Here is a 71,896-nt window from a genome sequence, read left to right as displayed (position 1 = left end):
GTTTTCTAATGAGTTTATTTGGGGGGTGCACCAGAAACATCTGGATAAAGTTGGAGAAATTCAAATGAGGAAATCAAGAGGAAAAAAAGCCGATTTGTTTAAAACCCGGGAGGCTGCAGAGGTTTGTTAAGTGTTGCCAATCAAAGGTGAGATCGGATACAGCTGCTATAATTAGCTGTCAGCTGGGACCACGGGGAGGAAATGATGTCAGACGGTAATAAACACGAACACGGGGGAGCTGCCAAACTCGGCCGAAGGTTTGATCCTCTGGATTCACTGTCAGGAGTTTGCAGGCCTCATTTTAACCTTCAGTTAAATAAGAACCGCTTTGGAGAGGAACGCTGGCAGAAACCGTCGACACTGTTTGGAAATCTTTAATTGGGATATTAGAGCCGTCAGTAAAGCCTCAGTTTAACCTTCGTGTTCAAGTCAAAAATATCCTTAAAGCACCTTTTAAATGTGCTTTTTATTAAGAATATGCTGGAACCATCACTTCATCAATTAGGCAAGATTTCATAACTTCATAAGGTTTACATAAAAGTCTTCCTCCATGCAGGTTAGCAGCCATATCAGTAACGCCTGTGGGTCTGAAACCTTTACAAACTGAATGTCACTGAGACAAAAGAGAACCAACTGTGCAGCATGTTTAAGCCAACTGTGGTTAAAAAAATGGACTAAAGAGACGGGGTTATAGTCCAAGAACAAGGTTTCTAGAATATAGCTGGAATTTTACAAGAAAAAACTCACAAATTTATGATACAAAAATACCTCATAAATTTACCAGAAAATATGAGGACAAATCACAAAGTTATGGGAAGAAAAGGAAAAGATTTACAGGAAAAAAATTACAAGAAAAAGCAACAAAAAAAAGAAGACAAAAAAATTTAAGAAAGTCTAAAAAAAATTATGGGAAAAAGTTTACAAGAAAAACTTATAAGTCAAATAGAATTTAAAGAAAAAATAAATGATAAAAAAACTAAAGGATGAATGAAAAAAACAAAACAAGGAAAAAAATTTTAATATAAGAAAACAACCAAAATTAAAAATTAATAAAAACTCCAAAATTTATGAGAAAAATACTTAAATATTTACAAGAAAAAACACAGATTTATAAGGAAAAATGATTAATATAATAATTATATAATAATGATTTTACTAAAAGTAAATATGTTTCTACCAAAATTTGTAATTCAGTAGTAGTTGTGCCTTTAAAGTTCACAAACTAAAACCAACGGGGGTGTAATATTAAATAGAGTTAGACCTAAATATACGAGGATAATCACATAAAAACTTTATGATGAAAGAGTATTGTGATTTTTAGTTAAGGAGCCACATTTTGAGGCCATGCCCCTAATAATGTAAACTTTATTTAAACAGGTGAGTAATTAAAAACACCCCCTCTCCCCCCCCATACAGCTGTTAGGAAGGGGAGAATCAGCCACAGTTTCTGTAGCAGCTGTAAATGTGTTTATTTCTGCTCGTCTATGGGGACTGACTCACTGTGGCGCCTCTGCTGGACATCAGAGGAACTGCAAATAAAAACAGACTCATCATCTGCTTTTAAAAACAAACATCAAAAGCTTAAAAGTCCTCGAGCGACCACCCACCTGGATGACGACCAGCTGCTGAGGAGGAGGAGCTGCTCTGTTATCTCAGGAGCATCCACGATGTGACAGAGAACAGGGCGACACACCCATCACCCAGTGTGTGTGTGTGTGCTCACAGGGGTCAGACATGCAGGCCTGTTGTGATTGGGGGTTTATCTCGTCCATTTGGCAGGTTGTTTGTGAGGTCGCTGTTGGGTCGTGAAAACACGAGTTTGCAGGAGGAAGCCTGTAGCTGCTGACGAAGCTTCAGGAGAGCCGAGGATCGTGTTAACACAAGCCTCTGAAGTTGTGTGTGTGTGTGTGTGTGTGTGTGTGTGTGTGTGTGTGTGTGTGTGTGTGTGTGTCTGTACCTGCACTGATGATGAATGCTCCCTTTATCCTGATCAGTCATCCTCTCTGGACAGCAGATTGATCCCTCGCTCTATCGATCAGCTCCCCCTCTGCTCGCCCTCGTTACCCACAAATCCCTTCTGCTTGCATCATCCGTCAGTCTGGACTCTTCCTCACAGTTTCTTCCTTGTCTCTTAATCTTTCACCTTCAGTTTCTGCTTCCCCCTCCACTCTTTCTTCATGTCTTCTCTCACTTTCCCTCCATCTCTGAGTGCAGCCCAAAGTCAGAGAGCTGATGATCTTGCAGGGAAACATTCCACAGAGGAAATCGATAAAGTGACTGAATGTAGAGGCATCTTCAGCTCTGCTTCAGCTCCAGGCTCCACGCAGCTTTCCTTCATTAAATCTCAAGTCTTTTATGATCACATGATCACAGGTGGAGGGTCAGGGGAACCACAGACTGGACACAAAAGAAGCCTTTGGTTTGCAAGCCCAGGTTTGCCTGGAAATCATTCTCTTTTCTTTGAATGTGATTTAAAATGCCTGAAGAACATTTTAACAACGTTCTTTACTGAATCGGTTGGTTCCAGACAGAATGTTCTTAAAAAAAGAATTTTAAATTATTTTGTTTTTTGTTCTTTGAGACACCTTTGAGGGTTCTTCCCCAGCATCCATGCATAGAAGGTTCCAGGTAGCACCTTTACTTTCCTGAGTATAGAGCTGAAGGCCGGTTGTGGAGGTATGAAGGAAGCATGCTGGGTGGGCAGTGCCAGCTGGTTGAGGGATTATTCATGTTCACCGGGGTGCTGGATCTGTAACACCTCACAGCCTAAATCACCGCCGCCTCCTGTTGTGGCAGAACATGGTATATTTAGATCCTCTTCCTCATGAGAAAGAGGGAAACTCAGCTGAGAGCTTCCATTCACTGTAAGTGTGACAGCAGCAGATGGTAGTACGACCCCTACAGAGATAGTCTGGGGTCTCCGGTGACCCCCCTCAGTGGTCAGAAATCACTATTGGACCCAGTTAGTTGCCTGGAACAGAAACCTCATAAACACTGTCAGGTGTCTGCTAATCAGCAGACACCTGATTAGCTAAAGGTGATCTAAATATATATCAGGCTACACGTTACGGTTCAGTGAGGGGTGGGAAGGCTGCGGGTGTTATGTCAGCTTCTCCTCATCTCTGAATATGTATGATCCCGGGGCCAGATGGCTCCATCCAACTGCAGGGGCTGCTGAGCTGTGGGGTGTGCATGTTCCTCATGATGGATAATGCTAATAAAATGATGTGGAAAGTTGTGACATCTCCGCTGCATTGCTAATTAGGCTCTGCTAAAATTTTAGCATTTCACAGTGCTGGACTGTGTGAGCATGACAGCAGGTATTTTGTTTAGTCATATTTAATAAGCTTTTCGTTGCTTTGTTGAGGTTTTAAATGAGTCGCAGATATCAAAAATGTTTTACACGGTTCACTCACCACATATATGAGCTCCATAATAAGGCAAAGAACAGCCAAAGTTAGATAATAATTTTGTAGTTTATCAGGACTAATGTAAAACTCAGATCACAAACATTAGCATGCTAGTGACAGGCTGTAGCTTTCTGAATAGCCATCTTGTTTACTTTATTCAGGCAGATTTCACGTTAACCTATATTTTTATTTATTTCAAAGCACTTATCATATCACACATCTCACCTGAAAAAACCTACAACTTTTAGCCAGTGTAGCAGTCTCAATAGCCTCAATTTTAGTGTCAATATGACTTTAGTACCAAGTTAATTTAGTTAATTTAAACTATGGTTGGTTAACTAACTTTTTGCTAATTAGCCTCAGTAGCTTTAGCGTAAAAATATGACCTTGGCGATAATGTTTTTGGCTAATTATGGCTAATGTACACTTTTTTTTTCACTCTGCTAATGTGGTGATTATCCATCTGGGTGTAAAGTGTACATTTTTTAAATTTTCTGGCTAACAAGTCGCTGCCCCAAAAATCACTTCTATGGCCTCACCAATTTTTAAAATAATTATTTTGCCTTAACTTATTCATATATCTCATAAGCGTCTATAGACAGTTTTCAATGCTAAATGATGACTTAATGATCATATTTTTTGTGCTGAACAAATATAGGTTTTTAATTAAGCTTATTTCCTCACCCAAACTTTCATCCGCGGGTGGTGAGTTTGGTCAGGAGAAGTGGGTACTGCATATTAATTGGGGGGACGTGCCTTTTAGCACTATTTATCCAGGTTTTTGATCCAAGCTGTGAGCTTTTTGTTAAAATTAGCCCACATCCTTGACGCTTTTTTAAATTTTCCTGGGAGCTGCCGGTGTTTCTGGGGCTCACGTTAGACTCGTGTTATAATGGCAGCAGACGTGAAGGTGCTGCAGAAACCCACTGTGATGTGCTGGGAAAAGTTCCCTGTAGATACGGACTCTGACCTCAGCCTGACTGCATTATTGCCTTTTCTCTTTTGGCACAGGCTGGGAGAAGAAGCCTGCGGGGGCATCGGGAACAGGTTTTATTATCAGGCAGCGCCTTCAAAGTGTTAATGACAGACAGCTTGTTAACTCCTGATTTACCCTGGGTCGGGGCAGATAGGCCCTGTCTGCTGGAGGCTGTGGGCGGCGTACATTCCCAGGGGCCGAGCAGCTAACCTGGGGCAGGAAAGCGGCCGAAGGGTCAGCGACAGGTCACATACTCAGCCACGCAACATGGATCCTCACATGCTGAGTTAGAGTTTAAAAAGGCTGCATGCAAAACAGGTCTGAACACACAAAGCCAGCAGCTGAAGTGTAGTTTTGTTATGTTGGAGAACTTTGTGAGGACTTCCTGACTGTAAAGGATGGCACTGCAGGGAAATGAAAGACAGGGACAGCTGTCCAATGCCTCGCATGCTGTTGCCACCTATCAGGAGGCTACCTCGGGTCAGAGAGGAAACAGAGAGACGACAGTCACGCAGTCCAGATGGTGAAAGTGTATTTACAGTAGCACTGCCTGGCATTCAGAGCGCCCGGAGACTCTCATCCAGCTAATTAGATAACTTACAGTTTGTGTTTGCCAAGAGTGTTCAACGAAAGGAGCCAAATGTGCATTTTTGATCAAGGGCATGTAGTTAGTGTATATCTGATTAAGTTTTAAAGTGATAAATGGTCATATTTGCTGCAGAGAACGCTGGCATTTTTCTACATTACGCCTGTGCAGAGGCAGGATAATTGCAGGGTTGTCGGTGAGCTCTGTCTGTGCTCGTCGTGTGGGTCGCTTCTGCTGCATTCAATGACATTTAAATGACATTTAAATCCCATATATGTACTGTTTACGTCTCCCTAGCTCTAAAATACCTGGAAGAGCTCAAAATTTTTAGAGCATGGTATCCTGAGATGAACCAGTGGGATTTTCTGAAACATTTTGCATTTCTTTACAAGAAAATCAGCAGTTGAATGACGCCTGTAGTGTTTAGCTGGATGATTCGGGATCATCGATTTGACAGTGCTAAAAACCTCGGCCTCACTCACATTTCATCTGGTGTCGTGAGGCCGCTGGGCACGCCCCAATCAGGCGCTTAAAGAGCCAGAGTCACGCCGCTCATCCCGCTCCATACAGCTGTCAGTCAAAGCAGAAAGAAAAGGCCCGGAGGAGCGACCCGATGTGGCTGTGAGGGCTTCGGGGAACGCTTACTAATCAAATTCCAGCACCAAGAGGATACTAAATGAGTCAGGGGACGTCTGAGGAGGTGAGGGAAAGGAATGATGAGTGCCAAGTGGGAGTTAGACAGAAAAGGGCTGTGATAGGCACAAGAATTGATTAGTCACTGCCTTCAGATCTCAGGGGACTCAAACTCCTTTCTGCAGGAAGTGTGACAGGACTCAGCTTTTACTGACTCACAAGCCTAAAAAAATTATCTGACTTTTAGGTTTAAAGACTTTATCAGATCCTTTTTATAGCAGAGCAGAAACAGATGTTATCCATCTATTTTCTAACACTTATCTGCGCCAGGGGAAGCAGTCTAAGAAAACCTGCCCTCCCTCCACCTACAGCTCTTCTGGGGGGGGCACTGAGATGTTCCCAAGCCAGCTAAGCTTCAGACTTCAGAGCTTCAGACTCGGAAGTGCTGATTCTCATCCCAGCCGCTTCGCTCTTGGCTGCAAACCACCCTGGATGAAGCCAACAGATCATCCACGAAGAGCAAAGAGCCGGCCACAGAACCTGATACCCTCTGCCCTTTTAGTGCAACTAGAACTTCGATGGCAGAGTCCAGCGCCCACCAAGAACGAGTCTGACTGATTGTCATCAGTGCACAAGGGAATACCTCGCAACAGGCCGGATAACCCACACTCACCATACAGAGCATCCTGAGGGATGCATCTGAATGATTTCAAGGCTTTAAAGTACATACAGACACACCCTGGAGTATTCTGAAGAGGGTAAAGAAGGTTCTGCAACGAGGATGAAATTATGCTTTTCTCTACTTGTTGCTCCTGTTCTAAAGGTGGATGTTCATATTAAACACGACCAAAGTTTCCAGTAATGAGGGCAGTGAATGTACGAGCGCAAAGCTTAGGCTTCACACTCAGTCTTTTTCTACTCTTTGATCTTTCTGCTCTTTGCAAGGAGCAGCTAATCATGACAAAGTTGGTTTAAAGGTGGGAGAAGGCAGAAAAATTCCTTGTGTGAAATGAAGAAGGATTATTTTGAACTGGGAATCATGTAAAGCTGCTCAAGTGCAGTCCAAGAATAAAGACAGAGAGCTGGAAATGAGCAGAATAGATCCACGAATCAGAGGTTTTACATTCAGCTGATATCTCCTGAAGGAGAACTTTTCAAACTCTCGAGGAAGAGTTGCGCGTGGACCTCTGGAGGGAAAACGTCAAGTTAAACATTAGGCGCGTTTTCATTGGCCCTGGGAGTGAGTTTCCCTACGCACCTGTCCCTCGAGGCTTTTATACGAGAGCGCACATGCACATCTTTGAAGTCTGGCAAACACCTGAATTAATTTACTGCCCTGAGCATCAGCGTCGTTGGCTAACAGCTCTCCAGAGCACCACTTTTACAGAGCTTCACTTCCACAGGAGCAGGTAAGCCTGCAGGGTTCAGAGGTTTGTCTTCAGAGGCGAGGGGTCGCCCGAGTTTAGTTGCGCCCTGGAGAGGGAGCGAGTGTTTCAGCAGAGTCTGACAGCAGAGGCCTCCTCGTGCAGGCGCAGCGAGCTCCACATTGAATGCGAATCAGGGCGGGGGCCGGTGCAGCCCCATTGTCTGGATAAGTGAATAGATTGTCTTTCATGTCCTGAAGTTTGCAGCCCTCTGGCTCTGCTGCTATCAGCCTGACGATCTCAGACTCAGAAAATGAAAACGCTTTTTTCTACCTGTGACTGATATGATAATTAGAGATCTGTGAGCCGAGGCTTCCTGCTGCAGCTCTGCTCTGCACTCTCACAGGTAAATAAAGCCTGTCGCATCGCTCTGCATGTTTGGGTTTTAAACATTTTTGCACCTTTTCTTTTGATGTTTCCATTTGTCTTGGATTACTTGTCACTGTTTTAAGACTGTATAATTGTTTTGTTGGGCATTTAATGAGAATAATGACTGGGAGCCAATTAGTGGCTGAAATAAAGAGATACAGGTGGGATCAGGTGTTTCACAGGTGTGCAAAAACAGCGGGGGGGGGGCACTATAAAAAACACTGTCATTGCTGCTCGGACCGAGCTGGACACCGTCGTTCGAGAAGGATGGACGTAGATTTCCAGTCTGAAAAGTGACCCAGTTACTCCACCAGCGGAGTTGACTGGGAATCAGTGATGGGACTGCTCGCTGGCTGTGGAGGTTTTCGGAAGCTCCCGTTTGGATGGAATTACTGGACTGTGCCGTTCCCGACTGTTTCCCAGATTTGCTTTTATTGTATTCTAGTACCTGTTTTAGTATTTAACAGTATTTTTGTCACTTCCTGGGAGAGTTTTATTGCATTATTTAAACTATTTAATTCCCTTTATTTTCAAAGTATCCTCCCCTGTGAACCTAAATCAGGGTTGTGCTGATTCAGGTTAGATTTCTTGGTTTCTCTGCAGCGTTGGTGACGTTGATGGTACAGGAGGCTGAACTCTTTCTCTGTGCTCATTTAACTCATCCCTGTTCCTCCGTTTGTCCCGGGCCTCCCGAGTGTGGAACTCATTACCCACTTTCCCTCTCCACCCACGACTCCCAAACACAGCAGGGTCTCAAACCTTTTATCATTGGTGCTTTCTGTTTTTTTGACCTGCTGGGATTCCCGTGTGAGTGGGGGGTTTGCACTGGGGAAGAAAATGTGTGTGTGTTTGTGTGTGTGTGTTTCTGTGTGTGTGGTCAGTGATTTTCAATTGTTTTCCTGTGATTGTCTCCATGCAGGGCACTTGTATTGTATTGTTTTTCCACTGTCTCCACCCATCTGGCACTTTAGACAGGTTAAAACAAACAGACATCATCGACAGAAGTTTGCTCTCAGGTTTTTAATTTGTTCTTTCCTCCTCCAGTCGGATATTTTAGGCTGATGTCTTTGTTGCATTAAGGGTCACGTCGAGTGTTTCGATCATTTTTTTAAGAGTTTTCCTCTAAATGTTGGCATAAATATAAAGAAAAACTTACTTCTATGAGAATATCTCAAAATAACTCCAAATTATTTTATCTATCTTTACAAATACACCAGCACACTAAAGAAAATTACACATTCATGAATGTAAAGCTGAAGCGATTGCTTTAAAACCAGCAAAACAATCAATCAATCACTGACAGACAGGTATGAGCACAATGAGAGCATTCATCATCTGCTATTGGCAGCAGTTAATAGCAAAGTCTGTTTTCAAATCACAATCAATGAGCCTCATCAAAGTTCATCATCTCTAAAATGTAAAAACACGCCTCTAAACACGGCCCGTCTCTTCCCGAGGCGTCCTTTGGCAGCGGTGGTGTGCGATGTGTCGGGTCTTCAGTGAGACAGATCTGTTGCTCCCTGCGAGCAGTTAGAACTTCACCCCAAACACAAACTTTTCCAAAACCGAACCAGCACGAGAAAACTCAAAGATCCCAAATGACCTGAACCAGCTGGTCATCAGCCAGCATCATCTAAAGACTCTGCAGCAGTAAAATTAAAGTGCCAACAGGATGTGAACCTCCGTCTCCTCGCTCTGACAGCCTGAGACTCTGCTCAGAGTTGTTGAAATTACACAAAAAAAAAAAAAAACATTTTTACACTTTGCTCATCACTTTTGCTTTACACAGAGTTATATATTACATCACTTAATTACACTGGAGAAAGTAATTTGTTACCCTACCCGTTACTATGGCATTACTATGGCGTTACATGGTGTCACAAGAATGCTGCACTGAAATCAGCTGATTGTAGCAGGAAGAAAAAGGTGTCCATGCAGCAGGTAACTGATGCAACTCAGACACACCTGTAACTGTGATTACTTTAGCACAACAAGACATCACTGCATTATGGGAAAAAAGTAAGTGATTACAGGCAGCCGCCACCCCTCCAGCCTTCTGATGCAGGCTGTTCAGTCTCTAAAACTGGAACATTTGTTGGATAAACATCTAGAGCAGCATGAATATCTATCCAGCTATCTATCTATCTATCTATCTATCTATCTATCTATCTATCTATCTATCTATCTATCTATCTATCTATCTATCTATCTATCTATCCATCCATCCATCAATCCATCCATCCATCCATCCTTCCTTGTTGATTTTTTTTAGTCTAATTCTGCATAATAATTAGTAACTGAAGGTTTAAAATGAAAGTAATAAGTACTTTAGGCTGCTGTCTGCATGCTGCAGGTATCTGCTAGAAAGAGAGAGGACAGCAGAGTTTATAAGAAATCTGATTAAACTAAAGCAGCAGTTCATCTGATTTTGTTTTGTTTTTTAATCTGGTAAAGTTGTTATCGGTGTAAAACAAACCCTTATTTCAGTAAATCCTTCCTTTAACGTGAACCCGGCTCCTGATAAATACCTACCTGAAGGTTCGTTTCAGCCACTTTGCCTTACAGGTGAACACGTAGCTGTGATTGGTTTAATTGGCCTCAGGGACCCATCAACTTGGCCCATCAGATATGTCACTTCCTGCCACATGCAGCTGGTTTTTCCTTGTGTGTAGTGAAAAAACACTTTTTGGTTTAAACCAGCTCAGAACATTTTTATAAAATCAAAGAAGTGGAGGTGAAATTGTTCCTTTGGCAGGATTCTGGTTGGATTTGTCGGATCATTTGTCTGAGTATCTCTTACATCTCTGGAAAATGTGGAGGGGCCACAGTTAGGTGTTAAACTATCCAGCAGACAAATGGGTTTGGGACTCAGATCCACACTGAGGTCGACCTGGAGATGGTGGGGCGTCCTCAACAAGTTAACCCGGCTGTGAAGAGGTTTTCTCCTGCAGACAAGGCGTCCATACATGCAGGCGGGGCCTCCTGCTGCTCACCGAGGCCCCGGCAGCAGAGCTCGGGGAGGCTACTGTTTCTGCCACTGTCAGTGAGATGGATGAGGGGGGAAACTCAGGAAAAGGGAGAGTCTGTTTGGGCCGGGTGACATCTTAGCCTGTGTTTGACACCTGAACACATCACACACACACACACCCCTTCACAGTGAACATATGCTGCCCCCAACACTTGAACACACATGCAGAAGGAATTAGATTCGAGCTGATGATGATGATTAAATTAGGTGTGTCACCCCCTCGCTGGGGAGCGCACACGTGTGCGGTACAAAGGTTTGAATTCTGCACAAAAGAGCAAAAGGACGACTCCATACTGAGCCAGAGGCGGGCGGGTGATGGATATGATGGATCAATCACCCCCTCCGTCTAATCAGGACATCAGTCACCCAACTTGAAGGCATGAGGCGGGTGGGGGAGCTCTAGCCTCTTTATAACCACATTTAACCCCCCGAACGAGGAGGCCGTAAATCTGAACCAGCAGAGAGAAGTCCTGTTAAATCACAGGAAGAGGCGACAAAGAGAGCAAGCAGGAGGTCAACAAGCTCAAAACTGATAACAGAAAATATAATCGGAGATTAAAAACTCACAATCGGAGTGCAGAGATGGCAGCAGGGGAAAATCCAAAAAAATGGCTGGATCAGGAAACCACAGATCGGAGAGCTGAACGCTCCCGTCTGAGGATTTTATTAACCACGACTCCCCATCTGAACACCAGCAATCCACCCGAGATAAGATTGGATAACTTTATTCATCCCAAAAGGTGGTGCACACCTGTGTTACTGCAGCCAAAACATGAATCACCAATATAACAGCTGATTAAATAACATATAGCTCAATAAATAAAACAAAAATCTAACAAAAAGAAAATAATTACAAAAAATAATATAATAAAATATATATTTTATAAGATTATATTTCTAATAATATTATAAAATATTTTTATTATTATTATAAAATATATTACATATCTTATTATTATGAAATATATTCTAATAATATAAAAATCTAAATAGAGGGTAAAAGGCTTCATATAGCCCTATAATAATCCACACCCTGGAGCTCATTCATTTTTAATTTCAATAAAACACAATAAAAGTAAAGAACTAAGTAAAAATATAAACAAAATAATAAATTATAAAAATGTAAACTGTTTAAAAGTTGAATAAAATATTTTTCTTTTACTATTTTAATGTAAAAGAAAAATATTTTATTCAACTTTTAAAATAAAGCAAAAATAAAAATTTTATTTGTATAGCACCTTTCAAGATCGCAAAGTGCTTCACAACAAAATAATAAAAATAATTCACTAAATTAAAAAAAGCAAATGAGCAGATTTAAGACGACATTAAAGTGTAACAGGATGTAACGTGTTCGGGGTCACCGGCCCTGAAATGTGTTAGAATTACACGTAAATCAAATAAATAAATGTTGCTTTTTAAAAATTATAGACTAAAATTATAAATGAAATTATACACTACAAATATTATAGTTTGTACTCAATAATAAAATAAAATAGTTCAGGAATTTATTGAATGGAAGCTTATTATTTATGGCTGCTCTTGGCTGGAGGGTTAAATCCTCCCTTCACAGCATCACTGAGCAAACATGATGCTTAGCTTCACTTAACTTCAATATTTAACAAGAAAAAACTCCAAATTCAACAGCAGAACAAAGCTGACATTTAAATAAATGAATAAATAAATATGCAGCTAACAGCCTGTTTCAGCAATGGACTTTTTTCTGTTTCCTGTGGAGGGTCATCTGAGGAGTTGGTGACATCATCTCCATGCAGGAGACTGCTCATTAACTGAGATCAGCAGCTGGCTTTCCAGCTGAAAATGATGCGTTGGCTCTGTAGCGTGTTTGTGAGCTGCAGGTTCGGGCGAGGTCGACCTTTTCACGTAGAATCAGCAGCCCGTCACAGCGGCTGCTCCATCAGAGCTGCTAACCCGAGCACTACTGCAGAGCTCACCTTTACGGAGCTTTATGATCAGGCTGTGGCTGACACTCAGTGCTCATGTTTGTGGGATGTTTCTGTAAAAGCTGCTCTGCAAACTTGTTGAGCTAGCTGTAATCCATGCATGGATCAGAGGAGGCACCAGCATGGTCCAGAGGTCCAGTTCATTAGGCTTCAACAATGATGGGAATATGGCATGATTTACAAAGTGCACCGTGTGCTTTAAAGGCCTGTAAGCCTGAAAATATTCCTAGTATGAAGGTAATTGCATAAACAAAGTTACTGTTGTGAGGGGGAGCTTTTGTCAGATGGGATGACCCGTGTGGAGTGTATGGAACGAGGGGTTAAACTCATCTATTCATGTGAGCCATTGTGAGCTTTTCAATCAAAGCGAGCTCGACAAAGACGCCGAGAAGGCCTGAGAGACACGACAGCTCGCTGCTGCTTTAAAGGCTTCAAACTAATCAACACAGGCTCCTGATGAGGTGATTCCTGAACAGCAGCCAGAAAATCCACTTTTGCGAGCCGAGGCTGTTCCGGCTCTGTGAGCAGATAGAGATCTGTGCGCTGACTGAACCGAGTCGAGCTGCATTCAGAAGCAGCAAAGCAGCGCGCTGCGGCCCCTCCTGAAAGATGACGAGGAGGAAACGGCTGCACGAATATGAAAGTGTTTCTCAAGAAAAACTCCTCTGAGTGACGGCTGGGTGTTAAGTAAGTCCTTGGCTGCTTCTGGAGCGCTCAAACACCGGCGACTCGCAGCGTCACCGTGACCCGAGCGTCCAGGAAGCAGCCATTGTTATAGCGGTGAGTGTGAGTGTGTGTTTGGCTGTGATGGATGTGTGTCTTTTCCTGTTTGTAGTTTCTCAGGAGCACTGTTTCTCCCCATGCTGTGAGCACACACTCTGCAGCCATGCTTTCTGAAAGAGAGGAGGGAGATGAAAGAGTAAATCTCATCCCCTCGGACACCAAGCACATATTCCGGAGGCCTGGGAAGTCTTTTAACTCCGGTTCTTTCCCTCGCACGCTGCAGCTCATGTTCCTGTCAATCTTCTCGCCCTCCTCAGTTGAGCAAACACGGACCTGCCCCTCTGCGCTCGCTCATAGTTTTTAATTTCACCTGATAAGTGGTCCCAACCTTCAGGATGGGAAGCAGACACTAGGCTCAGATGAAGAACCTGACCCCTGACCTCATAGTCACAGTCACCTGTCCCTCCTCAAGAAAGATGATCCCCGGTGCTGACCACCACCAACACAGCCGCCGCTGCTGTCTATACGTGGCGGTGACAGCAGAGGTCACCTCTGAAGCTCCTCTAACACTTAATTATATCTTCTCAGAGGAAGGAGACAAGTAAACCGTCAGAGGGAGGACGTCAGGCATATGGCAGTCGAAGTGAATGGAGAGCTCTTTTCAGGGCTTCTGAGTCTGAATGGAGTTGATCGTTAGGACGGAGGTTTGTGAGAAATGGTCAGTCAGACCACAGACATCTGGTCAGTGGCTCCATGGAAGCTTTCAGGGGGACGTGGACATTATAAAGTACTTTTTACAACATTTATCTGCGGGGTCTTCACCTCCACACCATCCACGAGGTCACCGGAGACCCCTCCAGGGTCGGGGTTGGGTCTGATTCTCTTTGTTTAAAACTTCTGCCTGGAAGACACAAACAGAAGATCTTTTAAAAGAAAAGTGTGATCTCAAAATGAACGTACGAATGGATTTTCCAAGCTTTTCTAATTAGACAAAAATTATACACAAAAGAGGCTTAGATGGCTAAGTTTAACATTTTTAACTGTTAGTACTGTAACAGCCATAAGTGCCAAAAGTAGCCCAGATCTGGCCTAACGTGTCAGCTCTCTGTGAGGAGTCCCGTTTAAGCTCAGTGGTCTTTATTTAGCCTGTTTTTTGGTCCATGGATACATGTTGGTCCATTTAGTGCATTTGGCCCGTGTAGACCCACAATCAGCCTGGCATGGGTTCACCTTTAGACCAGCGGCTTCCACTTTAAGGCACATTTTAGCCCCTATATGCCACAGTGAGATGACCCAAACCGGGAGCATTCAACCAGACAGGGTCCACTTTGGCCTACATTGGCCCACATTTAATTCTAATGGACTCCACCCCAGATAGCATAAATGGCATAAATGTGGCACATAGGCAGTTTTCCTTGGGCCACATTTGGCCCAGTGTTGACTCAGGATGCCTCAATTCAGCCACAGGTCCACCTAGTTGGGCCACATCTGGCCAACCCAACATTTGCCTGTTCTGATTCTGTACTAGAACCACAAAACTAGACCAGGTATTTGTTACCTGGGAGAAAATTCTAGAAAGAAATCTCAAAGTAAATAAATAAATTGCATTTAGTTTCCATGACTATCTTAATTTTGCACAAACAAAAAGAAAACTATTGATAATCTGATTGTTCCAGCTGACTCAAACCCTCAAAAAAATTCTTCTCCACAGAAAATAAAAAATAAATGGCCACATACAACAAATAAAATGTTGAAATTCACACAAAAAGGCCCATCATCATCAATTCAAACAATAGAACAAATCACAAACTCCTGCAGCTGTTTATTAACTGATCAGAGTAACTGATAATGCATCTTGTTGGTGCTGCTGTTAATTTGTCATCGTCCTCTTTCAGGATTCTGGTTATGTGGTGATCTGCATCTAAATAAACATAATTTAACAGATTAAAGGTTGTGATTATTTTGCACACTGCTGTGAGACTGTGTTGGAATAGCAGGAATTAAAGCTGAAGGTAAATTGTAACGTTTTTGTTGCCTAAAGCCAGTCAGAGGTGGGTGGATAGATAAAAAAAATCCAGTCAGTGGGAACCAGGTTGACCAGGGAAGCCTTACAATACAACACCGCCAACATTTAACCCAAAGGAAAACAGCTCTAATGAGTGAGTAACGATTGTTTCCTGGTATCACTGCTCAGTCCTCCCTGCTCAGTTCCTTCCTTTCCTACAGTCTCCACCTCCACCATCCTCCTCTTTTGTCTCCTTCTGCTCCTCACCTCTCCCATACCCAGCCCGAGGAGAAAGAGCTGCTCTCATTCAGGCCTTTCAGGCTCCCCTCCTTCTCCTCCTCCTCCTCCTCAATGGCTCTTTATGCTGGGACCCCTGGGCCATCAACATGACAATGTGACAATGTGGCGGGGCTTTTTAAAAGAGATCCTGTGTTTGTTAAGTGTTTCTGCCCCTGAAGAGCAACCACGGGGCAGGAGAGGGGACCTGTGAAAGGAGAGGGTGAACTTTGATCACATGATGTGAAAGGATGGACTTTTTGATTAACTTGAGCCAAGAGAGCCGGGGTCTTTCTCTGAATCTCTGATTCATCTGGACGCCATCGACGCTGAAATCATTTTTAGGAAACCTGTAAATCTAAAAATTAGACGAGACTTACACTGGAAATGATTTGAGGGTCATTTCAAATAAAATCAACCAAATCAGAGAAACATTCCCATCCGACCCCCTCAGAATCAGCTCAGTTTCCTACAATAACTTTATTGTCTTTATGTTACCATCATACTATGAAGATTTCACGAGCCGCAGTCTAATAAAGTACTCATCTTTTTTACTTCTTCACCCTCATAACTTCAGAAGTACAGGAGATACCCACATGAAATTTTCACATACACATTTAACCTTTGTTAAAAAGTGAAACCAAATCAGTTTTACTCCCACTCCAAGAGTCACAGTCTGAAGACTAAATCTGTTTTTTGTTCAGCACATTTTTTTGAGCACGGGATCAGTAGTAGCTGAAACAGCAGCATGCAATGAAAGCATTGTTTCCACTCGTGTGTGTAAACAGAACGTGTTGTAATCAGGGGTTAAAGTGGGATTTGGAAGACAGCGTGGGGAAAATAATAACTTGTTTTCTCTGCGGACAGCCTGTGATCACCTGATCGGTGCTGCTGCTGCTCTTTGCGGATTCAGCCAACTACATCACATCATACAGTATAAGCAGACGTCATGTGACTTATCACAGCTGCTTGCTAACCTCTTAAAATGTGTTCATCAATCCATCGAGCCACTGTTATGTCCTGCTGAATTACTGCATACCAACTAGCAGTTGTGGCATAATTATAAAACCCCGAAATATAACCTGGGTGTTGTTTGTGCTAAATTCTTATGTTTTAGGCTTTAAAAATGATTCATTTAGATTTTTTTAAAGAAGTCCAGGAACCCTGAGCAGCAGCGACTGCTGGCAGTTGCAATTATTGGACGTGGTAACTAAAACGGTATCATCTACATAAATGAGAAAGGATCTTTCTAAATATAGATCTCAATGGTAGCAAGTACAAAACACTTGGAGCAAGATTAGAGCCCTGAGGTACACCACAGGACAAGGAAGCAGGTAAGATTGTGGTGTTTGGAGGTATAAAACACACTTTTTTTACATATCCTTTTTTTGCTTTCCATCAAGTCCCCCCCCCCCCCCCAGAAAGAGACTGGAGAGCCCATTGTGAAATTTTAGTCGTTCAGGTCAGTGGTTATTTTGTGCTTCAAAGGACTCGGTTATGCTCCTTTATCACATACACCTTTAAGCCTTGACTGACGTTATTATCTGCAACACATCCAAACTGTTTCTCCTGAGATTACCTCTGAACTCTTTCAAAACAGGATTAGAGAAACATTAAACCAACTCCAGCTCCCTTTTATTGTCTCTTCTTCTATTTTCACCCCAAACCACCCAGAAGCAAAGCAGACGAACTATGGCAAAGTCATTTACACATCCTCTGCTTCTCCAATCCGACTCCCTTTCCCCCCCGCCGGAGTCGCACTGGAACTCCTTTCCTCTTCACCTCCACGAAGCATTTTCTATTATTCATCAAAAGAGGGCTTTAACCACCTCTGCTTTTCCCCAGTGAAAACAAGACATCTCTGGCTCTTTAATGCTGATTCCTCTCATCTGCGGAACAGAACGCAGTGGATCATTAAAATAAAAGTTAAAGAAAATCGATTGTTTGGCTTCAAGCGGAGAAATGAGGAGCAGAGAGGGAGGGAGGAGAAGCTGTTCCTGGACAGATCAACCACAACTTGCCCTCAATTTCTGGCAGTAAAATCACCTCATTTCTGACTTTGCTTTAATTCCGAGGAAATTTGTATTTCTGAGGCAGTGCTCACACTCATTCTGACAACACAGGCTCGCGGATGAATGCACAGCAGCTCAACACAAAGCCCCTGTTCCATCTGTGTGGGTATAAAAGTGACTCATCTGACAACTCGGTTCACAACAAGTAAAAGTGCTTTTGATGTACAATCGAGGCCACACGCAGCGTGACTCCCTGTGAACAAATTATTTCTTTCTACTAAAATTAGATGTTGCTGCAGGTAATTAGAAAAAACAAAATCACAGAAAACCCTCTGAAGTCAGAGCACTTTCATTTTGAGCTCGAGTGGTGTGACCTTTTTGAAGCCGGGCTGGTGAGTTATGTGTTTTTAAATATAGTAATGGCAGTTTATTTTGAGCGCAGCGCTCCGGGGAGAGTTATCACAATGGCCTCATTTTGCCAGAGCGGGATGGCAAACTTTGCGTGCAGGATTGTGTCATTGTCAAGTTGGGTTTCTCTTTTTCCTCTTGCGTTATGTCTGTTATCTGATGTTCATGTCTCTATATTTACAAGCTCAGATAAAAGCGTCATTTTCAGCTCTGATAGTGCATAAAAACTGCTTTTAAAAATGGACACAGGTGATGTTAAAGATAGGTCAAACAGGGACAAAACTTCAAACACATCCAGTTAATGCATTCTAACTTTAGCTGTTTAAACTTATTTATGTCAACAATGAGATCAGTTGACAGGTTGGCCCCATGTGATATGGCTTGGGATTTTATGCCAACCCCATAATACTGTAGCTGCACAAAAAATAATGAATGACATTTAAATTTGCTGTGTTAGTAGAGATTAAAGGCCCTGACTGACAGTGAGGAGGGTAACATTTGTGAGGAGGTAAAACTGATCACTTTCTTTGGAGAACACCTCACAAAACCACACGAGGAAAAGAAACTGTCAGAAGAAATAAATGAAAGCTACCTATTCTGAGGCTTCAGCTGGACCGGGGCTTTTAATGCTCATAGCACACTGATTAATAAGAAGAAGAGTAAGTAATTATTTATCCCAAAAATATAAAAATTACTGAAAGCCAAAATGCAAAAATGGCATAGCTCATTAAAACACAATAATATAGAACCAAATAGCTTGAAAGGGTAAAGGAGCTCAGCTAAATAGAAAATACAAAAAAGTGAAGTGCTCAATAAATCAATATATGAGCTTCAAATGAATGCAGTTATTGTGAAGTGTTGAAGATTTTCTGTATCTGTTGAAGAAAGTTCAGCTACATGTCCATTTAATGGTGCAGAAGACGATCTGGATCCATTAATTATTCACATCCATTCACCAAAGCCGCAGTGTTTCAGATGACCTTTGTGTCAGCTGATGGAGGAATCCATACAGCATGTCGAGTCAAACCTTCAGCTGATGGAGGAATCCATACAGCACGTTGATTCAGACTAGATTCAAACAGTAACAGGAGTGCCAAATTCCCTCAGGGAGTAATATGGACACAATCCCGGAGCTTACTTTCTTGCCCATCACATATCGGTCAACAAGTGAATCCAGTTTTTGGCAGGGGGTCTCAGTAGCATCCCAGCTGATGTTCAGGTCTTGTACACAGGTTCTTATTCCAGGAGCATCCTCTTGGTGGTTTGATAACATGTTATTCTTGTCTTCCAGTGGTTCTCCATTCAAAGCATGTGGCTGGCCAGTCAGAGTCTTCTGTGAGCAATGGTGGTATGGAGTTTTTTTTCGAGAACTCAGCACACACAAAGATGTCAAGCTTCTTGTTGGTACCTGCTGATACTGTCCATGTTTCACTGGCATAGGGATGATGGGAGTTAAGCTGGTGGAGCTTACCTCCTATCATTTCACGATCCCTGCTGCCATCTTCCAAATGCAACCATGCAATGACTGACCTTAACTAAGAAGCCACTAGGATTGCCCTGAGCATCAGCACCAGAAAGTCAAAGATCATAAACTTACACATTGCAGCTCAAATGAGGGGAGTGATGATCGGACTGAAGCAGCTAGAAAAAATGCAGAGATTCCAGCAGCTAGCAGTTCAATATACAGACCGATGTTTCTTTCCAGTAACATGTCAGAGATTTCACTTTTCACATCTTTTTTTTGTTGGGAGGGGTATTCTTCCTGACCCTAGATCTGAACAGGTGCAGGAAGAATGTATGCTTGACTGAGTGAAAGTGTCTGATAAGGGGATGGATGAAAGTTATATGCTACCAGAGGTTACTGCAAAGCAAAAAAAGCAATAAATCAATAAAGTAGACATCACTCTCCAAAGTGCCTTCATCTGACAGTACAATCAGAATACCTGGAGATGACACAGGCTGATTGATGCAGATATAAATACAGGTGTGTGGAAATGTTGGTTTTCCCTTTGGTGTAATGTGAAAATCACTGCCATAGACAATAAAATATAGACAATGTAAATATAGATGTTACTGCTATAACATCACCCACTTGATTCTAGACTTGACCAGAAATGACCATACTTCAAACTGAGGGTGGTGTGTCATCAGCTAATAACAAATAAATAAATGTATTCCAGCATTTGTAACAATATTTTAATTTTCTTAAAAAAATAAACATAGAAACGGTGTAGAAAAAACAAACACACACAAAACAAACAATCCAAGCGTGGTAATCAACACAATTTAAGTTACTTTTTTGACATTTCGCTTTCTCCTCCAATTAACAGGAGTCAGTGAAATGTCAAAAAAGTAACTTAAAGGACCAAATTGTGGTTTTAACATCAAATCGCGGGCTGGAAGTAGGGGGCGGGGCCGGAAGCATAAATGTTTTATAATGTTGTGGAGTGATAATTTTGTACAGCTTGTTTATTTAAGAAAAAATCCAGAAAATTAGTGAATGAAGGGATATTTTTTACTACATTTTTGTATTATACTTTCTGAACAATCTACCTGGAAAAAAGTTTTAATTTGTTCTCGAGTGATCATTTTGTACACTTTATTTAAGAAAAAAATCCAGACATCACGATGTATGGGGAGAATTGTTTTGTTACTGTTCTAAAGATTCAGAACAAAAACTTTTATAAACTTTTATAAACTTTGCCCAGTCCTATCCTGGTTTTTAACTAATGATTCAAAGGGGGGAAAAAAATTAAAAATTACTTAAATTTCATGAAAATTCTTCATAATTATTAAAAAGTATTTGTATTGGTATCGGCGACACTGGTCCTGTATTTACTTGGTATCGATCGATATCAAAGCTTGCATTATCGCACACCACTACTAGCAGCTACAGCCGCCTGTGTCACCATCCACGCCCATGGACAGGCCACGTCCCTAATAGTGTAAACAAATAGGTGAGTTCTAACCCACAGCAGCACCAGATTCATCTCCACTGACACTATTTGGTTGTTTAACTATGGAAGGTTGTTTCCACCACCCCCAGCCCCCCATCAGTAAAGCATTTTCACTTACTAACTCAAGCTTCTGAGAAAATAACAAAAAACTGAGAAAATAACTTGAAATTTTGAGATAACTCTGTTGGAAAGATCGACCTACTGAGCATGCGCCAAGCAGGCAGCAACGTAGCAGTAAGTTTGGATGCTGATGGCAAGTGCCGGAGTGGACACTGAAATGGACTATGACAGAGAAACTTAATGTGTGTAGTGTGTGTCCTTGCTGCAGATACCATACTATCACACATGCCTACTGATATTACTCTGCTGTCCATATGCTGAAGCATAAATAAAAGTGCACGACTGCATGTGATGGGCTGCTGTGTCTTCTCATCGACACACCAGGAAGACACCCTTTATAAGATCCGCCTAGATAGTCCTTTCTGCTGGTACTATCTAATAAACTCAAAATTTTGACATTTTTTGTGGCAGAAATAATCTTTCTTAGTTTAACAGATCCTAATTTAAGTGACTGTTTAGTGTTAGAGTTTAAATGTCATAAAATTATTTATTTGCTTAATTTATTAATTTGATAAAATGGATTCAGTAACTAGGTGACCTGGTGCTTTGGGTGGCTGGTGATCTTTGAGGTCTTTTGGAGTTTGACTAGCGTAAATTTCCGAAGAGTGACGGAAAATTCCGAAGTTCGCGGTGCTTGCTGGGAAAACTCGTCAACCCGCCATCTTTCCTCAAAGCGAGTTAGGGCAAAACAAGCGGTGATCTGAAGGGTTTTCCCCGAAATAAACCCACCGGAGCGGCTCCACCTCAGCTGTCCGTGTGAATAAGAAGCTTAAAGAGGAGCGGGCGGAGCGGAGGGCCTGACTCGGTTTATCTATCAACTGTAAAATCCAGAAATCCGCCGACAACATGGGCCGCTCTCGCAGCCGCAGCTCATCCCGATCCAAGCACTCCAAAAGCAGCAAGCACAGCAAGAAGCGGAGCCGGTCCCGGTCGCGGTCCCGAGACAGGGAGCGCTCCAAGAAGCGCTCCAAGTCCCGAGAGGCGAAGAGGAACCGGCGCAGAGAGTCCCGGTCCCGATCCCGGTCCACCACAGCGTCGTCCCGCAGAGAGAGAGCGGCGTCTCCGCCGGACCGCATCGACATCTTCGGCCGAACGTTGAGCAAGAGGAACGCGCTGGATGAGAAGCAGAGAAAGGAGGAGGAGGAGAGGAAGGCGGAGATGGAGCGGCAGAGGAAGATGTGGGTATATTTAATAACGCAGTTACATAACGACCCTGACCCGCAGCCTGTGCTCAGCTATGGGCTAAGCTAAGCGCTAGGCGAGCTGCGGTCACCTGGATGGAGATCGTTAGCTCCGGAGCTATCAGGCTAACGCTAACAGGCTGCACAGGCCGCAGCGCCTGTCAGAGCACAGCTCACCTGCTCAGGTGGATCCTGCCTCCAGCTCTATGCTTATTCATTCACATAAATATAATTTGAAACTCTTATATTAGGCCGTATATTAGGTTTTACATTAGTGTTCACTCAGCATAAATCAGCCATGCAGCTTCAGGTTATCAAACAAGCTAATGCATGTTAGCGGCTCCTTGGTGGCTTCAGTCGGTGTTAAAAAGCAGATTTAGATGCGCGGTTGTTGGTTTGCAGGCTCATCCAGCAGTCATGAACTTCCTGCAGCAAAGATTTGAGCCTCTGACCTGCACTGAAGGTCAGAGCCGCGGTGATGTTGATCCCACAGGCGGTGCAGAGGGTATAACGCTCACTTCCACGCATGCATGATGTTTCTACGCTGAGTGAAGAGAAAGCACCTGTGATGTTTTAGCTCCAGGCTCTCCAGGGCTTGAATTTCAGCGCATAGTTTCCTGAAAATGCAGCATTTATAATGAGGGAAAATCTGGCACACCTAGAGCGATCTGATCTGATCAGCCCATCATTAAACCAGTGCTGAAGGTGTACTGACAACACCTGGAGCATCTCTGCTTAGAAACTCACAGACAGGCTTAAAAACTTGAGGACGTGCACCTCTGGTTAAACAGTAAATAAGCAAACACCTCCCCATGGAAGGTCAAACCGCAGTGAAGTTTATGTAAATCTCCACGATCCTCAGACAGGTGACGCTGACGTTAGAACAACCAAAGCAGCTCAGTCTGAGCAGCTCTGAGCGAGGCTGCAGGTGGACAACAGTCAGTTCAGCTCAGTGTAAATTAAAAAAAAAAACAAACTCACTGACTGCTCTAATTCATACAGCTGAATCCACTTATTTTCTTGGAAAGTAAAAAAAGGTCCAATGCTGAGATCACTCTGAGTTTAAAGTGAGGCTCATCTAAACGACATGTTTAATACTGAGTTTGCATGTTCTCTGACTGGCAGCAGAGCACTGAGATGGTTAGCGTCCCCCTCAGAGGTGCGTTTTGTTGCTGAATTGTTCTCTGTGACAGTCTTGTGCACTTTCAGGGTTGAACTGCATTGACTGAGCAGCCCGAAATGAGAATAAGCTCTTAATGAGCACTTTGATTTCTCCTCTGGGGAGACACTTGTGTTCATATATACAGTATATGAACATAACTGAACACACCCACCCATTCATTTGAATGGCTGTGTCCAGACTTTTGACTGATGCTGGATAAACTGGAGAGAGACTTTCAGTGAAAACATCTTGATTTGATATTAACTTTACTCATTAATGATTTTATTTCACTTCAGTTGTAGCTGTATTGGAAATGAGGGTTTTTACAGATGTGAACAGCTGGATGGCTTCAGCTCTGAGGGTTTGGAGAGAGTCTTCCTCTCATAGAGGATAAATGTGCAGATGTTTATTATTAGATTAGTCAGGTTTTTGTTTTTCATGCCTATTTTTGTCAGGGATTGTGTATAGTTATCCGAGCAGGGACTTAAACCAGCAACCTTCAGGTTACTTTTGGCTGCCTGAACCCCCAAAGTGTGTAAAGGTGGAGTCCCCCCCCCCCCCAGTTTAGAAATGAGTTTCCAGTCCTGATGATAGCACAATGAACAAAAATCTGACTAAACTAATATCAGTCTGCTGCTGTTCTGTGTGTTCCTCTTATAGAGAATAAACGTGCAGGTGTTGGTTCCTGCTGTTCTTCAAACCATCATACAGCTGCAACATCTGGACTGACCAGCTGTCCAGCTTTTCTGTGGTCTAAAAATTCAGTACAAGTACTGCTGTAATCATTAACCTCACAGTAGGTGCCGTAAAAGCAAAATGAAATGCTAAATAAAATCAAACGAAACCAAATTCAGTAAATGTCACACCCTGGAGTGAAGAAAGGCATCAAAATCAAAGCACTCATTAGACCAAAAACAGATTTTCTTCAGGTTGTTAGGCTGCTCCATCGACGCACTCCACCCACAGTAGTCAATAACTTAATAATAATTTTTATTTTATGTCATAATTTATCAATGTGTAAAACAACGGCAGAAAGCACGTCAGGACACTCAAACCCACTACAAAACCTGCTGCCACAGATAAACACGAGCTACACAGGAAGTTGGAACAAACTGACTTAAATACGCAAGTAAAACACCTGGAATAATTGAGTTAACTTATTTATGTTTCAGTTATTGACTGAAATAATCCTGTTTCTGATTTTAATTGAGTCTCTGTGACTGTAAACATGTGACTGCGTCTTTTCAGGTGTGTGTTATATTACCTGGAGGCTCTCACACACCTGAGACCTGAACGCACACCTGGCTTCCTGTCTGTGCGTCCCGCCTCTGTTGTGCTCCAGCCTAACAGCCACAGGGCCCATTAGCCAGGCATACAAATGTAAATATAAAGGACTCAGGCCTGGGCTAGGTCCAGTTTCTGGTTTCCACAGTGAAACCAGATCCCTGAGAGGGTGGAGAGTGTGTCTGTGTGTGTTTACAGCGCTCCTAATAAGTTCCTGTTCAGACAAAAGAAGCATTTAAAGAAAATGTAAACAGGATGGCAGGTGACCTCCATCTGAATTACACTGAGCACCAGAAAACAGTCTAAACTGAGCCCGATCTAAGAGGTGAAATTGAAAATTACCCTCGACTGTGTTGTGTGTATTTGAGTCTTTTTAAATGGTTAAGTAAATTCTTGAATATTCAGTGGAACAAAATATTTCAATGAGTTATTTTTTTCCTAATCAGTTGCATTGGAGCGTCTCCGGTCATGCACAGGCAGTAAAAACAGGTCGTTAGCTTTTGGCGATCTAAAAACGAACCTGTGGTTTAAAACCGTGGCGGAGTGATGCGCCAACTTTTTGTTCTCTCCTGCAGCCGACAGCAGGAGATCGAGGAGAAGCTGATCGAGGAGGAGACGGCGCGGCGAGTCGAGGAGCTCGTGGCCAAACGTGTGGAGGAGGAGCTTGAGAAGCGGAAAGACGAGATCGAGCGGGAGGTGCTGCGACGCGTCGAGGAGGCGAAGCGCATCATGGAGCGGCAACTGCTGGAGGAGCTGGAGCGGCAGCGGCAAGCCGAGCTGGCGGCACAGAAGGCCAGAGAGGTAACGCTCGGTCGTTGGGAACGCAGCCCCTCCCTTACCCCTTCAACTCCCATCGCCTCCCAGCTGCCCACTTTGCCTGGGTCCTGGATCTTTTATTTTAACTGCTCAGTGGAACCCAGCCGTGGCACAAGTTTCACACAGTTGGAAGCAGCTGTCCTGAAGGGAAATGGTGTTTTTTTTTAAAAGTAAATGCAAAAGCCAGAACCTTAAAATCAAATCAATATATTCAAGAATATAAATGTCCCTAATTGGTGTAGATTAGTCAAATAATAAATACGTTATTCACTTTTTTGCTCTAGTTTCAGCTCAGTGCGAGTCCTTCCTGCCGTTAGCTTCTAACATCTCACTGCGAGTGCCCCCCCCCCCTCACAGCGGAGTGAAGACAGGAGGCGAGAAACGATATTCAGCACGTTACATTCAGTAAAAGCTGCACGGCAGGTTTTACATCGAGACAAATTGCGATGTCACCGTAACTCAACTGATCTATCAGAATAATGTCAGTTGTTGCCTAAAGTTTTAGGGAACGTAAGAATTCTTTAAATGTTTGAATTGTTGAAAAATGTTATAGTTTATAGGCTGTGTGGTACGATGTAACACACTACTACCCCCAGAGGTGTAGTATGTTACCACAAAAATTACACTTAGCACGTTACGAACTACCAGCGCCTGTGTCATGGTGAGGTTAGACGTACCAGCAGGAGAAACATGGAACGACAAAGCAGTGTAACAAAAATGTAACAAATGAAAATATTAAAACGGTTTTAGAGGTTGAACGCTTCTCTTTGAATATCAAGTAGTGTTTTTTTTTTTGGGGGGGAAATAGTCATGCCTAGAAACTAGACAACCAGGGATTTGCAACAAGCTATTAATTACAGTAATTAACATGTGATGAAAAGTGCAGTCGCAAATACAGCCAACCTAGTTGTTGTTTTGTTGTAATTATTAGAACAGAGGTATCAACAAAATTTATAACTACCTCTGAAAGTTGACAGTAAGGGTAAACGGTTTACTCCGGTACTTTACAGGCTACCCATCTACCGGTCATAGTGCCGCCACAGTCCCGACAAACTGAAGCCTGGAGAGCGGCGAGATGGTCACTGAGTGAAGTGTAAAAACCAATAAAATTGAGTTCTGGCTTTTGAGTTTCTGTCTTGTAAAAATCTAATTAAAGGGGTTAAAGGAGGGCGGGGTGTGAAGGTCACCTCCTCAAATGTGTTTTCTAACGTGCTGGTGAGAGTTTTGCCACGGCAGGGTTTCAAAAAATTTTTTTCTTTCTCTGGTTCACTTGAATTTCTTAGTTTTATATTTGTAAGTATCTCTTGTCTATTGAAGAGCTTATTTTTATTTTTTTTAGATTAAACCTTACCATCTCGACATCTATGCCTGTCAGTGGCCATTTTTGCCCCCCCCCCCAAAAAAAAGAGGGGGTAAAAAAAAATCTTATTATTATTATAAGTTTGACTCTGTAACCGCTGTTATTATTACACTTTTATCACGTTTTTGAGAGTAAACAGGATTTTTTTTTCCTGCCCCCAAAAAGAAGTTTCAGCCTTTTCTTTAGGATTGCAATAAAATCTTTGCTCGGGCATTTGTCTTAAGCATAGTTGTTCTCTAACAGTTAAGGATATAAAATGTTAACGTCTGAATGAGCGACGGGAAGAAAAAACCCTCATAAAGTCAGTTAACTGTAAGTCTTATGAGTCTTGTCTCGCTGCTGGAATATTTATGAAATTAAACGTTTCGATCCCTCCGACCTTTATCCAAATAAGTGAACGTGAGGTTCGCAGACGTACTTCCTGCGAGTCTCACGTTCACTTATTATCCAGGAGTTGTGCTCTTCAGTGGTATCTTGGTGGTATTGAACTTGTTTCAGCGCCACCTAGAGGTTGGGAGCATGGAAGAAAGACTTTCTGGATATTCACACAATCAGTCAGGGCTCTGAATTGATTTAGGGAGTCTATGACTTGTTTATTTGGTGTTATAAATATAATTACCACCTTTTTTAAGGGATTATTTCACATATTGCAGTTTTTATTAGCGTGGCTGTTGCTAAGAAAAAGTCGAGGTATTGTCATAGCATCATAGTCTCGTCTACAAAATCTTTGCCGTTGGCCATAACTCGAGAACGATGCGATCTAGGATGTTCAAATTCACACCATAGATGCATCCTGTTCAAGTTAGACCCATCAGACACTTTTTCACTGATTCACTGTAAGAGCACTTTGACCCCCACCCCTCCACCTTCCCTCGGTCGCAAATCCAAAACAGCCGAGCGCCGGCGCCCGCTCAGCTGTGCTCGTTTATATTATCCACGGTTTAGCCCTACAGGTGTTTTTGCTAATTTATTTTTCAGTTTCAAGTGTGAGTTTTTATTTTCACTTGAGATAGTTGTCATATTGGATTTCATCTTGAGCTATTTTATCTTCTCATTTAGGCTGTTTTGCCATAGGTTGTGTTTAAGTTCATTTGGGATAAAATGTGTTGTTTTAACATGTCTGAACTTGTCTGAACTGATCTGAGCTTATTGCAATCTAACTTATTTTAACTCGGTACATCTTACCTGGAATGAGTATCTGAAACTGCTTTAACCTATCCTAATTAATCTGAACTTATCTTAATTTACCTGAACTTAACTTCCTATCTTAGTTGAACTCGTCTAAGCTCCTCTTGTCCTACCTGAACTTACCTTGACTTACCTGAGCCTATCTGAATTTAGTCAACTACATGGCTGGGACTGTATAAACTTCTTCTGATTAACATGTTCTTTTTGCTAATTTGTGTTGCATTTAGTTCATAAAGATCTGGTATTTCTATTCATGTTCTCATGTTTCACTGTTTTGCTTTTAAAACCTACTCATTAGTGCTGTAAATCTTTTAATTATTAATCAGATTAATGGCAGTAGTCCTTTGATTGGTTATTGCCTGTATACCTGATGAAGGTTGGATGGACTAAAACATTCTAATTGAATACATTTCCCAGCAGCCAGTGAGAGAATGCAGGAAAGGCGCTCAGACTTCTGCTAAGTGAGGTCTTCCAGTGTCTTGGCTTTAACTTTATTTGAACTGAATCCAGTGTAGATGCTTAGTCGCCCTAAAGGCTCATTTTTAAACCAGGAAAACCCCCTGACTCCCCTCCCCGAGCATTATTAAGAAAAAATGGCGTTTGTTTACATCACAGTATTGTGAATGAACGGCCCGGCTGAGGCGCGGTGACCATCGGCTCAGGACTAATAGGCTAAGAAATGTACCCCCAACCCTCTTTACCCTCAGGACTGCTAGGATAAAAGGTCAACTATGTGTATAAATGTTCATGACGTCTGTTTTAATCCACCTCACCTGCTCTTTAACTCCGGGGAAGAGAGGAGACATTACGAAGGATGCTTCATTTCCTGTTTCCTGTCCTGACAGGTTAACCCCCCTCTCACCTGTGTCACCTGTTGATGATTTTTGTGGAGCTTTTCAAACAAAATGTGTTGATTTATTTTTGTGCTGACGACTTGCTTCTCCTGTAGGCTCAGTTTGGAAATGTGTTTGTGCTATTTTTTGTTAATTTTTTTGGAAACACCACCTTCCTAACTAGCATTGACCTGCAGCCTTTCAGCTCAGCCGTGACCCGCGTCCTGTACTGTAAGTGTACCGTGGGCGGGTCCACTTTGAACACACACACACACACACACACACACACAAACACCCACCCAAACACCCACCCACACACCTACACGCACACAAACACACAGGCACCTTTGTACTGCACTCCTTCACCGCGGCTGCAGGCTAAGCCGTAAACTGATCAGTAATAAAGAGGAATGGCGCTGTATGGCAGAAACTCCCATACCTACCTACCCACACCAGGAGCGCTCCTGTCTCTGCAGGGGCCACACAGTCCGGACGAGACAGTAAATATTCAACCGTTTAATGCTTTCACCAGTTGTGTAGGTACACAGGAAAATGGTATACGTGCATTGGTGAGCCAAAACTATTCCCTCCTTTATTTTTCTCTTGCTTGTAAACATGTTAAAATGCAGCAGCAGCTTTGATTGTCTGTCTTTTTTTTTATATATCTGTCTTCTACTGATGAGCGTAATCATGCAGCACTAGGTGTGTGTTAGTCTTTAATTTTTCTCTAGGCAGCAGTAGAGGGATGTTTTAAAAATGTGTGAGAGGCTGAACAAACTTGTCGTGAGTGTGTGAGTGAGTGTGTGTGTGTGTGTGCGCGCCTTTTGTGGCCTGTTCGTGCGCTAACATTTCATCGTGTCGCTTGTTTAGGAGGAAGAAAAATCAAAGCGGGAGGAGTTGGAAAAAATCCTGGAGGAGAATAACCGCAAGATCGCAGAGGCTCAGGCCAAACTGGTACGCCAAACACACACAGCTGTCTGTGTGTACCCACCACTGCAACAATCGCACACTGAAACACAAACACTAAAGTTAACGACTTAAAAATAAGGCAGAACTATTCAGTTCTTCAATTACTCAGGTAGGTTTTGGCACTGGTGAGGTGGTAAAACTACTTGATTGAGTTTATGTGATAAAACTCGGGTTAAAAAAATACAGTTTGTTGGCAGCATGCAGATACTAAGCAAACTTTCTATTTGTGAAACTTGAGTTTTAAAATCATAGCAATTATAATGAGAGAGCTGGAATATTTAAAGAAAAGCGTAACTTTAATATGACTTTATTTTGCCGTGACACCAGGCTGTTTAAACGGGTATTAGGTAAATAAAAAGTGACGATCAAAATAAGAAAGCGTGTCTGACTCTGTACAGATGATTGGACTGTTGAGCAGTTGCATACCAAAGTTGCAGTTTGTCTATAAAAACATAATTTAAACATTATTTGGTGTTCATGCAGGAACCGCAGGTCACAATATAGTTAATTCAAAGCTTTTATTTATGAAATGGCTCTAAAATTGGATCAATAAAGGTCTTAAAAAGCCGTCAGTGAAGCGTCCTGCTTTGGCAACCTGACATTCATCTGATGTGAGCTTTTAATGTCTTCTTTAATCAAAAATCTGGACTGATTAAGAGCCGAGGCTTTTACTGTGACATGACCGTGTTCGTTAATGCTGCTCTGGCAGAAAGCAGCGGCTCTGAATCGATGGAAACCAGAGCGGGATTTATTTTTCCTCATTTGTAGAGTTGTTTATTGGAATCGGGTTTGCTCTGTCATAAACCAGGATTCCTGAAATATTTTAAAAACCAAAATGAATGTTTTTTTAGACCAAATAATAAACAAGACCAAACGAAATTATTATATTTTTGGCTTTTATAAGTTCAGTGGTGCAGTAATCCCAAAATGACGATTCTGATAGATAAATCTAATCAAGTCTTTTTTATCACCTAAATCTATAGTAGTAGTTTTTAACGCTTGAACGTTGGTTTTATTTTTTACCACCTGAATCTAATATTTTTGTCATCTCCATCCTACAGAGTAATTTTTTTTTTTTTTTTTTTTGTAAAATCCAGCAGAGTCGTTTTTAGCGCCTTAATCTAAAGTCCCGCAGTTTGTAATTCCTGAATCTATTAGGGTGGATTTGGAGTAATTTTATCACCTCAGTCTTAATTGTCGTAGTTTTTATTGTGTAACTCTAAAAGATTCAAATAATAATAAACGCCTGCTGCAGTTCCTTCAGCAGCAGAGTTCTGGGACGCACGGGACATTTCCTTGATTTTTACATCCGCCTTTGTCCGCTGAGCTGCGGGAATCGTTTAAACAGCATCCGGTGTGACCTGCCCCCTCTGCCTTTGTGCTTTTGTCCCGCAGGCTGAGGATCAGTTGCGTATTGTGGAGGAGCAGAGAAAGATCCACGAGGAGCGCATGAAGCTGGAGCAGGACCGTCAGAGGCAGCAGAAGGAGGAGCAGAAAATCATCCTCGGCAAGGGCAAGTCCAGGCCCAAGCTCTCCTTCACCCTGAAGGCCACTGAATGAGACTGCTCCCCCCTTCGTCCGCAGGTCACCCCCCCATCCAGCTCCTCTTTCTCCTCCTCCTCATCATTCAGCCCCACTCCTCCTCCTCCTCTGTGGAACGCTCGCTTCGTTTTGGAAGTGCTGAAGGAAGGGGGGCGCAACCAGCGTGTTAACTCACTCCCTCCCGGCTTTGAACAGGAGGCAGCTCTTCGCCCTCGAAGGACCATCCCCGCTCCTCCTCCTCACCCCGCTGCACAGATGACTCTTGTGCTTTTTTTTTGTTTTATTTTTTAGAAAACTTGAACTTTTTTTGATGTAGACGCTCTAACGTGTCCCTCGCCCTGCCACCCGGTTAAGTCTTAACTCTTGTGCTCTTCTTACAGCCTGAAAGGCAGACCTGATAGGCGTGTGACTGTCTAGCTCGGTTCGGCTCATGTGCAGCATGGGAGTCGGCCTGTGGGTTTCCTGTTTGCAGACTCTGTGGTTTACAAATCACAGACTTTAAAAAAGCACAGCGAACTTCCCGTCCAGCTCGCCCTCCATTTTAAAATCCTGCTCCTCCGCTTCTGCTTCAGCTCCGCCTGCCGTGTGCATTTTGGCTTTTTAATGTTGTCCGAGAGGATCAAAAAAAAAACCAGGTGAACCCACCGCCCGACTCCCAGTCTGCCCGCGATCGAACCGCCGAAACCTCCTGCAGGAAACGGAGGAGAGATGGCGTTTTCCTGTCTGATGTAATGTCATGTGCCGCCTCTCCCTCCTCGCTCCGAGTTACAGATAAAAATGTTAGGAGACAAAAAGCCACAGTCCCTGTTCTGTCCCTCAGTCAGTGCTAGTAAATTAACGGGCGAGGTAAGTGTTGATTCGTAGAGGACTGATTCGCACAAGTTCAGGTAAGGCGAGGATTGAGGTCAGCCCGAGCGTGTGTGTGTGTGTAAAGAGTGTGTGTGTGTGTAAAGAGTGTGTGTGTGTGTAAAGAGTGTGTGTGTGTGTGTGTGTGTGGCTGACCTCAGGTGGGTATGTAAAGACTTTTTGTTATGTTGTGGCATCTTGAATTTGTCATGTAACCCCCCCCCCTCCCGACTGTCAAGGGACTGAACAGATCAATAAATCATTGAATGCCTACACTGACCCGTGTGAGCTTCATTTTATCTGCGCTTCAGCTTCATCTGTAAACAGGTAGCCCGATCAGTGACGAATTTTAATGGCATTATTGGCACCATGCTGGAATTTTTTTTTTTGCTTTCTTTTTCCAGCGATCCATTTTCTCCCCTCTAGCCAATACATCACTGTCAGGTTAACCAAATCCCTGTAACAACATTGCCTAATTAGTTGGCAGCTCCAGTTTGAGATTTTTCTGCAGCTGCTGGTTTGTTTCCAGCTCGTAACGGCAAGTGAGGTCACTGCAAGCCAGCCGTTCTCTGGATTACAGCACAGCAGACGACCTCGGCACGCCCGCATTTCTGTGCAGCTCAACGCCGACTAATGAATCCAATCGAAACTGTCAACCTGCGTTTAAGGGTGTGAGTGAAGTGGTGACGGATGGCAACATTAATGTGGTGAGTTACTAAACTTGGGTCACCAGGCTGATCTGCGCTCATCAGAGGAGCAACGTGGCTATCTGCCACAGCGGCCCCAACATGCCGCGGTCCAGTCAGGAGTGATGTACGTTCATATAGCAGCACCTTTAGAAAGGACAGGTGAACCGAAGGTGCTTTCTGCTGAAACGACATCAATCAGCGGTACAAGAACACCGAGGAGCACAGCTTCATTATAAATAACCAAAAACATGCCGTTATATACAAGAAGTACAGTTAAGACCAACATGGTGCTCTTTCTCCATATTTTACTTTAGAAATGTGTGCAACGTTTTTAATTTTTTAATTCATTTTATTTTCTTTAACCTGTCACGTCGCAGTTTTCACAAACAGAATCATGATCCAAATGCACTGTTGTACCAAACATATTTGCTTTTGTAAGAACAGCTCGATAAGTTCTCTATAGGCTACCCTTCTTAAAGTTTTATCTTTTAGTTATTCATTTTGATTATTCTTCACACAATATGCCTGTCAGGTCTGACAGGCAGGAAGGAAAGAAGAGAAGAAAAATAAAAGGGGAGAAAAAAGAAATGAGAGGACAGCTAGATGCACATATCTGAACATGTTCACATGTGGTGTGTGTGTATATGTATATACATAGATACAAAAATATACACACGTACATACATATTTATACACACACACAAAAAAAAAAAATATATATATATATATATATATATATATATATATATATATAATCAAACATGCTGATAATAAAAAAATGAATAATATTTTATTACAATATATGAAATTAAGACTTTCAGCCTTTTCTTTTTTATATATAATGGTGTACTTTTCTGTAATGCTTTAGTATAATATAGCAATGTTTAAATATATATATATATATTTAACTTTTGTTATAATAGGCCGGGAAAGCTGGGAGTGGGTGAACGTGGGGGAAGCCGGGGCAGATTCTAACCCGGGCCCCCCGTAACAGCCCCACGGGGTGACGGCTCATCCCGGTGACCTGTGCTGGCCCCTCGTAGAAATGTTTAATACTTCTGAAAAGTAGCACCGTGGTTTCACAGTATAATCTCACTGTGTTTAAGATAGTTCTGGCTAGCTAAGCTAATCTAGGAAAATGTCTCCTTATTTAAATATTGGTCAGTAAATTCTTTTTTACATTGCTTAATTATTTTTGGTTGTCTGGTTGGGTTTAGGCACCAAAAATATTTAAATTAAAAAAAAATTTTTTTTTTTAACTGAAACCATAATGTTTTACAGATGTAATTTTTAATGTCAGCTTGCTGTCAGTCAGGACTTTATTAAATTTTATTGCTGAAACATTTTAGTAACCCAGTTCTTATCACATAAATTACATTAACCCCAAAAACTGAAAAGAAATAGAATAGCTTTGTTAGTAAATGCTAACCTAGCCTAACTTAACTGCCTTTAGGTTGTTTTATGTGATTTAATTACACTAAAATATGCTTAAAGTATTTTTTTTAAAGTTATTTTTGACAGATTGTCTTAAATTTGTTGCATTCGAGTAGGTGGGCCCTTTTAACTCTTTAATGTTATATTAACTTTAGTTTATATGGCAGAGGCACTGAGGGTTATTTTCTGGGAACCTTGCTACTTAGCTGGTGATAGCTGTAGCTATAGCCTAGCCAGAGGAGTTGTTGCTGCTTTTTTTATTTCCTTAGTCAAAGTTCTGCTTTAATGTTTATGTGAAAGTAAAACAGATGAAACTGAGAGGCACAAATTTAAATAAATTAGCACTAGTAGCTTCAGCTAGCCTAGCTGAGCAGCAACTGCAGCCTTTACAGTGAATTTTAATAAACTTAAATGATCATTTAAAGGCTGTTAATTAACAAACAGAAGATGCATGGAGGTTATTTCAAAGTAAGACCCTCCAACACCAACTTCCTGTCAGCATTAAAATTAAATATGTAGGTTTGGTTTTAACTTTGGACTCTGTGTTTCATCCACACATTTTGTGTGTATTTTAATTATTTTAGACATTATATTTTGACAGATATAATGTTAATAATCTGCTCATTTGTAATCTCAAATCTGAGACTAGAAAAGTGTAAGAGGTGCCTGAGATTTTAGTGTAAATGTCAGAGGTAAATCACGTGTTTAAAGCATCAGCCTGATGCAAACCACCTTCAAGCCTCGCTGAGGTCTGCAGGCAGCACCATCGGGGCTCACAGCTTTTCTGGGCGCGCTGAATGAAAATGATTAGAAAACATGGATCACAGTTTGATTAAAGCCCTGAAGTTTACATGTAATAATCTGTACAGTGAGGACAGTTCAGCTGTGATCCAAAGCTTTGACCCTGTCTGCAGGTGCATTTGTTTTATGTTATTTGTAATACTCTCCAATCCAAATAGCAAACTAGAAGTAAATGGGATGAAATTAGGGTTTTAACTATTAAATGATTTACTGTAGCTTCCTGCCGTCGTGTCGGGCGGTCCCTCTGAGTCTGGAGCCAAACGTCGGTGAGATTTTCACTGGAGCTGCGGGAACATCCACCGCCCGACGCGGGTGCCCGACGGCCGCGCAGCCCGCGGCAGTGCACTCCACCGCGGCCTCAGCGCGGCTCCGCGTCCCGCTGCGGCTGAACGGAACGCGGACCTGCCGGGGCAAGTTTACAGAGTGAAACCACAGCCGAGAAAACAGAAGTGCGCTTTAACAGAGTATCTGAAAATACAGTGAAACACGAGATTTAAAACAATTACAGCGTTTTCATGGAAAAGAGAGACATCCCGTACAGCTTCCTCCTGCTCACCTGTGTGCAAGCAGCTGCAGGTGTGCAGCTCTTCTTTTTAATAACATTAGATTTAATTTCTCTTAAACTGAAATTTTAAGCCACTCAGACCTTTGAAGAAGCACTTTCTTTGCACAAACAAGAATTAAAGGATGTTTCCTTCATCTTTTACCACTGCAGGAAAAATCAGAGGCGTGTTCAAATTCTGCAAACTGTTCTTCTGTTTGCAGGAGTCACACAGGTAAGTGTGTGTTTGTGTGTGTGTATCCGCACACACTTTCGTGGCCCGACGGCTTCAGGAAGAGATTTAGGGCCGGTAGAAGTTTCCTCTGCAGCAGAAACAAAGAATCTGAAACAGAGGAGAGTAAAAGCTGCTCAGGAGGAATTTAAGGTGAGGAAATTATTATTTTCTGCAGGTTTTTCAGACGCTTTTGTTACAGGCTGCAGGTGCAGCAATAATTACTGTCAAGACACACTTAAAGTTGTGCACATCCGGCATCTAAATTAAATTAAATTAAAGTGAAGCTCTGACAATAAACATCCAGCTCCGAGAGCCACTCCGTGTGTTGATTCCAGGCCGGCGGAGGAGAGGGCAGGACGGGGAGACTCCTCAATTATCCCCCGGGTGAAGATCCGCAAAACAAACAGCCGCAATCCACTTCAAAGGCAAACGGCGCAGATAGCGCGAAGTGCGAGAAAGTGTGAAAACTTAACAGAGACGAGTGCTCATTAAATTAGAGGCTGTTTACTAAAAGTCAGAAGGTGTGACTGTTTCGTTTCAATACACAGGTAAAAAATAATGTTTTTAGAGTTAATTAAACAAAGTCCGAGCATGTTTGAAAGCTGTAAAATATTATTTATTTTAGGAAATGATTCTTAAAACTTTTTTAAAAAAGGTTTGAGTGTGTTTAATTTAATTTACTAGGCAATATACAAGCGCGACATGGTTTTAAGCCAAGTCTAATCATAGAAAAAATCTTTATTAAAGGGAAAAATTCCCGGAACAAATAGAAACTCTTTTTAAAACACTAAAACCTTTTTGAAAAGCTGTGAACATTTTTTTTAATTTCAATAAAAGGGGATTAACAGGTGAAAGCCATGTTTTTAATGTTACTTAAACCGAGTGTGAACATGTTAGAAGCAGGAAACATTATTTATTAAAGGGGAAATGCCGTTTTTGAACCTCTAAAAACTTTTTTTTATAATAATGAGAATGTGTTTCATGTGAATATACAGGTAAGAAGTGAATTAGACAAAATGAGCATGTTAACAGAGTCCTAAAAACTCAATTTGAAGCTTTGAAAAGGTTTTTGAAGGTGTGAATGTTTAATGTCAGCTAATAGTAAATATGCAGGTAAAAGATAATGTTCCTCAAACTGTCTCAGCGTTTAAAAAGGTGGAAAACGTTCATTAAAGGGCGAGAAGAGGGAAAGAAAAACTCATTTTAACCTATGAAAAGGTGTCAGTTCCCCTTAAACCCTTTAACTCTGTCCTGTTTTATTCCTTTTTAATCAAAACAATATATTTTGTGTTTTGTTTCTTTTTTTCCTTTTAAAGTTTGATTTAGAATTTAAATAATCCTAAATTTCACTCTCTGCTCTCTCTAGCCTCGATTTTCCGCTAGTGGGCGCTCTTGGCTTGTGGAAAAACTCGAGCTGCTGTGTGTGTGTATGTGTGTGTCTGTGTGTGTGTGTGTGTGAGCTCCTGCAGCACATACAGACACACACACAGTCCCGTGTACGATCCTGATGGGAGCAAATGTTTTCATTATGTTGCTTATGCAATGAACGCGCTGCGGAGTAAAAACGCACTTTATTTACGTGGACTCTGGTGCGCTGCGTAAACAAAGGTGAGAGGAGGAGGAGGAGCTTCGTGTTTGTACTCCCGCGTCATTTATGTTTATTTCTGATGCTAAAATGTGCGTGAATTTGCACGGACTCGGGCTGGAGTCTGCTTCGGTGGGTTTCGGTTGCTCTCCACATTCGCCCCTCTGAACTGAACCAGTTGCCCTCTTTGAGTGACAGCTCAGCTCCGATTGACTTCCCCGGCCAAAAGAGGACCAATCAGCGGCTGGTGGGGGCGGGGCCTGTGTTCGGCCAGCTCCGGCAAATATTCCCAGTAGCGGTCCCTTGCAGTTACTTTCCATCCAGGTTTCGGAGCAGCCGCTGAGGCTTCATCCTCCCTGCGCGCTTTGGGTTATTTTGCGGGAGGACGGATCTGCAGGATTGCGCCGCAGCAGCAGCAGCACTTTGGTGTGTGTGTTGTGTGTATGTGTGTGTTTATATATGTGAATGTGTGTTTTTTGGAGGGGTGTATAGTATGAGAAGTTCCATTCCAGCTGTTTTTATTTCTCTCATTCTCACGTGTGATCATTTTCTCCATTTTGACCACCCGACCTCATTGTTTCGCCCTCCTCATTTTTCTGCTGCTGTCACCCACAGTTTGTTGCTCACCAGCTGAAAGAAAAAGGGGGAATATCTCACCACCACCACCACCAACCACCACCACCACCACCAGCCATCTCTCCTTTTCTCTGCTGCTGCTGGATTTTGCTGGACTATAACGCAGAGGGATTTATATTGGTATTGATTTCCTCTCTGATGGGATGTATTCCAGCCTTTACGCGCTGAGCGGGGAGAATACAAACGCACTGTGCGCCGAATGAACTGCTGCCGTTTGGTTTTTGGTGCATCTGGAGATGCTCTGATCGGGGTTTGTGGTCCGTGCGCATCCCCTCTGGATCGGGATATAAGCTGAAGACATTTCCCTCAGCCCCCCCTCTCTCTCTGGAGCTTTTTTGTTGTTGTTTTTTCTTCCCCTCCCAGTGTGGACGTTTGGCTGGTTTAAAGGCGCGCAGGCTCACCATGGGGGACTCGATGTGGAGATATTATTTTGGAGTTTTGTTTATTGCCTTCAAAGTGGACCTGTGCCGGGCGCTCATCCTGGAGTCCATCTACTGGAACACAACAAACACCAAGTAAGTGCCGCACAGAGAAACCTCCAAATGTAATAATGATAATTGTCAGATAAAAATCCACTTCATGAGCGCGTACAGGAGCGGAACAAAGAGCCTCGGATTTTAATCCCCGGCTGATTTTGTCAGGGTCATTTTTATTGGTTTTTGTGTCGCGTCGAGTGAGGAAAACTGGATTTTCTCAGAGTTAACCCTTCCAGTCTGATCGCCTCCGAGCTCCTCGTTAATGGTTAGTTAAAAAATAATCCGCCGGTGCGCTCTCACACTCCTCCAGCTCTGTGTCTCAGAGGTTAAACTCTGAAATGTGTGAGATTTGCGGCTTGTCGGGGCGTCTTTACGCGCAGCGCTCGGCTCGGGCCCGCTCGGCCGTGCGTCACGGTGGCGTCTTTGGGGCAGATTTCTGCGTCTGAAGGTGATTTTTACGCTTTGCTGTAATAATAATCTGCAGTCACGCATGTTTATGGTGAAAGGGGAGAGAACTGGAGCTGCTTTAGAGGGTGAACTGCTGGATGTTTCGTTTCAATGAGAAGCGGGGAGTCTCCGCGGGGGCTGCCGGGACGCTCCGCCGGGCCTCTGATGCTCTGCTGCGGGCTGAGTGTGTGTGATTGTGTGTGTGGGAGGTAAATATAAAACAGTGAATTCATCACCTTAAACAGTGGGGTGGATTTTAGAGTTCATGGTGTAAATATGTTGAGCCAGACTGAAAGTTTTCCCGGAACTTGTGGTGAAGCAGCGGCTCTCCAAACGTTCGCAGCCGCTGCTCGCTGCTGTCAGGCGGACAGAAAAAGGCCTCAGAGGGGCTGAACTCTGCTCTGCGTCCTGCGCGATTCAGTGAATATGCAGAGAGGCGGTTACACTCTTTTAATGGAAATTTAGAAAAAGAAAAAAGAGGAGGTGTTTTCCCTCCCGGTCGCAGCCCGGCGGGGGGCGCCCGCCTTTGTGGCCGTTTGGTCACGGACAAACTCCCTGAACTCCTCCAGCCGAAGGGCTCCAGAGCGGGGACGTTTTCTGGTCGTGGTCTCACTATAACAGGTGTAACTCGTGGAAATGGACGCTAACGTGCGGCCTGCAGCCTCCTGACTGCCGCTGTGTCCCTTTGTGACGCAGCAAATCAGCGCATTTTCAGCAAAGACGTGCAAAAAGGCGCTTTTTAAGGCGTGTGTTGGTGCGGGGCGCAGTTTAGACGCCCGGGTCTCTGCTGTGAGACTGGACGTGGTGACCTTTGGGTTTTAGAGGATAATCTAATCAAAAATATGATTTTAAATGTATGCACACAGGCTTTACATTTTTTAATAATTCCGTTTCGTTTTGATTTTTTAAAAATCACCCGGACATAAAGAAAGTGTCTCCAAATTTGGTCTGTTAGAGATTTTAACAGAGGCTGCTCTGATTAAAAAATCCAAATTAAAATGTTAAAGGCTTCAGTTTCTGCGTTTAAAAAAAAACCCAAAAAAAAAAAAAACACTTTTCTCCTGCAGTAGAATTTGCTTTAATTTTTAAAACAGGAGCAGAAAGTTCACCCTCACCTGCAGGAACCGGATTAGTTTGGAATATTTTCAGTTTTAATTACATTTGCCTGAAAATGTCTAAAGTGTCCTTCCAAAACCTCCTGGATCAGCTCAGGAAGCTCACCACTTCTAAGTTTAACTAAATTCATCAGATTTAAACTTTCAGAATAATCCTGCTGGGTGGGGGTGTAGAAAGTAAAAGTATTCCTGTGTCTGAGTGCGGAGGTCAGAGGTCACACAGTGATCTCATTGGCTGATTCTTTTTTCTTTTTTTTTTTTGTATTTTTTAAACTCTCCTTCGTCTTCTTGGGTTTAATAAGACCCTGAAAGTCCTCCTTAGTGTCTTCATCAGCAGGTCGGAGCGCCCCGCCTCCTCTTCCTCCTCTTTGACTATTCAGCCGAGGATGGATGCTGGAAATGTGGAGGATTAAACCTCATTGTTGTAGCTTTATTACTTTGCTGCCCTCAAAAAAAGAAAAACAAAAAACAAAAACAACAACAACAAAAAACAAGAGAATGACCCCCTCCTCCACCTCCTCCTCCTCCTCCTCCTCCTCCATGTGGTAATCCATTTTGTAGTTCGGAGGGAGAAACAAAAGCGAGGCCTGCTCTACATGGTTTTATGTAAAAGGAGCGCTCCCTCTCCTCCTCTGCACTTCATTAAGAGATTACACAGCAGCCCCCGAAGGCCCTTTGTGACCGGGCAGCGACGGGGGCACCTCTCAGGGTCCTTTTGTGAATGTGGAGGGATGCAGGGAGGGACTCGGGGAGGGAGGGGGCCGCGCAGAGATGCAGAAACACCCTGAATGACTGACGAGGAGTCTGATTCCAGCGTTTGTGTGTCTGGAGGCCGTGGCGGCGTGGCACAGTCAGACCAGCAAACTTCACCTCAGACTGCTGTGAAACACTCGGCCCGTCAGCTGCAGCCGGGCACATGGAAAACATCAGGCTCCAAGATTCCCAACACGCAAAGAAAAGGTTTATTCTGTCCATTTAATAAAAAAACGATTTTGATTTCTATTGTTTTTAAAGAGTTCACGCCTGCCTCGTGACGTCCTGCTGCTGCTCATCAAGTTTCTGATCAGTTAAAATTCAAAGACTCGGTCACTCAGAGCAGGAAACGCAAAAGCAAAACACCTACAAAAACCTTTTTTTTATTTTTAACTCCAGCTGCTGGTTAACGAGCCCGCTTCAAATCATCTGAGCAAATTTAGCTCTTCCTAGCTAACTGATCCTAGCTATCTGTTAGGGTCAAAAATACTTTATCACATATTTGAGAAATTCTTTTTTACTGCAGCTGAAATACAATAATAATATAATACATCATCATAATAATAATAATTGTATTAGTAGTAATATATTAGCAAACTGAGCTCAATTAAGTAACATAGCCAATTTTTGCTAAGTGATCTCCGCTAACATGATTCTTGATCATTTTAATGCTACATAACCTAACTAATCCTAGATAACTTAAGCAATCTTAGCTAACTGATCCTACATAACTCAGCTAGTCCTAGTTAATTAATCCTTGCTAACAGATCCTAGCTCACTTAATCTATCCTAGCTAACCAATCTTAGCTAATGTAACCAATTTTAGCTAAGTGATCTTTTCTAAGTTAACACATACTAGTTAAATAAAAAACTAGCATACTTAACTGAGTGATGTAAACGTAGCTGATCCTACCCTAGCTATTTAACCAATCCTAGCTAAGCTAACTGGTAAGCTACGCAGAGATGACAAACATCAGTGTTACTTCCTCATTGGCAGTGACGTAAATTTCATTTAAATATTTTATTTGTCTAACTTTAAACTTGTCAGTTATGTGAGCTGGTTACGTTTTAGGGGTGTGTAATAATGCCACATATGAGAGAGTAAATACACTGCAGGTGTTTTATGAATATTCAGTTTTTGAGACATTACAAAATAAATGTGTGCTGTCTGGTATATTTGCAGAGGCTTGTGTGTTGCAGTAACTTTGTCACAGAAACAGATGCTCAGCCAATTATAATGAGGACAGCCATAAATGCATGTTACTGCAGCGTCAGCATCAGCACGCTGAGGTTTCCTCTGCGTTTTAACCCAGCGTTCATTTAGCATTTCAGTCTTTCAGAGGATTCGGCTGAAAAGTCAGAGAGCAGTTCATGATTGATGCAGAGAAATGATGTTTAGTTGCTTCGGGTCAGATGAAAGATGGAGGCCACCACGTCTCGTCCGACAGAGGGCGGTTAACCCTCGCTGCAGCTAAACATCTACCTCCTCCACCCCCCCACCCCCCACCCCACCCCCCCACCGTTTCCTTGTGACTCCAGGGCCGCAGGAAGAGGTCAGCGGCTCCGTAAGGTCACACAAATCCACCAGAAAGTCTGGAAATAGAGAGCGAGGAGAGGGACAAACAGGATGCTCCTCTTTCTGTTTGTTTTTCCTTCTTCTACCATTTGCCCCCCCCCCAAAAGAAAAACACTAAAAACACTTAGAAGATAAACGAGAAAACAGATGTCAGCCTTTCAAGTCTCACTCAGGTGTCGCCCACCTGTGAGCCTGATTTCTTTCACTTTATCATCACATCACAGCAAAGTTAAAGCTCTAAAATTCAAACTCCTTTCTGCTGCTGTGAAATGAAAGCCGTCTGTCCTCACCTCCTCCCTCCGCCGTCACCGAGGAGGCCCGGCGAGGCCCCGCGCCTCCATCCAGCTCCTCTCCCCGGCTGGTCTCTTCACGAGCGCTGCCCTCGTTTCAGGAACAGTTTGTGGGGGAAAAAAAGGAAAAACTTCTGTGGCACATTTTAATAGTTAAACATGTGAAATAGTAAATTTTGAGCTTGTCACATGAGTATAAAACATACTTAAAATGTGTTGTGAAGCAGTAAAAGTCATTCATTTGTAGATTACCTACCTATTTTTAACCTAATTGTATAAAGATTTACATAGTTTAATTACTTTTTTACATTTATGTCCATCAAACAGCAGAAACTACCAAAAACTCTGACACACCTAATAAATATTCAGCTGTAGCTTTTGATTTATTTTGTGGTTAATTGCTTCGTATTATTAGCTTTTACCTGCGCTTTTCTCTGATCTGACTGTATATCCGGTAATAAGAGGAACAAAACAAAACTCTCGCCTCTTAATTTGACTTTGATCGTTTTTTTTTTGAGCAGCTTCAGTTGAACAAACATCGTTTTCCTCGAGTGTGACTCTTGTGTAAAGAAACTTTTCAAAGTGCTGATTGATTATAGAGCAAATATTTTACTATCAATAGAAGAGCCTCTTTTTAAATGCATTATAATAGAAAATAAGTGCTCTATCATTTTGAAAGGTCTGAATGTGAATTTGTAAACCAAACTTGTATATGTAACAATAATGATTATTATGGCTGTGTATAAAGAAACATTCACAGAAGCTGTTTCCTGCTGATTTGTTGGTTTGTGGTTTTTTACCTGCACATTTCTCAGGCTTTTGTATTTTATATGTATTTGTAGCAGAAGCTTCTTGAATCCTATGTTGTTTTTTTAATTTCAAATCACTTCAGTTTGATTTTATAATTTAGTTTAAACCGGTTTCTCTGTGCAGGTTTAGTCGCTCCTTAGGAAAGTTTGACTGTCACTGAACAGACGCTGTCGCTCCGTTTATATATTCACAGCAAATATTTGACTTTTAACAGGATTAAATTATTGGTGTGAGGGTGACAACAAATCTGTCTGCAAACTTTTACATTACTGACAGAAAACTAGCTGCTTTTTACTGATAATCAACCAAATAAATATAATGATTGGAGTTTTTTTCCACAGTTTGCTGACAGTTTAAACACCGACACGTTGGATTCAGGGCGCAGCTTTCAGCGTTGAGATGGATATTTTTAGATTTGTATTTTTATTTAACCAGGAAGCCTCAGTAAGATTAACAGAGACGTGGCTGAGGTAGCAGCCGTATAAACTTTACTACACACCCTCCAAGTTTGAAGTACTTTCTCTTTTACAGCTTTGTACTTTTAACTTCACTGAACTTTTCTGACAACCTCAGTTCATTACGAAAATTAAGATTTGAACCCAGAAAACAGTGAAAAAGTTGGAAAACATGTTTTCTTAAATAATTTAACCAACCAACAGGTTTTATATATGCAGTTGAAACTTTTCCTGATTTGTCAGAAAATGATCAGATGCTTGGATGATAATGTAGCACGTGTGACAGCATTTCTGACAGTTTTCACATTATTTACATACTAATTAATTTGTCAGTAAATGGAGGAACTAATCAACACCTTAATCCATAATAAAAAGTCATTAAAAGTTCAAAATGTGCTCCGCAGGTACGAAACAGGAAAATCCAGCTTTTTTGAGTCACAGCAACAGTTTTCATTTGATCATTTTAACGAGGTGTTCCTCGTCGCGCTCGTTTTAATGAAGTAAAACTTTGAATTCAGGGTTTTTACAGAGAAATCGTGGGGACGCTTATCATGGGGTTCCTGTTCATGTTCTCAGCAGATAAATATGAGGATTTCAGGTTTCATAGTTTAATATGATGGTAAAGTCATAATCTTTTAATTTTGGCTGCTGTCTGATGTGAAGTGCTGTAGTTTGAGGTACTCCAGCCCATCTCAGAGGGAAGTACTGCACTTTTTACTACAGTACATTTTTCTGACAGCTTCAGTTGTTTAAAAAAATATGATTTTTACACACAAATGTGAACATCCTTGAAAATATCATGCAACAATGAGGGGATTAGTGATCTGATAGAAAATTGGCACCTTCAGCACACTTATGATGGTGTTTATCACAGTTTTAAACATTTTAATTAACCGTAAAAAATACGTTGATTAGATGAATCATAATGAAAGTCATCATTAGACGCAGTTTAAAATCCTGTTTTTCCATAAACATATAAGTGTGGAAACTGTAATCATGTCATCATCTGTCCTTTAACACTTTAATGCATGTTTTCCTGATTATACGTACATGCTCTTACTTGAGTAGCATGTTGAATGCGGGGCCTTTACAGGGACGTTTATGACCCGGATTCTCCTAAATGAGTCAGTTTCAGGCTCAGCTGCTGTAGTTTGATATTCCCCTAAATAAGATTTAAACACAAACATGTGAAGATCTTAGAAAATATGATAAACATTTGGATTAGTCCCTTTACAGGAAACTGATGACTTTAATGTGCTTTTGATTGCATTTTCCAGAGTTTTCAACACTTTAACGAAGCGTAAAGTCCTGTTTTTGTTTTTTTTAGATGGATTCCTGAGAGATAATAATCTAATCATAGCTTCATATAACATTTAATACTAATGTGTGTGCCTACATACTTTTACTTAAATATCAGGGCTTTCGCTGCGTTAACAGTACTAATATCTTCCCTCCCATGTTGAAATAAAAACTTTAAAAAAAAAAAAAAGATTTCTGTGTTTTCTCGGTGTGACATTTAAATGGAGGCAGAGGATAAAACACTGACAGGAGGACAAACCGACAAATTTCCAAATGACGCTGACTGAAAGGATGTGGAGCAAAACTGCTTTTTATCCACCGTGGGCAAAAAGAAACGGACCCGTTAAACATTCATGTCACTGTTTACTGCAGAAGCAGCGGCAGTCCATTAAAGGTCAAAGGTTAGCTGTTTTTAATGAAGAAATCCGCAGAGTATACACAGGTAAACATGTTGTTTAAGTGCCTTTTCTCTTAAATTTGGATGAATGTGTGTCAGAGTGCTCTGGCCTCTTTTGGTTCAGGAATATTTACGATGGCAGCCGGGTGGGGTGGGGGTTCACTGAAGGGGCCTGAGAGCGTGGTGGGGGTCAAATGCATTTACAATCATGAGCTGGAGGGGCAGGCTTGTATTTGTTTGCCTTTGTGTGTCCCCATTTGGCAGCTTCATCGGCCTCTTCAGCCTCTCTGTATGCGACCTTACCTGCCCACAGGGGGGCCAGGTATCAGGTAACGCCGTGTCTCCGTCCCTTTGTGTTTCTTTTTCAGCCCTTTTAAAGCAGCTCCTGTGTTCGTCCTTATTGAACGCTGCCTTTATGCAGCACTTAGCTGTGAATCTGAAAGCTGAAATATGACGGACGTTCTGTTTTTCCCTCTGGCTAAAGACGGCAGCGCTGACAAAGATCCTGCAGCGCTTAAAATCACTCAAGTTTCCCTTAAACCCACTGTAGGTATTACATTTGTTGCTTAATGCTGTCATCCCTTTATTATTTTATATTTAGGATCTAGTTATATTTCCATGAGGACATGTATATAACTTTATTACAGATAAAGAAATGAAAGCAGCGCTGCAGCAATAGCACCCCAAAATCTCCTGTAAAAATATAAAAACAAAGGTCATTTTAGGCCCAGTGGATGTAAAGTTTTTATACCAACAGTCCAAAGTCTAAAAATATTCATTTTACAGTCACAGAAAGAAAAAGCATCAGATAATGTCTGAGGATTTTTGCTTTGTCGATTATTTGCACACATTTCCAGTTATGACTTGTTCTTTTGACACTGTTAAGTCCTATTTTTGATGTTATTTTCTTAAAAGGGATTGATTTTAATTTTAAAACTGTGCAGGAGCCGTGGGTGCTGCTGTTGTTGAAATGATGGGGCTGAAGTCACTCTAAAGTGGGTGTTTGAGACATGATGGGAGGAGCTGGCGAGGTCTAAAAAGCGCTTAATGTCGGCGTTGCAGCGTATTCATGTGGCTCTTAAACAGCTGAGTCACGTTTGACTTGGTGCCGTAGCCTCCTGCAGAGATAGCACTGCTGCCAGCTCCTCCACCCTGCCTGATAATATTGTTAGAGAGGTTTTGATCAAATTTATTATCAGAAAACATCGGAAATTATTAACTCGCTCCATCCGTGTATCCATGTGTTCAGGAAGGCTGGGCCCCTGTCTGTGGCAAAAACACACTTTTAAATATTTTATACAAATTTAAAGCTGTGTTTTAAGTTAGTAGCTGGGGTTTGGGTGGGCTTAGCCTAATTTAGCATAAAGGCAGTTTTGTAGCCTTTATTTTGACATTCTGTCCTAATTTAGTGCTTCAGTAATGTCGCACTGTTAAAGGGAGCGTCTGTGCTCTCAGATACACACACACAAAATAACCGTGTCCGTGCCTTTCAGCAGCGGCGCTTTAATAAATCCAAACGTCGGTTTTCAGGGCTGCAGCCTGTAGGGAAATCTGCCCTATAGAGTTAACAGGAGCACATGTATGTGTGTCTGTTTTCACCCCGTACACACACACATGCCCACCTACACGCATGAATGAGCGCTTCGAGGCACACACACACACACATACACACACACACACACACACACACACAGTCTTCCATATTTTAATGCATACAGCTCTACAGTATTTGTGTTTGAAGCCCCGAGGCTCTTCAGAGGACCTTTCTCCCTCCTCATCCTCCCTCACATCCACACAAGATGATGATGATGATGCCAGATGGCGCTCCATACCCTTCCTCTCTCCCTCCTCTTCCTCACTGTCTGTCCATCACTGGTCGTACTGTATCATCACTGAGTGTGTCCCTGCAGGGGGCATATAAAATGTTCACTCGGCCTAGTTATCCACTGTGTGTGCGCTTGTGCTGGAAGTGAGGAAGAGGAGTAGTGTATGTGTGTCTGCATGTGGACGTTTCAAAGTCAGAGTGACGGCGACAGGAAAAGAAGAGAAGCAGCCACTGTATACAGTATACACACAGTACTTAATATTCATACAGTATTAGGTATACATATTGCATGTATATCACACAGTTATCTAACATGATTAGTCATGGGCGTGGAAAAAAACCAGTGGATTTATTTAACTTCAGTCTCTTTCACTGCAGAGTTTCTTGAACTTTAACCTTCAGCAGCAGAGCTGTATATTTCTGTGTGCTGTGGTGATATTTCAGCACAGTCTCAGGAACTAACACGTTCCTGAATGTTCCCATGTTGAGGGGTCCGTCCTGGTCTTCATCTGTACGTTTGTCTTGTTGTTTCCTCCAGAAATTCATGAAATACTCATGACCTCTAATCTACTGACTGGTGTTTCTGGACACAAATTTTCCAGGTTTCTCATGTTTCTGGACGCAAATACTGTTTTTCAAGTCCTTAATTATTACTGATTGACGTCTGTATACACAAAATTAATATTTTTCATGTTTAAAAGGCAAAGAACGACCACATTCATGGGCTGGAGGGGCTTTCGCTCACACCTGAGACCATGGTTTGAGTCCTAGACGTCCAGCAACACAAACATTTTTGTGACTATTTCCCATTTAGGTGGTATCGGCGTTAATTTCCTTGACGAAATATTTTCGTCATAGGTTTCGGCAATGACCCTTTTTTCATGACGAAAATGAGACGATAATTAAATTAAAACCACCTAAAAGGGCAAAAACGGTGACGAAATTAATTTACACTTTCGAAAATGTTTCGTCTTGATGAATCGTCATTGTTTTTATCCTTTTAGGTGGTTTTAATCTAGTTATCGTCTCGTTTTCGTCATGAAAAAAGGGTCGTTGACAAAAACTATGACGAAAATATTTAGTCAATGAAATTAACACTGGGTGGTATCATAAAAGCTTTTCCTACCATTAATTCTAGTAGTTGCAGGAACCGGTCTATTGGTGTGGCAAGGATAACAGGAAGTTGAGTGAAAGTATATGAGTGTTTTTTTTTATATATTACAGTCTTGGATTTGGGTGTAATTTTCCACTAAAATACGTTTTTTTGCAGAGCCATTGCTAATAGACCAAGACCTGTAAGAAACCTTGATTTTTGCATGTTTCTGGACAATATATTTAAAATATTACACATCTGCTGACAATATCTAGTTTGAAACAGAAGTAACAAAAGGTAAACAACCCGACTATGACGATTTCTTTGATGCTCCGTTTTGCATTAAATGGTTGAAAACCATTTTTATCGGCATTAGAACGTTTTACAGTATAGAGGAACAGTATAGTTATGAGAAAAAGAAACAGAGACATTAAAAAACATGTTCCTGTGTAAAATATGTTAATTATGAATCGGGTCCCCTGTGTAAAGGTTCAGCAGCCGCCCTGCGGTGCTGGTCTTTGTAGTCAGATTAAAAAAAAAAAAAGTAAAATCCCGGAGCTCAGAGGAGTGTTTTCCATCTCAGTGCTTCAGGAATGAGCTGACCCTTCAGGCTGGGTCAAAGTTCACTTAGAGATGTTATATTTGCTGTAAATATGTATGGAAGGATGCAGGTCTGTGAGGGAATGACATGAGAGGATGAATCTGTAGTTTCTCAAATAATTAGCAGATTTTTGATAATTTTGTCATTAATTGGGATAAAATTAAAATGCAGGTCCAGAATCTGAAATTATTAAACTTGTAACTCTTTTTTTTTTTGTTTTTTTGTTTTTTTTTTGGAGGGGGTCTTACTGTTAAAATCACGGTATAACATCGTTATCGTTTCCAATAACGGTGTCACGATTCAGAGACACGGAAGTCAAAGAACTCAAATCTATGGGAGAATTCAGTGACAGCAAAACTGGCAGAAAAAATGTTTAAAACCATATTTTTGGGTAAACTCACTAAAATTTTTAAGGGTATTTTATCAGATTTAATCAGAAGCTGTATATGTGGTTTTTATGTCTCAGTGACTGTTCCTGAATGAATTTAATTGACATAATGCTTAAAAATAACTGAGTGCCTGAAAGCATTTTAAGATGGCTGCTGAGTTTTTTTTATGTTTTTTGGGGGGATTTTAGTTTATTATAGTTTTGATCATTTATTCATAATTTAAGTTAAAAATATTAAAATATTTGCTGTTTTGCCCTCACTCGGCGTGTTTACCGCTATTTTAGAACATCTGTGTGATTTAAGGAGAAAAAAGTTTTAAAAAGCAGGAGTTATGTGTTCATGTACATAGATTTTCTTCATTATTAACACCTTGGCAGTTTAATTCATTAGTTCCCAGATTTGTTTTCCCCTCCAGTGTCCAACATTTCACCAGCAGTGGTTCTTAATCTTCACTGAAAATCACCTGATGTTGCCTTCACTCTGTACTTTGAGAGTGTTTGAGATGCATTACTGCATTACTGTTTTTTCCTGCTATTTTATACCACCTTTACTGCATTGGCATTTTTTCACCACCTTTATCTTATTATTATTTTATTCCATCTTTACCAAAATCCAAAGAAAGAAGCACTACATTTTTTAAAATTTATCTATGTAAGTTTTTTTTTTTTTTTTATAGGGAGAGTGCATCATATTAATCGACAAAAAGAAGATGCAAGCATTGCTATTTACACCCTTAGACCAAATATACTAAAGACATTAGAGACACAAAGTATGTCCATAACAAGCGTGGAAACGTGTAATGAGTCATGCCGAGTACGAGTTCCGGTTCAGCTCCGTTTCTTTGGGGTAAAGACCCGTTCTCGTGGTCGTACATTTCATTATCTGCTCTGCCTTCCTGTGTGTTTATGTGCACCGGTATTCACAGCACACCGTAAAAAGCCTCCGGGGCGTCCGTGGTTAACGCGCCAATTTGTGTTCGAGCGTGGGGGAAAATTTGTTTAGCAGATAAATACAAGGCTTCACCTCTGTGTGTGTGTGTGTGTGTGTGTGTGTGTGTGTGTGTGTGTGTGTGTGTGTGTGTGTGCAGTCACAGGAATGCTGCAGGGGCTCTCAGCACTCAGAGACTAAATGACAACATTATTTTACTCTGGGAAGAATTTAGGGAAATTCGGCTGAACCCCCTCCAGGCGCTCTGCCTCTCTGTGACAGTATTGTTGTGGATTTGCTGAAACTCCAAGATGAGCTTTTATAGTAGTTTTCTTTTTTTTTAATTTCCTGTTTTGTATTCCGACGACGTTCCACCATTTTCTCAACCGCGCCGCCTTCTCCTCATTTATCCGGTTAATTATTCGCTCTTTCCAGAAAAGCTCAGTGATTTTTATCTGCAGATACTGGGGTCACTTTGCACCACACACACACACACACACACACACACACACACACACACACACACACACACCGCTCACATTCCTCCATTATCCTTCATCATCCAAAATTAATGGCCACAATCAGTAATTACCACATCAATAATTAAGCCGACTTTTCTTTTTTTTGCGAGTATGGAGAGGCTCAATGGCAAACACTCCAATCCGTGATGCATAATGAATGACTCCTCATCAGTTGTTCTGTGCCTCGCTAACATCCCTCTCTCCTTTCAGATTCGTGCCAGGCCAAGGCGTGGTATTATACCCCCAGATCGGGGATAAGTTGGACATTGTGTGCCCACGCGTGGACGGCGGGGTGGGTGAGGGTGTGGAGTACTACAAGGTGTACATGGTGCCCAGGGAGCAGCTGGAGAGCTGCACCATCACCAAGGCTGACACGCCGCTCCTCAACTGCGTCAAGCCCGACCAGGATGTCAAGTTCACCCTGAAGTTTCAGGAGTTCAGCCCCAACCTGTGGGGACTGGAGTTCTTCAGGGGGAAGGACTACTACATCATCTGTAAGTACCCGTCAGGAGGGCAGACTTAGAAAAGTAAAGAGGTCTTTAAAGATGTACGTTGAATTTCGGAGTCTAGTTTGATGTTTGTGGATCAGTGCGAACAGATGAGGCTGGAATTGAACTGGAGGTGTTATAAGACAGAGAGTGAGAGACACCCTGAATACAGATCTATGGGAGAAATGGCAAAGATGGTGGCTGATTGGTCCCAAAGAGCCAATCATGGAGAGGTAGAGGTTCATGAAGTTCATGAAGTTGAGCTGCTGTTTGTTTATCTGACCAATAATACAGCTCACTGGACTAAGACCATTCAACAAGGCTGAGCTCCAGTTTTGGTGAAATCATCCAGTTCCTAGTGTTTCATTTGGATGTTACTTTGCACTAATTAACATAATTAGCATCTGGTCCAAATGCGGTCACTTCACCAACATGGTGGCAGCCAAAATGCTAATGTTCAAGCTTGAGTCCAGTTGGGGATGATGCTATCCATCTTTATACGCAGTCACCAAACTTTTTAGGTCTTGGTGACCATAGAAATGAAAGGTGTGGCTTTATTGCCATTCATTTTAATGGGGGTGTTGCCAAAATGGCTGCCGAGTGGCTAGAAATGCTCCTAGGAGGACTCGGGCTGGTGTAAGGTGAGTTCCTGCTGATTTTAGCATTAAATAAACACGTTGGATCCATTTAAAGTTGGACACAAAATCTGAATTAAAGCGTTCTGCTGTGTGTTATTTTGTTCAGCATCGGTTGCTGTGCGTAGATGTGATATTTACTTTAGCAGATGTAGTAAAACGTGTCGCCCCGTGCCTGTCAGACTACGAGAATCACCTTCGATTTTCCTGGGGGGTTGTAGCCGTGTGGGTGCAGGTGTGGCTGCTGAGTGCCGGTGATGTGCAGCACTAACACCTTCCTGGAAGGAAGCTGGGATGGGGTTTAGCGACGGCCCCCTGGTTTGAAACACAGGAGGTGGACTGAACCATCTGTGTGGCACTGACGGAGGATGGAGGGTGGTGGGGGGGGACCATCTGCGAGTCTCTGCCACCGCCATCTGTGAGCTGTCACAGGAGGGGAAGGCCATATTTCTGAGTGAAGGAAGGGGAAGAAAGCAGGGAGAAGAGGGGATGAAAGAAGAGCAGGAAATGCTGCTTTTTATCCATGAGGGTGAATGTTTGCAAAACAAACACGCAGGTAACATGTTCGCAGGTACAACGCGCTCCTCTCCACTTCAAGCAAACATGTAGCTGCTCTAACAGGTCATAGCTGCAGGCTGTTTGCATGGTGGGGCATGTCTGACAGGTACTTCTGCTGTGCTGCAGGTGAGGCTTGTATTCAGATAAATATAGCAGGTCAGATGCTTTTCTTTAGCTTCTGTATGCTCACTTTGATGGAAATATGGAAATCTCTCTGAACAGGGTGTTAGAGGAGGTTCACGTGGACTACAAAGGCTTCTGACTCCTCCTCGGCTCCCTGCACCTCAAACGCTGATGTTAATTATTGATGAGCTGGTGTTTACTCAGCCCGAGCCCCGGTTTTGTCCGCTGTGCGTCCTTCTCACTCTGTAAATCATTCAGTTTCACGCTAAAAATCTCTGCGTCCTGCCGAGTCGACAAGTTGGAAGAGAAAGGGGCGGTGGGAAAGTTCAATTCTTAAAAAAGATGGTCGGAAAATCCAATTTTGCAGTTCTTGCAGATTCATCCTCGCTCCTCCCTTCACAGCTCCCCTCAAAATGCTAATACGTAGCCTGAAGAGGGGAGCGAGGGAGAATTTTGCTTTTAATTGCCTCTGCTTTCTCCTCGGTTAGCTCGGGTCTCATTTTTACAGCTTTAACAGCTGCACGGTGGCGCTTTGCACAAGTAAACATCAAAAAAAGAACAGAAAAAAAGGCACGTGGAGCTGCTTTTACCTCGCAGCGTTTAACCACGCCAACACCTGAGACAGCACAAAGTGTTTGGCCCACATTTGGCCCTAAATCACGGCGCTGACTCAGGCAGAGAGCCACACCTGAGCCACAGATCCACCTTACGTGAGCCAGATGTCAGGTGTGTTGCGCCATTTGTGTCTGGTATGTGGGATGGATCTTGAATTAGACCATTTAGGTCCACATTTAGCCTGTATGGTTCCACATGTGGCACTTAGTGGGTCATATTTGGCCCACATGTCTGCCTTCACACATTAGCCACCATATGGACTGGACATTTAACCCTAATGAACACCATACCAGATAGAAATTAATATTTGGCCCAGATCCAAAGATCCATGTCACAGGGATCAAATGTCAGGTGTGGTCTGTAGCCGGGTCACATCTGGCAAACACAACATTTACTGTAATCCATGTCAAGCCCAATTTGTCCTGAAAGTAGCCCAGATTTGGCCCAGTGGGTCTGCTATCTGGGATGGATCTTGATTTAACCCATTTAGGGCCACATTTAGCCCGTATAGGTCCACATGTGCGGTGAATCTGGAATAATACTTTCTTCCAAACATCTTTTTTCCCATTTTTAGGTACATTTTTGTTCATTTTGTCCACCTCTGGCCTAAGTGGGGTCATCATTCCCTCGGAAAAAGTCCACTTTAGGCTCACACTGGTCCTCATTTATCCCTAATGGACTACATTCCCAGATAGTGCTGAACACTGGGGCGTATATGCAGTTGTCTTTGGGCCTAGCTGAGCCCAGATTATGACCAAATGTGTCTGCTACCTGGGACATTTAAATTTAAGTCTGGCTTTGTGTGTGTCTGTGTGAAAGCATGTTCACCTTATTATCTGTTACAGTGTGTTTGTGTTTGTTAGACACACACACACTTCCATCAGAGTGTGACACGGCATCAGGAAAGTTCACGCCGAGGACTTCATTAGTCTTTTGGAAGGGAGCGCTTGATACGTAATTAATTAAGTGCCGTTTAATCCTCCATTTCTTCTCACAATTGCCGAGGCCCCTCCACCAATGCCACAGATTGGAGTCTCAACCAATTGGATTAGCGCTGCCTTGCATTGAGTATTGTGCCAAGGCTCGACCAAGATTAGATGGGCACATTCGACCTCCCCAACACCACCGCCACCACTTGCTGCTCTTTACGTTCGGGGGTTTCCGGTCAGATGCGTCTAAAGATGCAGCTGCGTGTCCTGTATCGGCCTGCGTGCCTCTTCAAAGCGGCCGCACACAATGCTGCTGCAGTTGGGAGCAGATGAGTTTGATGTGATTGTTTGCGGCAGCGTGGCCCGCAGCCGAGAACCTGGTGAGCGAGATGATTACACGAGCCGAAGAGAAAGAGACAGAGAGAGAGAGGGAAATGAATGAGGAGGGAAAGGGGGCAGAAAGGGAGCTAACGAGGGAGAAAAGGGAGGATAGCAGCAGGCAGAGGAAGGGAAAGATGAGCTAAAGAAGGCAGGAGGAGCAGAAACTTGGATCGTCACCCTCCTCCTCCTCCTCCTCCGCTTCGTGAGAAAGACTCAACTCATTAAATCAGACGGGAATCTTAAATGTCTGATTGAAACGATCTGATTTCATATATCAGAAAGTGATTTTTTTTTTTTTTGCATGTTAAACTGCATTTCGTGAGCGAGCGTTGGTATTCATTCTGACCCGCCTCTGCCCCCGACCTCTTTCTGAGGGTCACTGCCAACCCTTCCTGTCATGATCCATTAAGACACACCACTGTGAAGGGCGCCAGCCAGCCCGTGACCTGCACGATGGCTGGTAATCACATCTTCTGTCCGTCCATCCATCCTTCCATCCATCCATCCTTCCTTTCTTCTTTTCCTCTCCGTCTGCCGCTATGTCTCTGTTCCACTATTTATGAGCGGCTCAGCATTGTCTTTCGGCGGTGCATTGTGTATTAATTATACCCAGGGAATCTGGCAGCGTGAGCGGGACAGTTTTACAAAGCTGAAATACAAATAATTCATCTTTTTTACTGAGAGTTACATAAAACCAGATCTGGGGTGAAGGCAGGACTCAGAAATGTCAGAAAAGAGGCAAATCCAGAATTAGAGGAACATTTTTGTTTTGAGTGATCTTAAAGACCTCATAGCGTCACATTATCCCGTCTGCTTGTTAAGTCATGACATATCGACGGTTTCCAGGTCCGAGCGCCTCTCGGCTCTGTTCTTTGTGCAGCACGTCTTTAAGCTCGGTTTTTAGAAACTCAGGGTGTCGCTTCAGAAGAGAATCCCTCTCAGTGTGGACATTAAGCTCAGGATCAGCACTTTCCACAGCGAGTAATCCAACCACGCAGCAGCACATGAATGACTAACCTGTGCTGTGGATGGATCATCTCAGACGTCCTCTCGGCTGAAGTTTGGTCCGTTTTCGGTGTCTGCTTCCTGCCACACGATGGCGTTTGTCTCTGTCCACCAGGGACTCTCAACATGAACTTTCACAGACAACTATGCAGCCCTCATCCTCCATCTTCCCTGTGCTAATGTGCTTCTATCAGCCTGATCACAGCTCTCAGTCCGCATAGTTCTCTTCTGTCTTTTGCGTCCTGTAGTTTTTGTAGTTTTTTCTTCATGGTCTCTTTAAATTATTACATGCTTATCTGAGAGTCAGCTGATGAATCTGCAGCCCTCAAGTTTTTTTTTGTTGTTCTTGCTGTTTAGGAGAAACCAAATTAAACCCAGCTGAGAGCTGCACTCAGTCTTTATCTGGATTGCAGCTCAGCTCACAATTGACTGTCTCGTTAAACACGGGGTGATTTTCCACACTCTTGATTTGATAAACAGGAGAAAATGAAGTTAAGGATGTGAGGATTTGTGTGTGGCTGATTTAACTGAGTGAGGACTCTTCTCGACTCCCATTTGTCGTGAAGGTTTGTGTCTTTACGAGCTGTCACAGTCTGGCCTTTCTTTATTTGCTCTTCTGCAAACTCCTGAAGGAAAATTCAACCTTTTCCACTGCTTTTCTCCTCTCTCTGTGCTTCCCGAAGGTCACACGCTTCCTTCCTCTTTCCAGTGGTAGCTGGTGACTAAATCCATTTTCTGAGGGGTCTGTCCCACCCACCCTACCTCCCCTTCCTTGTTTCCATCAAACAAACCCCCAGCAGCACGGATTAGCTGGTTAACTCTAGCCAGATAGTGGGCAAAAGCGGCCAATGGCCGGGCTGGCCGAGGAGGGCCCGGTCATTCAGCCAGCCTGAGCCGATTCAACAATCACATTCTGTTTAAATCCAAGTCAGGCTCGCCTGGACTGCAGCCTTGGCACACGGAGAGTGTGTTTTCACATTTAAAGGGGAAGAAGAAGAATTAAAAAGTTTAAAATGACTCCAGATTAAAGGGTGTTTTTATTTGCTGCAGTCACGTTTGAGAGGGATTAGATTACAGAGGTGTTTTAAAGGAAAGGTGTTGTGGTTGCTGCTGGGTTAGAGGGTCATAAAAGGGGGAGGAGAAGAAGAAGAGGAGGAGGAGATGAAGGAAGGTAACAGCTCACGGTGGTTAAAGGCATCATCTGAGATGCTAAAACTCGAGTGTGTCGGACTAAGACGTTTATAAAATCAGCACACACACTCTCACAAGGAGCCTTTAAGGAGCTTTGTCTGTAATGTGCTTTTTGGACTCTCCTGGAAAGCCATAGGTCAGCTACAGAGAGGAAGAGGAGGAGGAGGAAGAGGAGGAGGAGGGAGTCCTTGTTAACATGCTCTTTGTGTCCGCTCTCATCACCGTCTTATTGAAGCCAGGGGATTTGGACCAGAATGATTGGTGGCTGGGTGAGGGAGGAAAAGGAAGGGAACGGGAGGGAGGAAGAGGAGGAGGGATGAAGAGGCAGAGTTAAAAATTTCAGACCCGTTTCGATCAGGATCTTATGATGTTTTTCAGGGAGTAAGCGGCGCTGAATTTGGGCCACCGCGCGCTGGCGGGAAGCCAAGCTGCTGAGCCCCGGCAGCTCGTTAGCTCTGTTACTGACCTGATAGACCACAAGCTCCACTACCCCCCCCCCCCCCCCCCCCCCCCCCCCCCCCCCCCGCCTCCTCTCTGTGTTTTCCTGTTCTGTAATGATTCAGCTGCACCTCCACCAGCAGCCTCCAGAGGCAGCAGAGAGGCGGAGCAGTGGGCCACATCTGTGCATGTTGGATGTCTTGCTCCACCCCTCCCCATCCTTTCTGCTTCCTCCTGTTTAAAAGCTTTTTAGAGCCTTTGAAGTGCCTTTCATTTGAGAGCAATCAAGATAGTTAACACCTCCTCTCAGTTATAATATTTGGGCCTAAAAAATCTCAGAACACAAGGTGCTCACTCTGAAGGGTTTACCTTGACCTCCAGTCCTACTGTGAGGAAGCCCGGAGCCATTTTTGACTGTCTTAGGTAGGTACTTATAGTTACGCTGAAAAACGAATCCATACTCTCATTAACTATTGAAATGCCTGCGCATGATCCTTCTGGAGGTTATGTTCATGATAAAAAGGGAGCTCTTGCTCCAAACCCTCTCCAGGTGTTTTTCCTGGTTTAAAATGGGCCCTTTGTCAGTGACTGATCCACACACAGCTTCCTGTTAGCTTGCGTAACAGAAGTCTGCATTTTCCTCTTACTTCTGGCTATTTCAAAAACAGAATTTCAAGATGGAGTAAATTAAAACCCGCTCCACAGTCCTGCTGATATTCCTTCAGAGGAAGGTCCGAACCTCTTTGGTCAGCGCCAACATACGAAAAACTGAGCTTTGCACCCGAAAATTACTGTTAACAAAACAAGGATCATGGCATTTTTATTCAGCTTTTGTTTCATTAGTTCTGTTTTTTTTTTTAAATTATAGCATTACTAGGTTAAAATCATTATTTTTTTCTTTGTTTATGGTAGGTATTTAATGGCAACTTTTAACAAAATTCAATTAATTTGTTGACATGTTCTTGATTGAAAAAAAAAAAAAGGTTACATTTTTAAATCCCATGACTTTGTTTCATTCATTCTGTTTTGTTTTTCAGTGAAAACATTCAATTATAATTTTAAATAAAATGTTTACATTTATTTAATTTTAAATAAAATTTTAAGCTTCTCCCTAATTTATTGATTGAAGCTCCTATTGCCCCAGAGTGTTCAGCATGGCCGCTGTCATCACAGTCCTCTAACTGCCTCCTTCTCAGCACAGTTAAGATATTACAGTCACATTTACTTGAGCTAATAGAGTTTGGGGAAGGTGATGAATGGGCAAATTGTGATTTTATTAACGGGGTTGTGAGTCACATCCTCCTGCTGAGCTGCTGCCGTTGTCTTTGGCTGTTTTTGTGAGACGGGCTTAAGGCGCTCATGGGTACACATTTTTCCTGGCACTGATGGCTAATTCAGACCTTTCACTATTTTCCTTTCTGCAGCAACGTCCAACGGCACCATGGAGGGCATCGACAACCAGGAGGGTGGTGTGTGCAAGACCAAGTCTATGAAGATAATCATGAAAGTGGGACAAAGTGAGTATTGTATAGTTGGAAGCTCGTGTATGAAATGATGGCTGAAAATATCCTAATAAGGTAGCAGGGATGCTGTACGGCCGCAGCATCCATCATCTCCGTGACACCTGGGGCTGTGATGGGGCAGGAAATGTAATCTAGCAGAAATTAATTCAACCAAACACAGACACACATAATCCCGTATGCTTCCATGCACCGGTAGCATCTGCTCCTATACACTCTGGTCGAAGGCTTTCCAGTTTTCTGATCTGTGAGCCTCCACATGCGAGGCCTCGGACACATTCGACCGATAATTATTCACCACCAGTCTGTCACCAGAGAGGTAATTTCCGGGGGTCGACCCTCTGTATTGAAGGTCAGGGGGAATTAATCGAAGGAAAGAAGAACAGACAGAGAAAATGGTTTTCTTTTAAATGTTGACCCGAGCTGTTCACAAATCAGTGGATTTATTAAAAGCAATGTTCGACAGAGAGCGGATCCGGCGCCGAGCTCAGCCCAGCGATTATAACAGCAGATGCTCGACGAATCACTCCACCATTTACCGTGTGTTTGGCGTTTAAACCACAAAACACGTACGCTGACAGACATTTTATCAGCATTTAAAACCATATGGGTTCATTGTGGAAGCAAAAACTCAACCATTAGCAGCTCTTTATGGTTGATTACAGTCGTATCTGAGTCATGAAGGACAAACGGCTTGCCTTTATGTGGAATCAGTGGAAAAGATTTGGCTGCACCTACTGTGAGAAAGAAAAAACTAATTAACTAAATGTAGTTTAAAGGACAAGTTCATCTCTCTTATTGAGCCAAATTTACATATTTTTCCCCTGGCTTGTAATCCATTTGGATTATTTTGGTACGGTTTTGTCAGATGACGTCAGTTAAGGAAATGTGCACCTTTTCTTCAGCATGAAATAATTAAATTGTGCTTAACTTGCAGTGCACGAAATATATTTAAAAATGTCAGCAGCGATGTCTCTTTGCAGAAATCATGACCTGGTCACTCAGAAATCCACAAACCTTGTTGTGAGCAGTTTCACATCCAAACTACCAAACTACACCCACTAGCCAAAAGCAGCATGTTAGCATCAGACTAACATTATACTCTAAGAAAGCAAATTTCGGGCTAAGGAGTTCATAGTTTACAACATCTGGCATTACAGAAAGATTTGTACAACTGAAAACCACCAGGTTAGATGCAGTTAATCTTAAAAAATCATTATTATCCCTAATGTTACTTTTACCGCTTTGTTCATACCAACGCAGCCTCACGGAGGTTCGTGGACTAGTCGCAGCTTTTAAAGCTGAACTGATAGAGCTTCTGGACGTGGAGTTTACATTTCTTTTATGTGTGATTCATATCCATTTACACGTTTACGTTTTCTACTTTCAAGGGACAAAATAAGTAAATAAATAAAAATACAATTTTAGATTCAGGCAATGAAAATGATTTGGGTAGGTTAGGATAATTAAAAACTACTTTGTTAGATTTAGAATAAGAAGGGTTTGGGTTCTGATTTTTTTTTTTGGTTGCCTTATGGCAGGTCGTGTCCATGTACATGAAGAAACTGCTTGCTGACAGTTTAAAATTTTGCCATGAGACCTGGTTTAGGACACCTTGATTAATCCCTGTGTTTTGAATCTGCATCTTTCAGATCCTTCTGACCCCGTTTCACCCAAAGACCCCACCAGAGTACCCCACCCACCCCCGCACCCATTTGACAAGGATCCCAACAACCCCAACGAAGTGCTGGAGAAAACAGGTGAAAATATCTCTTTAAATACAGACAGGGAGATAATCGGGGGGGGATTTATGTTTGCCCTGTTTCACCCCCAAACTGGTCGCAGTAGATGACTGCCCCTCCCCAAGCCTGGTTCCTGTTAAAAGGGAGTTTTTCCCTCCCACTATCACCAAGTTCTTGCTCATAGGGGCTTGTCTGATTGTTGGATCTTTACTTTATAATATAAAGCACCTTGAGGTGACTATTGTTGTGATTTGGTGCTGTATAAATAAAGTTGAATTGAAGTGAACTGAAACAACCTGGCATTTGGGGGCATAATTGTTTGGCCAGATCGGAGCAGAAGGGGTTAGGCGAGTGCGTCTGTGTGTGTCAAGGTCAGCCAGTGACTGAATGTTGCCCATAAACTGATCTCCAGCCCCTTCAAGGACTTCTAAGGTATCTCCAGGCTGGCCCTGCTCCAGCATTAATCCGGGACATTTTCACAGAAACGATCTGATCGCTGCCTGCCATCTTTTTAAAGACCCACTCTCACTTGTTTCTGGAGTAAATCACAGCTCTTATCTCTGTTGCAATTTAAAAAAAAAAAAATTCTTCCCAAGAAAAAAAATCAGGACCAGCAATCAGGCAATTTCCACAGTGAAGGGAAAAAAAAGAGAAACAGGAAGGAGCCAAGAACAAAAACAAGCTGACCTACATAAGCGGTCGTGGTTCACTGAGGGCGTGGCCTTGGTCACACTTTCTGCTCTCTGCAGTCGTCAGCATCTTGTTCTCGCCTCTTTTTCTTTTTTATATCTCTTCCATCCATCCTAGCGCAGCATATGGGCATCAGGGTGCCCAGGCTGAGGCAGCATAATCCTCTTGTAAAACAACCAAAGGGTCCTTGCTTTGGGCTGCCTGCCATCCTATATCCACCTCCCTCTCATTACCACGGCACTTTGAGGCCCTATGGGAAGCGTCCGCACTTTGGGGGGGGGGCACATGAGGCACAGGAATCCTGCCTACCCAGGACCACGCTCCCATCCCAGGAAGAGCCGAGCACGGTCACCTTAGAGTGTCGATCGCTGGGAGTCAGAGCAGCCTGGCTTTCATAATTGATGTGTCATGAAGATAACATCAGATATTTCTTTATGATTTTCTTCCCTCGAGGGCAGTTAGTTTAGAAAATTGTGTTTTTTTTTTTTTAAATATCTTTCTAAATGCAATTTGTTTAAGTGCTGTTTTGCCTGTCCCGTCGGGCTGCGTTGTGCCCTACTTCCAAGGTTGCAGTCTTCACTGGCTGAATTTGAATGGCCACCAATTGAATGTGACCTTTACACGAAAGTGTTCAGTGAACAGCGTTCATCCTCAGCTCCCCGTGGCAGAAAGATGGTGAAGAGAAGCACTTCATCAGCTTTGATTTTAGAGCTGTTCTGCTGTTCCTTATTTTCCCTCATATGTATACTGTTAAAATGCTGGCTATTCATGTAAAAGTAATCCCAGTGAGGCAAAAGCTCACAATTTACAGAGCCTTAAACACTTAGTTTCCCATTTTTTTTTCACTCTTGGATCTGTATGAAGTCACAGATGTAGATATCCCTAATAATAATAATCTGCTGTCATTTTAACCACTCTCGCCTCCCTCTGTTCCTGCAGGATCACCACACACAGAAGGCACCGATAACAGCAGGACTGACGGGAAGTCCTCAAGTGTCATGGGCTCCGAGGCGGCGATCTTCGTGGCCATCGCCTCTGGCAGCGTCATCTTAATCATCATCATCGTCGTGCTGGTCCTGCTGCTGCTCAAGTACCGGCGGCGGCACCGCAAGCACTCTCCGCAGCACGCAGCCACGCTGTCTCTAAGCACCCTGGCTACGCCCAAGCGGAGCGGAGGTGGCGGGAACAATAACGGTTCGGAGCCCAGCGACATCATCATCCCGCTCAGGACTGCTGACAGCGTCTTCTGCCCGCACTACGAGAAGGTCAGCGGTGACTACGGACACCCGGTCTACATAGTTCAGGAGATGCCGCCTCAGAGTCCAGCCAACATCTACTACAAAGTCTGAGGCGGGAACTGGAACAATTCACGAGGCAGAGCGGGTTTTTGGCTTCGGCAGGTGCCGCCGGCACACCCTGCTAATGAACACTCTTTCTCTCTATCACTCTGTCCACGACTCCTCCTCTCCTCTGATGTTTTTTCACTACTTTTCTTTTTTTCTGGGAGTTATGCGGACACCTTGTCGCTCTGATTTGGCTTGGATGGGAACGCGTGGCGGCCCTGTAATGAAGGCCACCGCTACTGCCGCCGCTACTGCTGCTGCTCTCCGGGAAGCAGAGAAGACGCTCTCTTCTTTACCCACTGTCGTTTTGTTTTGTGCACTGCGGCGGCCGGCATTCCCGTGGGAGTGTTTGTGGGATCGGGAAGTTTTTTTCTCTGGGAGACGGACAGACAGGTGTGAAGGTTTCCTGAGGGGGACGAGATTAGGATAAGGAATTAATTTCTCCTCACTTAAAGAGAGACTTCTGCTTGGAAAGAGAGCGGGAGAAGAAAAAAATGAGGAGGAGGAGAGTTAAAGGAGGATGCGGTCTGACCGTGAACTCACCAGATGGCGACCTCCCTGCCCCTTGACGCTCACTGGCCGGAGAGACTCTGTGGAGCTTTTCGCACCCATCAATCCTCTCTGGGACTTTTTCCTGAGTGACTCACGGAGATCACCCCAATCATCCTGCCACCCACCATCACACACACATCCACCCTCGTGCACAGACACACTGTCTCACCGCTCGATGTGAACTGTTTGGGTGTTAGTTTGGATTGCCTCATTCCCATATTTTGTCACTTCTCTTACTTGAAGGTTTTAAGAGAAAAATAGACCCCATGTACACCCTTTCCTTTTATGGTTTACTGCTCATATCTGTTTTTCATATCCTGGTGTAGTTCAGGTGGCTCGGAGTGGCAAGAGAATCCAAAAAAAACAAAAACGAAAACAAACCCAGGTGGCTTCTGGGAAGAGTGGAGGACTTTCATATTATAGCGCAGCACTTTTAACCCCCTATTTCTTATTTCTTTGGCCCCTCCACTCTTCACAGTCCACAGAGAGGGTCGCAGTGAGGGACGGAGATGGGAGAGCAGCTGTATCCTTTAGTTGCCTCTAATCTGGGCCTTGATGTGGAATGAGAAGTCCAATGAGGCCCGAGATCTAGTAGAGGTTAGCTGGCTGAAACAGCTCTAGGTACTGTAATGTTTACCCCAGTGATGAATAAAAGGTCCCCCTAAAAATAAAGGGCCCAAAATCAGTGTGACCGGTGCTCTCCTATTCTTTAAAAAAAATTAATAAATAAAAAAAGCACAGGGACATCTACTTACATCGTCACTGTTTCTCCATTAGCATTTCCATATTGTGAGTTTTTGATTTACTTCTCTTATTTTTTATTAAATAGATGTACATTAAAAAAAACAAACATTAAAAGATGAAAAATTAAAAAAAAAAAATTAAAAAGCAGAATTTATTTATGATAGACACATACAGAGCACAGGTGTTGTCAGGCGGTAAGGAGAAGAAGTAATGTTAATATATTAATGGTATAAGTGCACATTATGCAATCTAGGTTTTTGATTATCTAATATCTCGGAATCCTGCTGAGTCCTGGAAAAGAATACCGGAGTCAGCCACAGAGTCCTGTATTGTTTCCCTCAAGTCAGCTGCTAAGTCCTGTATTCTTTCCGTGAGTCGGCTGTTGAGTCCGTTATTTCTTTACCCGCTCAATGAAAGACTGAGTTGGTTGCCGAGTACGGTCTTCTTTCCTGTGAGAAATTACAGGAGCCGTTTTTCCCCCATTGGCTGTCGAATCTCATATTCCCCCCCAACTTGGTGAAAAAAAATACAGGAGCTGGTTGCCATGTACTGTAATGTTTCTCATGAGTCCCGTATTTTTTTTTCCTGTGAATTGGCCACCAAGTCACGTATTTTTTCCCACTTGGTGAAAGACTTTGGACTTCCGGAGTCAACCACAGACTACCGTATTCTTTCCTCTCAGTCAGCTTCAAAGTCACATATTTTTTTCCAGCGATTTTCCAATTGTTTTTTGTTTTTTGTGAATTAGCCACCAAATCCCAGGTTTTTCCCACTCGGTGAAGGAATACAGGAGTTGGTTGCCAGTTTCCTCTGAGTTATCTGCTTAGTCCCATAATTTTTCTCATGAATTGGCCACCAAGTCTCATATTTTTTTTTCTCCATCAGCTAGTCCTCTATCTTTTTCCGTGAATTGGCCAAGAAGTGCCGTATTTTTTCCCGCTTGGTGAAAGAATACAGGAGTGAGATGTTGCTCTGTATCCTTTCCCCAATCCTGGGAAGAGTTGGCTGCAGAGTTACATATTCGTCCTACCAAGTCCGGTACTTTTTCCCCTTTTGAATCGGCTACGAAATCCATACCCCCCCCCACTTGGTTGAAAGAATACAGGATTCAGATGGCAAGTCCTGTATTTTCCAGCTCAGATTATGGGACTCGGCCGTTACCTTGCGTATTCCTTTCCGCTCGGTAAAGGAACAAAAGAGTAAACCGTTTCTAATCTGAGTCTCGTGATGTTTCTGGCTCGGTCCTGGGAAGGTGGACCAGGGGAGGAGAGTTAATCTGACCCTAAATAGCTCACATTGGTGTTACACAAGGGCAGAGTAGCTGTGTCTCCCATGCTCACTCAGTGTAGCATCTCCCAAAGGATAACTCCCATAAACACCCAGTGCGCCCGACTCCTCATACACACCCCTCATGTTCTCCCTGTGATTGTGTGAATGTGCATGTGTGTGTGTGCATTTCAGTGACTTCACGTTCATTAATATCTTTGGCGTTAGGGCCTGTCCCCGAGCATATATCATCCTCATTCGTTCATGATCAAATTTCACCGAAAAGCCAAGCCTTGTATGATCTGAGGTTTGTGCCTCTGAGAGGCTACAAAATCTGCAAATATGCAATTCTTATTTATTTTTTTAAAATCGATTCTGAGAAAAAAAAAACACCTATGGAAAGTGTTCTTAACCACTGAAAGATGTAACAACAAACCAACACCACAAAACACAAGCCTGCTGTTAGCTTTGAGTTCCTGCATTGTTTCTAGTATTATTTGAACCTCTTCTGTTCTGACCGTGTGCCGTAGTACAAAGGTAAACTGTGAAAAATGAAACAATTAAAAAGCATATGTAACACACCCGAACAGGTATTTAAGAAAAGAGAAATGGCTGTTTAGTTGCTGTCTGTCTGCGGCAGAATATGACAATCTTATTAGTTTCTTTGAATCTGGAGTCCTTCTCTTAGCTCTGCTAACGCTCTCCCAGCGTCGACAGGTGCGCTCCGACCTGTTTGGAAATATCGTAGCGATGCTGTGAGCTTCTTAGCACGCGAGCTAAGAGAAGCACCTCAGGCTACTGTAAAATGCCTTGCTCGTATGGTCAGCCCTTGGTCACTTGACTCAGTAATTTTGCACCGTACTTCTGTAGGTAAGAAACTGTAAATACATTAATGTTTGTATTGTATATGGATCCTGGGTTGTTACAATAGCCTTATTCACCTTTTTAGGAAAGTAAATGGAAGAGAAAAGTACAGAAAAATTGAATTCACTTCAGTAAAACAGAGCATACTACTTTTTTGGTAAATAGCTTATGTAAATATTGACCAGAACCCAATAAAATCATTTTTATAAACTCTTAAAGTAAGATGTTTTGTATAAAATTTGAATTTTTTGCTATGTATTTTAGCTAGCGCTCGATGGAAAGCCCGTGTCCTCCCCACTCCCTCCCCTTTTGCACTGTTTCCATTGTAATTTGGTTTAAAGAAAAAAGAAAAAAAAAGAGAAAAGTTGCCAAACTGACTGCTGCATATTTGTGCCATAAGTGTGTACCATAAATATTTATTGAATTAGTTTCTTTTCGTTTCTTTCTCTCATTTCTTTGTTCTGTTGATAATTTGAGTTGAGTCCAGTTCGTCAGTAACACAGTATTATATTTACATCGTTTTCTCGTCTCCCCGGTTTTCTTTAGTCACGTCATGGTTCTCCCCTTTCCTCGCAGTATGAGATGGCCAGGCTGTGAAAAACGGTTTTAACATTCAAAACTTTAAAACAAGTTCAAAGTGAGGATAAATGACACACATTCCACCAGTCTGTTACAAACTGAAAATGTTTTTCAATAAAATGTTTTTCCTATGGATGCGCTGCTGCCTGCTTTGTGTTTCTTACTGCATGAATAAATAATGTCTGTTTTTGACTGTTTCACGCAGCGACTTTATTACACTTTCACTGACTTCTTTTAGATGTTGATCACTGTGGAGTTGCTCTAGAGGACAAACTTCATCACTCTGTGTTCGTTCTGTCATTTACATTTTTATTTATACCGTATATCTTGGGGAAATATTGGTGGGAAATGACTGCCGATAAATGCTTAAAACATGCTGGATTCCTGCAGGGATATGCTCCCGTTCTGCCACAGGAGCATTAGTTACGTCCAGGTTTTTAGATAAGGTCTAACTCACAACTGTGTTCCAGTTTATCCCGGCGGTGCTGGATTGGTTTGAAGTTGGGGGGGGTTTGTATAGGCTACTCAAGGTCTCAGACAACCAAATTGAAAAATCATTTGCAGTATTGTGTGAAAGTCCCGAGTCACCTCTCATTTATTTTATATTTTGCTAGGAAAATGGGAAACATCTGCAGTGATTTACTGATATGTGCAAAGATACATGGAGTTTGTACTATTCTAGCAAGCTGGTATTACATCATAATCTGGCAGTAGTTTTTAATTAATTTTTCATCAGATACACAAGATCTCCAACACCACAGGCTGAAATGCAGCCCCAAACCATGACAGAGCCTCCACCGTGTAACACACTCACTGTTTAACCTCTCTCCTGATGACTCACTCCATCAGACCTGTTGCTGCAGATTTTCAGTCCAGTTCTTGTGTAATGACGCAGACCTCAGCCTTTTCTCCCTCTTTCCCTCCCTTAAAAACAGCCGCCCTTCCACATTTCAATGAACAGCAGATCAGCTGAAGGGTCAGATGCATCCCTCAGGTCTTTGCTGGATTTTTTCCTGTTTCTCAAAGACATGATTTTTCAGATACTGCTCATCTGTGGTAGATGTTTTTTTTAGGCCTGCTACTTCTTACTTGTCTCAGGTACAACAGCTGGCTTAAAAATGAATGAAAAAGCAGCCAATGTCCAAAGAAAACTATAAGAAATTCTGGCCCCTTGAAAGCAAAACAAAGAAAAAATGAGGGATGGTTCAAGACAAACAACTGTTTGTACTAAAAGAAACAGTCACTAAGAAGAGTGGACGAACAGCTCCAGTTGCAGTTGTAGAATTTATATTCCACTAACTGACTTAAAGGTGATGTCCATTAGTGTACAGCTGCATGGTCCCATGTCACCAAATTTGCAGCATCTTGTGTTAATTTGTTTCACTAATGGAAAGAAACCAGTGCATCAGCATATAGGAGACTTGCAGATCTGCAGCAGCATTCTGTTTCATTTGTGTAACTGTGTCCTGGCGCCATTTGTGATTTGAGAATAAGCAGTGCTCAAAAATCTCTTTGTGAAAGAGCCCCGGCTGGGTTCAGGGTGTTTTGTTGCAACACCCAGATGGAAGCAGGAGCGAGTTAATCAGTTTTAAATGAAACAGAGCGGGGTGGTGCAGTGCTTAGTTGCCTTTCTGGGTTGGATCCTGCCAGCTGGGTTTACTCCAGGTGATCGGTTTGCCTCCCACTGTCCAAAGACCTGGAGCTAAGATTCATCTGAATCACCTGTGAATAGCACAAATGGTTTCAATGTTGAATATGAAACGGTGGGAAAAAGCTGACAAATTTCACCAAGGCCACTAGACCAAAACATCAGCATATTTGTTAACATGGCATGGATAAGATGGTGAAAGTGAGACTTGTTGACTTTTTCCTGGAGGCGTTGTGTTCATACGTTGGGGTATTAAACACTGCAAATGCACGAATTTGGTTCAGCTCCATAAAGCAATGTTCTAGGAGCATGCATCCTTTTCAAAGATCAGACGGTGGTGGTCAGACCTGTGGGTTGCTGGTTCCTCACTAACTCAGACAGTGGGCAGGTGTTGTTCATGGACAGAAAAATTCAGCAAAACTACACAATAATTTTTACTTTGGCAGCAACACAACCTCTTAACACTCACCAGGATGATTAGGCTTAAAGTTCACATCTGCTCCTTTATATGGAATTTTCACCAATTTGGCACCTGAGTAGAAATCTTAGAAGAACTGTAAGGCCAAAATGCATATTAGTAGATTTTAAAGGCAATATGTTATATTTTCTAACCTGCACTTCTTTGGCATGTGGCTGAAATGCCTCACTAAGCCTCAGTGGTTTGCCGTTTACCCAATGGATATGACAATGTCAAGTGAATCAGGACCAGAGTTGCTCTTTCTCAACTGTATATGCAGCAGGAGATGGTCTGCAACAACTGGATTGTCATTACTGGAAATACTCCATTTAGTTTTGGTGAAGGTGATGCCACATACAGGAGGAAGGACCCGGATAATCACCTGGACATCAGTGAACTTTGTACTAAGAAGGTGGCAGATTCTTAAGACCCACAAGGTCACTGTCAGTTCATCTAGGGTCTGTGTTTAGTTAACATCCAGAGATGCCAAAATGAAAGCCTTAATCTGAAAGGTGCATCTTCTACTGTCTGAAAACCTGCATATTTAGCATGTGGTGAAAACAAACTCCAACCCTACCCTTAACCCGAGATGGGCTGATGAAGACTTGGTGGATGTTACAAAGTTGAAGACCTTTTACGTCTGACTCCACTGAAACCTGGTTTAGAGATTACAGCACAGAGACGCCGAGGAGGAAATTAAACAAACCCCAACCCCAGATTATGTGCCCATGCTGGCGGCTTCCCCATATCAAATTTAACTGAGCTGCAACTTTAGCATTTATTCTGACATATGATAACCAATGGACTTGAAACAGGACACATTCAAGTACACCTTTAGCCTCTTGTTTTATTTCCTGTCTGCTGTATAACAGGAACGGTTTTGGTTGTAGGGCGATTCTTCATACACTTTTAAGACTCCTAGCTCAAACTGGAAAATACACCAAACCCAAAGAAAGTGTCTCATAGTTTTGTTTGTGTATTGTACAACAAATCATAGCAGTCTGTGTGAAGGTGAAGGTGTGTCTGCTGGGTAGGCTGGCCCACTCTCTGTTGATGTAATATGGACACAGTGATTAAGAAATCCTGTTTCCTATCAGCGGGATGATGTTACTCTGTGAAACAGCACCAGCACAGGGCCAAATTGTCACTAAGCCGGTGAGTCAGTCTTGTTTTGCCGGCCAAGATATCCAGGCATCTAGCCCGTATAACCAGCCGCACTGCCAGTGAGTCAGAAGAGGACCTGCCAGAACACAGCCACAGAAAGCCAGGCATCACTTCCACTATAGCTGGCTAGAAAGCACCCACCAAATCAGCCGTCAGCTCGCCACCGTAACTCTCTGTTCCGCCAAAGCTTGCGAGGAGGGGTATCAAGCAACAGGCAAGATTATAGCTGTGACAGCCAGGCATTCAGGAGGCCAGCATTCATGGCCAAATCTAGATTAAGGCGGTCAGATTCTTGGCTTTATTCTTATATCAACACTGGGTCACAGAGTCTCTGTTTGCTTTCTGATAAACGATGAAGCACAGAATTGAGATTAAAACCTTGTTACAGAGTTGGAAGCATCAAGCGCAAAGGTTTAAACTCAGCCTTGAAGCAATACCTTTTGTTCTGGTCTCTGCTCATGTGGCTGTAATCAGCCACTGGATGATTAGGATAAGAAGACCATTACAATTTCCACGAGTTCAGGAACCAAGCAAATAACAAACATCCAACTGTGTAATGTAGACCACACAACAGATCTCCAACACATAACACCTGTGCAAAACAACCAGAGTGCAAATGGTGACGCCACAGGAACTTTCTGCTACGTTACACTTCACAGCAACTCATGAATACATCCTGTCACTCCTGTATCGCCTTTTCAGCCCCACCAGAACCAGAACCCAGTCTCCACACGGACAAGTGTCTGCTTGAAATATTCTTGTTATTGAAGTTCAACTTTCTAACACTGAGGTCTGCTTTAACCTCCAGGCGAACCAGGGTTAAAGGTCAGCCTCAGCAGAAAGTTATAATAGTCATGAAAAGTAATTTGTTTGTGTTTGTGGACACAAACTGCCCTGTTATTTAGAGACAATGACTTCAAAAATTAATGTGTTTCAGTAGGAAGTACGATGCTTAACAAATGTATTAGACCATCACCCAATGTGCTGCTCTACATTAACATTATCGGTAATTACCAAAATCATTTTTATCCTTCTGTAATGGTTAATACGCCAGTATGTGCAAACTCTTTAATCAAAAATACTTTTAATATATTTAAAATAGAATTATGGTTGTTTCCATTAATTTTCATATTTAGTATTTTACAAAAAAGCAGAAAAAGTTAAGCATTTTTATTTTTTGACTAAGATGCCAAATTACAGTTATTTTTTTTAAAAAGTTTTAGTTGTCGGATGTTTTGCTTGATTAATTTCTGACTTCTCAGATTAGTCCAGCGTGCCGGCTCAAATCTGGGAATAAAACGTAAATTCAGTAATTTTTAGTTTAACAAGTTTTTGTTTTTTTACAAATTTCTAAAATGTTTGTGTTTCTTAGTTTTAACGACAGCTGGTCTAATACATTAGTTAAACTCTGTAGTTTTTTAATGCCTAACAGAACAGTTTAAAGTACTTTAACCTGAATTTGATGATTATTAGGGTGAGATGAGTCTTGCTGCCCTCCCACAGCCTTCAAATTTGACCATTTTTTTCTTTACAATTTAAAACCGGAAAATATTAATTTCATTGTACATGAACAAGAATTTTCCCATGTTCTGGAAACCTGAATGGAAAAGCTTTTAAAACTATAATGACAAAATGAATGAATGAGACTTAATTTGAGAAGTAATAAGTCCTAGTTTCTGGATATTTGTCTATGCAGCTTGTGGCTAACTCAAACGGTAGATGGGCTGTTGGTGACCCGGTGGATGGTGAAGATGGATGCTGCAGTTGGGTACATGCAGAAATGCTGAGGGCTGTAATGCATGTCTGAAATGGCTCAAATGACTTTATATGCTGAACCAGACTGGATCAGACTCGGTCCAGCACCCCCACCTTAAGGTTTATGGTGGTGTGCTGAATACCTTTATTACAGTCGCTCCTATTATTTTGGCTTCCCTCTGTATTAAACCTGTGAGGCCATAACAGTAAAAAGCCACCTTGTTAGTCCCGGTGAAGCATTATGG

The 71,896-nt window shown here is 42.6% G+C and overlaps 2 protein-coding genes across 2 annotated transcripts; both read left to right on the top strand.

Annotated features, from left to right (window-relative positions):
* The first annotated feature begins 21,521 nt into the window (after positions 1-21,521).
* On the top strand, positions 21,522-32,344 carry arglu1a (arginine and glutamate rich 1a). The gene is made up of 4 exons (XM_030757813.1): positions 21,522-22,066; positions 25,091-25,316; positions 29,583-29,666; positions 31,077-32,344. The coding sequence occupies exons 1-4, from the start codon at positions 21,735-21,737 to the stop codon at positions 31,239-31,241; spliced, it is 807 nt and encodes a 268-aa protein (XP_030613673.1). The 5' UTR covers positions 21,522-21,734; the 3' UTR covers positions 31,242-32,344.
* A 5,172-nt stretch (positions 32,345-37,516) lies between these two features.
* efnb2a (ephrin-B2a) lies at positions 37,517-66,758 on the top strand. The gene is made up of 6 exons (XM_030757812.1): positions 37,517-37,780; positions 37,970-38,505; positions 51,175-51,458; positions 58,752-58,844; positions 60,500-60,607; positions 62,219-66,758. Exons 2-6 carry the CDS (start codon positions 38,393-38,395, stop codon positions 62,626-62,628), a joined length of 1,008 nt encoding a protein of 335 aa, XP_030613672.1. The 5' UTR covers positions 37,517-37,780; positions 37,970-38,392; the 3' UTR covers positions 62,629-66,758.
* Positions 66,759-71,896: the final 5,138 nt, after the last annotated feature.

The sequence above is a fragment of the Archocentrus centrarchus genome, chromosome 21 (genome assembly GCF_007364275.1).
Source record: "Archocentrus centrarchus isolate MPI-CPG fArcCen1 chromosome 21, fArcCen1, whole genome shotgun sequence".
Classification (NCBI taxonomy): Eukaryota; Metazoa; Chordata; class Actinopteri; order Cichliformes; family Cichlidae; genus Archocentrus; species Archocentrus centrarchus.
This window is presented reverse-complemented; position numbering and strand designations above follow the sequence as displayed.

Excerpts from the sequence above, each read along its gene's own strand:
- arglu1a (XM_030757813.1), top strand. The coding sequence starts at position 21,735 with ATGGGCCGCTCTCGCAGCCGCAGCTCATCCCGATCCAAGCACTCCAAA. Across the intron at positions 22,067-25,090 it reads ATGGAGCGGCAGAGGAAGAT|CCGACAGCAGGAGATCGAGG; the intron begins GTGGGTATATTT and ends TCTCTCCTGCAG. Across the intron at positions 25,317-29,582 it reads CGGCACAGAAGGCCAGAGAG|GAGGAAGAAAAATCAAAGCG; the intron begins GTAACGCTCGGT and ends TCGCTTGTTTAG.
- efnb2a (XM_030757812.1), top strand. The coding sequence starts at position 38,393 with ATGGGGGACTCGATGTGGAGATATTATTTTGGAGTTTTGTTTATTGCC. Across the intron at positions 58,845-60,499 it reads AATCATGAAAGTGGGACAAA|ATCCTTCTGACCCCGTTTCA; the intron begins GTGAGTATTGTA and ends TGCATCTTTCAG. Across the intron at positions 60,608-62,218 it reads CGAAGTGCTGGAGAAAACAG|GATCACCACACACAGAAGGC; the intron begins GTGAAAATATCT and ends CTGTTCCTGCAG.